At 47.9% G+C, this 69,005-nt stretch overlaps 4 protein-coding genes and 2 pseudogenes across 11 annotated transcripts in view; 4 read left to right on the forward strand and 2 right to left on the reverse strand.

Moving 5' to 3' along the window:
- Positions 1-470: 470 nt before the first annotated feature.
- Positions 471-15,476, forward strand: PPRC1 (PPARG related coactivator 1). 6 transcript variants are annotated; one of them, XM_059661200.1, is made up of 14 exons: positions 471-670; positions 5,093-5,281; positions 5,839-5,985; positions 6,105-6,206; positions 6,324-9,180; positions 9,779-9,832; positions 10,619-10,676; positions 11,463-11,533; positions 12,455-13,169; positions 13,943-14,086; positions 14,200-14,260; positions 14,379-14,500; positions 14,701-14,852; positions 15,071-15,476. In XM_059661200.1, the coding sequence occupies exons 1-14, from the start codon at positions 518-520 to the stop codon at positions 15,172-15,174; spliced, it is 4,929 nt and encodes a 1,642-aa protein (XP_059517183.1). In that variant the 5' UTR covers positions 471-517; the 3' UTR covers positions 15,175-15,476. The 6 variants fall into 6 exon arrangements, with proteins under 6 accessions (XP_059517183.1, XP_059517185.1, XP_059517181.1 ...); XM_059661198.1 differs by having other exon boundaries at positions 472-670; positions 14,194-14,260; XM_059661199.1 differs by having other exon boundaries at positions 472-670; positions 11,466-11,533; positions 14,194-14,260.
- Positions 15,477-19,632: 4,156 nt separating this feature from the next.
- NOLC1 (nucleolar and coiled-body phosphoprotein 1) lies at positions 19,633-33,412 on the forward strand. Of its 3 annotated transcripts, none has more exons than XM_059661204.1 (13): positions 19,635-19,818; positions 26,104-26,159; positions 26,271-26,413; positions 26,516-26,649; positions 27,160-27,325; positions 28,886-29,001; positions 29,127-29,268; positions 29,573-29,701; positions 29,877-29,987; positions 30,090-30,764; positions 30,957-31,063; positions 31,430-31,522; positions 31,688-33,412. In XM_059661204.1, exons 1-13 carry the CDS (start codon positions 19,699-19,701, stop codon positions 31,844-31,846), a joined length of 2,151 nt encoding a protein of 716 aa, XP_059517187.1. In that variant the 5' UTR covers positions 19,635-19,698; the 3' UTR covers positions 31,847-33,412. The 3 variants fall into 3 exon arrangements, with proteins under 3 accessions (XP_059517189.1, XP_059517187.1, XP_059517188.1); XM_059661205.1 differs by having other exon boundaries at positions 26,274-26,413; XM_059661206.1 differs by lacking the exon at positions 30,957-31,063 and having other exon boundaries at positions 19,633-19,818; positions 31,688-31,825.
- Positions 33,413-40,534: 7,122 nt separating this feature from the next.
- LOC132214563 (large ribosomal subunit protein P1-like) lies at positions 40,535-42,036 on the forward strand (annotated as a pseudogene).
- Positions 42,037-47,204: 5,168 nt separating this feature from the next.
- Positions 47,205-48,083, reverse strand: LOC132214564 (nascent polypeptide-associated complex subunit alpha-like; annotated as a pseudogene).
- A 13,721-nt stretch (positions 48,084-61,804) lies between these two features.
- ELOVL3 (ELOVL fatty acid elongase 3) lies at positions 61,805-66,716 on the forward strand. The gene is made up of 4 exons (XM_059661209.1): positions 61,805-63,409; positions 64,580-64,711; positions 65,547-65,698; positions 65,952-66,716. The coding sequence occupies exons 1-4, from the start codon at positions 63,309-63,311 to the stop codon at positions 66,377-66,379; spliced, it is 813 nt and encodes a 270-aa protein (XP_059517192.1). The 5' UTR covers positions 61,805-63,308; the 3' UTR covers positions 66,380-66,716.
- Positions 66,717-66,860: 144 nt separating this feature from the next.
- PITX3 (paired like homeodomain 3) overlaps positions 66,861-69,005 on the reverse strand; it is an 11,332-nt gene continuing 9,187 nt past the window's right edge. Inside the window, exons 3-4 of the mRNA XM_059661208.1 lie at positions 68,690-68,892; positions 66,861-68,223 (exon numbers count right to left, since the gene is read on the reverse strand). Of these exons, the coding sequence (XP_059517191.1) occupies positions 67,633-68,223; positions 68,690-68,892 (794 nt within the window). The 3' untranslated portion in view covers positions 66,861-67,632. The remainder of the gene's footprint in view (positions 68,224-68,689; positions 68,893-69,005) is intronic.

A 69,005-nucleotide genomic window follows, 5' to 3' on the forward strand; every position in this document is an offset into this window, starting at 1 on the left:
AATGTAAATATCTGATATGCAGGATGGTCTTAGGCGACCCCTGTGAAAGGGTAGTTCGACCGCCAAAGGGGTCTCAACCCACAGGTTGAGAACCGCTGGTAGGTGAACGGAATGTAAGGTATAGCAGGTAAAACAACAAAGAGGGTGTTCCCACAGTTGAAAAAATTGGGAAAACAAAAAAGATGCGCAAATGTTAACTCTCCCCTTATTATCTCTTGCTCCCCAACTGTGTCTCCCACACAACAAAATACTAAAGCATTACAGTATGCGTATAGCAAGTACCACAGGAGCTCCGATTAAAGCGACTACTATTCCCACACTCCCTTGCGAGGCCAGTGCCCTCTTTCCGGGGGGTCCGGAGTGGGGGGTGGGGGGGCTTGCCGCATCGTCTTCTGGGATTTGTAGTATTGCAGTGTCTTCTGGGAGTTGTAGTTCTCTCCCTACAATCGGCTGGGCGAGGCTGGAGACTCGGAGGCGGTGCCGGCTATCAGAGCTGCGCTAGGCGTTTAGGGCCAAGATGGCGGCGCGCCGGGGACGGAGAGACCGAGTGGTGCCGCCTCCGAGTGGGGGCCCCGGCCCAGACCCTGGCGGTGGAGTCCGCGGCAGCAGTAGGGGGGGTCGGAGCCTAGCGCCGTATGAGACTGTGGGCACTGTGAGCGGCGGGGAGCAGGTGAGAAGCTGGCGGGCGGCCCGCGGCTGGCAGCAAAGCGGCGTGTGCCGGGCGGTGACACGTGGACGCTACAGGAAAGGGAGGAAGCGCTCCGGAGTCGATGCCGGGTGCTGTGGGAGGCAGGTTGGGCCGAGTGGACCTGAGCCTCTTGCTGGTGGGACGCAGGCAGAGGCGGGTCCCTATGGCCATTCCTCTGGAACGCCGGAGGGGCACAGTCTGGAGTCGGAAACCCGGCCCATGATTGGAGGGAGGAAGGGGGAATTTGGACTTGGAGTTAAGGGCTAAGATCTCCATCTAAGGATGCCGAGTGTGTGTGGGGGGTGTCCCTAACCCCGCGCCGCAGTGCCTTTTCGGAGCCACGTGGGGCGGGGGGGAGCGATTTCCCCCAGAGAACTTGTCTGCTTCCCCTCCCCCTCTAGACGGCCTCGGCACCCACGTGGACTGGGCTCAGGGTTAGGGGGGCCGCGGGTCCACGTGGGGGCGGGGAGGGGGTGTCCACGTGGCTCCCGCCTCCGGCTGCCCGGCGTCCTGGTATCGGCGCTGGAGCCGCACTGCCGGGAACTGGGTGTGTCTCAGCAGGTCCCGCCATCTCCGATGGGGCTGGGGGCCCGGCCGGGAGGGAAGGTAGGGGCTGCTAGAGTCAACTTTGCTCGGAGGCTTGGAGTTCCTTTTCCTCCTGCTTTGGTCCTCGGAACCTCTCGACGGCGTCTGGGGAAGGACTTCCCCGATGTGCGGGAAGTCTGTTCCCTGCGGATGGCGGAGTGTGCTGGGCGGGGAGCGGGCTGAGGTTGAAGGGCTGTGGAGTGAGCTGTGGCGGCTTCTGCCTGACCGGCTTGGGGTGGATTGTGAGTCACGGGCACCGGTGTTTGGGTTGCCTGCAGTCCTGCCTCATTCTTGATTCAAGGGGCATGGGGAATGTCAGCATATACAAGGGACAAGCTTAAGGGAAGGAAAGAGAATCCTCGCACCTTTCACTTTTTTTCCTCCAGCATCTCTTTTGAGGAGACAGCTAAGGTCTGCTGTGAACTGACAAATTGGGGTGGTTTGTGTTTAAGGCTGTTTGGGATTTTTGCTGGGGATGAGAAAAGTTGGGGGCGATTTGAGAACAACACTAGATGAACATTTATTGGTTGCGGGGATTCCTTCCTGTCAGATTATTATTTTCTTGGCCTTCAGATCTCCATACTTCTGAAGTGTTATTATCTTTTTATTCCTCAGCACAGGACTTCTTATAAGTTCTCACCCAGAGTGGAGGTTGTGCAGGACTTAGTTTGAACTGTTATCTCTCTTAAGCAATTAAGCTGAGTCCTTGAAAGCTTTTTTTTGTTGTTCTCCAGGTGGGAGTTGGGCTGCAGGCTACCAGGTAGTGTGGGTTCCAGCAGACCAATCCAGGCCCTTGCCTAAGGGAGAATGGCTTCTGGGTCCCTAACTTGGGCGCTGTCACACCCTCTTCCCTAATTTTTCCAGAGGTCACCCTTTGGGGGAGAGGCAAGAAGGATTCATGATCTAGCTGTCATCTAAGTTGGGTGGTCATTTGGGGTCGGCGAGGTCTCATGAAGAGATTACCCCTTCCCCCTCACCACCAAATACAAAAAAACCCTGGGCATTTGGAATCCAGTCAACCAGCTACTTACTGAGAAAGCATTATGTTCAGACACAGGGAATACTGTGGTAAACCACTCCTGTCCTATAGGATCTCCTTTCTCTGCCAATAGGATCTTATGTTTTTATCAGGCTAGACAGATAATAAGGAAAGTGCATATTTGAGATTATATAATCAGCAGTAGTAATCTACTTTGCAGGGTAGACCATTTTAAGCTGAGACTCTAATAAGGCTATGTGTGTAGGTAGGAGACACTTTCATCAGAGGTAATATGCCCTAGCTGGTTTGCTCAGTGGGTAGAGCGTTGGTCCTCAGACTGAAGGGTCCCGGGTTCAATTTTGGTCAAGGCCCTGGTCGGGGTGTGTGCAGGAGGCAACCAATCGATGTGTCTTCCTCACATTGATGTTTCTCTCTGTCTCTCCCTCTCCCTTCCACTCTCTCTAAAAATCAGTGGGAAAATATCCTCGGATGAGGATTAACAACAACAACAAAAAACCCCACAAACAAACATCAGAGGAAATAGTATGTGAAGGCCTTGAGGTGGGAGAGAACATGACTTATTGGAGAAACAGATTTGTGTGGCTGGTGTGTAGAGAGAGAGGCAGGGTGGTGAGAGGACAGGCTGGAGCAGAAGAGTCTGGTGGGGAAGACCACGACCCCCTTAAGCCACATTAAGGAGTGCAAACCTAATGCCAAGGGCAGTAAGATGCTATTGGAGGGATTTAGGGACTGTTTCTGGAAGTGATCTGACTTATTTTTAAAGTTTGTAGCTGGTTTTGAGCCATGCAGGGACAGGACTGGATATGGGTTCACTTTTAGCCTGGGTTTAGCCCCTAGATCAGGGGTGGGGAAGCTTTTTTCTGGCAAGGGCCATTTGTATATTGATAACATCATTTGTGGGCCATACAGAGTTGTCAGTTTAAAAATTAGCCTGCTATATTTGGTCAAACATTTAATTAACTCACCCCTAATGCCTTGGCAGGGCCAGACCAAATGATTATGCAGGCCTTACACGGTTGAGGCTGGACGTTCCCCACCCCTGCCCTAGATGATGTTGGTACTTTAGGAGCTGTCCTATTTGGGGATTGAATGATGGGTGAGGTAAAGTGGAGAGGGGGGTGTCTCTGACTCGGGCTCCAGTACTGGTCTGATGGAGGTGATGAATCTTTGGAGAGCTGGGCATTGTCTTGAGATCCTGGCCCAGTGTCTAGGCCAGATAGGTGGCAGGACAAGTTGAGATGCAGCCTCCTTGCTCACCCAGGAGTGTTTGCTGAGCCAGGTGCTATTCAGCTGCTGGTTGTAATTACAGGATTGTGAAGGCGTGGGAGGAGTTAGTGCCTAAAACCTGCCACCTTTCACTTCATCTCTGTCCCTGGCCTCCTAAAGTGTTCCTATCTAGCCTTTCCTCTCCCAGGTTATCCTCAACTTGGTAGGAGGGTGGGTATGGGGTATGGTTACACATGTTGCTTTTTTTTTTTTCTCTTGGAAGAGATGCAATTTCCCTTTGCTGCAGAAGGAGAGGGGGAACTGGTTTATCCATGCTTGTTCCTATTCTCCGGCCTTTGCATCATATGTTTCCTATAGTATAGATACCCATGGCTCTGGCCTCTGGCCTTGCTCTCTCCATTCCAGCCACTTCTGGCCCAGCCCACACCCACATGCTCGACAGGCCTGGACGGGTGGCTCCCTGCCTAACAAGGCTGAAGACATTGCTAGTTCTCAGGGAAGTAGTGGGTGGGGCTTTTCCATCTACAGAATCAAGCTTTCTCATCTTTAGCTCTCACCTGATAGGGTTAGGGAAGAGACTTTTTCCTTGGGACACCATTGAGAGATTCGGTGGCACACTGTAGGCCTTCATAATAAAAGTATGAAGTAAGTGTATATAAGACACTGTACCAGGCACCTAGGATGACCAGGAAGTATGTGTATAGTTTAAACCCTTATAAGAACCAAGAAGAACATAAAGACTATAGGATACGAAGGTTACTTGCCCCAAAGGAACTTGGAATCCAGTTTTAGTATTGATGTAAAGAATGTTGCCGAGACCGGTTTGGCTCAGTGGATGGAGCGTCGGCCTGCGGACTGAAGGGTCCCAGGTTCGATTCCGGTCGGGGTCATGTACCTGGGTTGCGGGCATATCCCCGGTAGGAGATGTGCAGGAGGCAGCTGATCGATGTTTCTCTCTCATCGATGTTTCTAACTATCTCTCTCCCTTCCTCTCGGTAAAAAATCAATAAAATATATTAAAAAAAAAAAAAAGAATGTTATGGGCTGGGGAGGGGACAGGATGTGCTTGCCAGAAAAGTGAGTGGTACAGAAGTGTGTGAATTCAGCGGGGAGATCATCTTGAAGGTGTCTTCTTGAAGAAGATGGGATTAAACGGGAAGAGAGGCCTAAGAGGGATGAGGGAGGTGAGGTGGTGGTAGTTGAAATTGCCTGCTTGCTGATCTCCTCTCCTTTGGTGTGCCCTTCAGTTTGCCTTCACACTGCCATCAGACATCTCTTCTGAACAGTCTTGATATTTTGACTCTCCAGTTTAATAATCTCTTGTGGCTCCAGCTCTTTCTGGATGGAGTCCAAACTTTTTTTTGCCTAGAAGGTCCCTGAGCACTGCCATCTGGGTAGGGGCTTTGGCTCACGAGCTGTACTTCTCTCTGCCAGCAAGTCTGGAGGTTTGGCTGTGGTGGGGCTCCTGCTGAGTCTGGGGCCATTGTGGAAGGCTGGGCACCTAGTTTACAGAGCATATCAGTCAGTTGCCCCAAAAGGTCCATGTCCTGTAGCCTTCACCATGCTCTTCTGACATCCCCCCTTTCCCCCAGGTGCTGCTGCATGAAGAGGTGGATGATTCTGGCATTGTCAGTCTGTCTCGGCTGGGCCCCTGTCTAAAGGACAAGGACCTGGAGATGGAGGAGCTGATGCTGCAGGATGAAACACTGCTGGGAACCATGCAGAGCTACATGGATGCCTCCCTCATCTCCCTCATTGAAGATTTTGGGAGCCTTGGAGAGGTGAGCTAGAGCTGGGCCTAGAGGTCTTTGTCTTTAGACAGGCAGTTTGCATGAGAGGTTATGGCTTAGTGGCTCTGTTCTCCCAGAACCTTGGTTCCTGAATACCCAACCTGAAGTCCATTTTTTGTCTCTAGGTGAGAATTGGGCTGCAGGCTGTCAGATTATGTCCCATTTAAGGATGACCTGGCAGGCTTAGACTTTCCTTTCTCCTGCCTTGGGCCCTTACATGTGTAGAGGGTTCTGATCCCTGTTTTGAGCCCAATTCCAGCCTCACCAAAGGTTGTCTGCTAAGCATTCCACTTAGCTTGAGGGTGAAGGGAGTGTTTGAAACGTAAGTTTATGACTCAGTTTTGACAGGTCTCTGTTGACACTACAGAGGTGGTAGATGGTAGTAAATGGGATTGGAACTCATGTCTCCTGGTACTCAACTTTGTCCTTGGCAAATTGAACTGAACTGAGAGCCTGGGAGACTGATTCTCCTGGCATTCAGTTCTTAGTGGCTCAGTAGGTCATTTGGGATGATGATGTAGAACTTTCCTGTTGTCTTTCTGGAGCAGAGCAGGTTATCTCTGGAGGACCAGAATGAAGTGTCACTACTCACAGCACTGACGGAGATCTTGGACAATGCAGATTCCGAGAACCTGTCTCCATTTGACAGCATTCCTGACTCTGAGCTGCTTGCCTCACCTCGGGAGGGCTCCTCTGTGAGTGTGGGACCAGGGGAAGGGGTTGTGTGGTTTGGTGCAAAGGTTAGAACCATGTCTGTGGGCCTACTCACGTATTCTGAAGCACAAACTCATCTCAGGTTCTTTCTTTCTCCTAGCTGCACAAGCTGCTCACTCTCTCTCGGACACCCTCAGAACGTGACCTCATCACGTCAGTTGATCCTCTGGGGCCCAGTTCAGGCAGTAGTAGAGTGAGTGGGGTAAGCCTGACCTAAGGAATCTCAGGGAATCCCAGGAGGGGAGGAGTGTGTGGGGACAGGTCTGGAAAAAGATGTTCCTGGAAATACTCCTTCTGTGGCTTCTCTTCTCTCTTGTAGGTGGAGATGTCTCTCGCAGATCCCCCTTGGGACTTCTCCCCTTCTTCCTTCTTGGAGACCTCCTCCCCCAAACTTTCTAGCTGGAGACCCCCAAGATCCAAACCCCGCAGAAGCCAGTCCCCTTTTCCCCAACAGCGTAGTGATGGGGAAGAAGAGGAGGAGGTGGCCAGCTTCAGTGGCCAGATGCTTGCTGTGGAACATGGCAACTCAATGAGCAGCATCCCAGACTTTCCCATGCACCTGGCCTGCCCTGAGGAGGAAGATAAAACAGCAGCCGCAGGTATGGCAGTGCAGGCAGCTGGTGATGAGAGCATCTCTTCCCTGAGTGAGTTGGTGCGGGCCATGCACCCATACTGCCTGCCCAACTTCACCCACCTGACATCACTCAACAATGAACTTCAGGAGCAGCCGGATGATTTGACACTGCCTGAGGATTGTGTGGTGCTGGAGATTGTGGGCCAGGCAGCCACAGCTGGCAATGACCTGGAGATCCCAGTTGTGGTGCGGCAGATCCCTACTGGACCCCAGCCTGTGCTCCTGGATGACTCACTAGAGGCCAGTCCTGCCTTGCAGCTGCTCCTGCCTACACTTGAGTCAGAGACAGAGGCTGCTGTGGCCAAGGAAGCCCTCTGCCTTGAGAAAGAGGGGTTGTCACTGGACTCGGGGGAAAAGCTGGAGTCAGCCTTGTTGGAGCCCAAGGAAATCATGGAGCCAGTGGTGCCCAAGGGGCCTCAGAACCCACCAGCCGATGCAGCGCTGAGTTCCCAGAGAGCTCGAAAGGGCAGGAGAAAGAAGAACAAGAAACAGCCAGCAGCCAGTACAGAAGGCTATGCCAGGAGACTGAGGTCATCCTCTTGTGGGCAGCCTACTGTGGCTACAGGGGTGATCTCTCAAGCAGGCACTTTGCCTCAGGAGGAACTTCAAAGAGAGGTTGGGCCTCCCCATGGTAGAGGGAAGCCCCGGGCTTGGGCTCGGGCCTGGGCAGGTACCTTGGAGGAGCCCAGCTCCGGGAACTTGGAGAGTAATGCTGGGCAAGCTAGTCCTGCTGAAGAAGGTCCTCTCGGCCCCTACCCCACCCTGGGTGACGCCGTCGAAGTTAACCCTGCTCCAACCCATGTCACGTTGGTTGACTCTGCTCATGCCGACCCCATGCCACTTGATTCTGTTGAAACTGATCCCTCTGCAATTGATCCTGTTCTAGGTGACCCTGTGTCTATTGACCCTGCGTCGGTTGACCTTGCTTCAGCCAACTCAGGGCTGGTTGACCCTCTTCCAGCTGACCCAGTGTTGACTGAGCCAGTCCTGGCTGACTCTCCAGCAGTTGACCCTGCAGTGGTTGTTCCTGTCTCAGATGACTTGCCACCAGTTGACCCTGTCTCCACCAACTTAGCACCAGTTGACTCTGTTCCCAATGACCTGGCTCCAGTTAAGCCTGTGCTAGTTAAGTCTAGGCCAACTGACCCCAGACGCGGTGCAATGTCATCAGCCCAGGGGAGTCCAGCCCCCCAGCTCCTTCTAGAGTCAGAGTCCTTGGACCCCCCAAAGGTCATCATCTCTGAAGTCAAGGAGATCGTGGGTCCTCTGAAGGTGGAAGGCGATACTAATGCCACAACCCAGGAAACCAGACCTCGGCCTCTTAGTCTCTCTGAGTACCGGCGACGAAGGCAGCAGCGCCAAGCAGAGGCAGAAGAAAGGAGTTCCCAGCTCCCATCTGGGAAGTGGCCCAGCCTCCCAGAAACCCCCACAGGGCTAGCAGACATCCCTTGTCTTGTCATCCCACCAGCCCCAGCCAAGAAGACACCTCTGCAGAGAAGCCCGGAGACTTGCTTTGTGCCTGTGGGTGGTCCCAGTCCTGCTTCTCCTAGTCCTGAGCCACCTACAAGCAAATCTGTGGCCTCAACTCCCACTGAGCAGGTGCCATCCCAAGAGATGCCACTGCTAGTGAGACCTCCACCTCCTGCTGTGCAGTCCATGCCCCCCACAATGCCCACTGCTGTGCCTTTTCCACCAGGTGGGCTGGGCATGACTCCCATGCTGCCCCCACCAACCTTGCAGCCTCCTAGTCTTCCAATGTCTGTGGGGCCGGTGCCACCTGATCCCTATACTCACTATGCTCCCATGCCACCCTGGCCTTGTTATCCCCCAGTGTCTCCTTCTGGCTATCCTTGTTTGCCGCCCCCACCGACAGTGCCCCTAGTGTCTGGTACCCCTGGCACCTATGCTGTTCCCCCCACTTGCAATGTGCCTTGGGTACCCCCTCCTGCCCCAGTCCCGCCTTACAACTCTAGCTGTACTTATGGGCCCATGGGGTGGGGTGCAGGGCTGCAACACCCTCCATTCTGGCCTACTGTGCCCCCACCACCTTTGCCTGTAGCCTCTGTTGGGAGAGCTGTTCCCCCACCCAAGGTGGAGCCCAGTGGCATCCCAGCTGGCCCTCCTGAAAGTTTACCGCCTGTACCGATGGCTCCTCCCCTCACTCTGGGATCAACTGGCCTGGGAGCTCCACAGATAGAGCCCACCAAGGTGGAGGTCAAACCAGTCCCTGCATCTCCCCATCTGAAACACAAGGTATCCTCCCCAGTGCAAAGCCCACAGAATAAGGTTTCACCATATCAGTCTGCTGAGAGTGTGGCTATTGAGGAGCCTGCATCAGAGAGGTTAAAACTTGAGACCCAGGAGACCAAGTCCAGGGAGAAGACCCCCTCTCCTGTTGCGAAGGCTGTTCCCACACCAAAGCAGAGCACTGTCACTAAGTTGCCTGCTGTCCACCCAGCCCGTCTAAGGAAACTGTCCTTCCTGCCTACCCCGCGTATCCAGGATCCTGAGGATGTGGTACAGGCTTTCATCAGTGAGATTGGTGAGTGCCACACAGTTGGCATCAGAGTCAACTGGTATTAAGTTAGCGGAGGCAGGGTCAACTGGTGGCAAGCCATCTGTTGGTGTGAAGAAGGGAATTGGGGTTGGGTGGAGAATGTCCTCCAGAGATTAGGATAAAGTACCTGGCTGGGGGGGCTGGCCTTTGGATTTCTTTGGACGGTTGTTTTTTTTAAAATATATTTTATTGATTTTTTTTTACAGAGAGGAAGGGAGAGGGATAGAGAGTTAGAAACATCAATGAGAGAGAAACATCAATCAGCTGCCTTCTGCATGCCCCCTACTGGGGATGTGCCCGCAACCAAGGTACATGCCCTTGACCAGAATCGAACCTGGGACCCTTCAGTCCCCAGGCGGACGCTCTATCCACTGAGCCAAACCGGTTAGGGCTCTTTGGAAGGTTCTTGAGAGTCAGAGCTCTGGGTTTGTTTATTTCTTGCTTTGTAATCCTGTCTTGATTTACTTAGTATAGTGAGCAGGGGGAGCATAAAAGGAGAAATGACGTGATTTGGGACTTCCTGGGACCTGTGTACTCAATTGATAGGAGCTGTTTTCCAATCCTGTGTTGTGTGCTTCCATAGGAATCGAGGCATCGGACCTGTCCAGTCTGCTGGAGCAGTTTGAGAAATCAGAAGGTGAGGGAACCTGGGGAGCTTTACTCCAACCCCTTTTTAAAGTTACTATTTCCTTTGGGCCCAGTTTATAGTTACTTAAACTGGGGGAAGGACAGCCTGAGCCACTAAAGCAGTCCCCTAATTGGAATGGGAGACAAGATCCACCTGTGATGCTATCTAAGCCAGGGAGAGGGAACAGCGTGGCAAGTATTACAAAGAGTAGACCAATAGGGAGATGTTTTCTAGAGGGAAGTAGCTCGCAAGGTAGGCCTTTAAAGATAGGCCTTCATAGAATGCATGTGGTGAATAAAGGCAGAGATACAGAAATGACTGAGTGTGGTGTATTTAGAAGGCAATGGATAATTCAGCTTTTTCATTGCAAGGCAGGGTGCTGCTGTTGATACTATATCCTGTTCTCAAGGAACTTACCTAATTGGGAAGAAAAGACTCCTAAATTGGTAATAGGTATCTATAGTTCAAGGCAAAATAAAAATATAAGTGTAGAACAAGTGTAAACTATAAGACTAGGAAGTTGGGCAGGTCATGTAGAACCTTGAATGTTAGGCTCAGAAGTTTGATTCTATCTCAGATTCAGTGGGTAGTGTGGATGTTTCTGAGCAGAGAAGAGACATGATTAACAATAGTACCTGTGCACACACTGGAGAAAAATGGATCTTTCTGGGCAGAGCCCAGTGGAATATGTAGGCAAAGTGGATTTTCCTCCTTTGGGTCTCAAAGCCAGCCCTTCTATACCTCCTCAATTTGGAACATCTGGTTGGGCTTTTAACTAGTATGGTTTCTTTGCAGCCAAAAAGGAGTGCCCTCCCCCGGCTCCTGCTGACAACTTGGCTGTAGGAAACTCAGGGTAAGTATGGAGACATGTGAGCGAGTTACCCTACAGCTGTTGGTCAGCAGCCGGCCGGCGCTCCAGGATCATTCATTGGATGCCTCTGTTGCAGTGACGTTTAGTCAGCTCTAGAGTCTTTTCCTGTTTCCACATCCCCATGCTCAGCTCATCACTACTGGGCACTGTTTTGGGTGGTGAGGTAGGAGGATGGATGCGTACCAAGACTTTGGTTGATTCCATTCTGGGGTTCCAAATGTCCTAGAGGTGCCTTTTGTCTTCTGGCAAGTCATGCCTTTGGGGGGTTTTCATTTAACACGTTTTAAACTTGTTCAACACTGGTGATAATTTAAGATAAGTGGGGGAAGATGTTGATGGCTAGGGCTTCCCTGACTCCTTGGAGGATACAGGCACCCTACACCTTGCTCCCCAGTCTTCCAGGACTGAGAGGACTTCTTAAAATATTTCTTGTTCATGGTATGCCATGCTGTTCTGCCAAGCATATTTCTCTCCACATTGATTTTGGGTTGGTTTGAGCCGGGCAGGTAAAGCTCCTGGCTTGAAGGAGGTGGGGGGGGGGGTATTTAAGATTATAGTTGAGTTGCCTCCTGGCATTGGGCAGAGCTGAGCTAAGACCCAACCTACAGTTCAGTCACCAAGACTATTTTTGTCCTGGGGGAGAATGATAGGGGCAGGTTGTGCATCCCATTCCTCTGCACACACCCCTCTCCTATTGCTTTGTGAGGAAAGCAGATGTACAGATGTTGAGGAGGCAATGAACCAGGCTTTCCCTTTTCCCCCTGCCAGCAGCGTTGACCCTCCCCAGGAGAAGAGGCCCCTAGACCGGTTACAAGCCCCAGAACTGGCCAACGTGGCAGGTGGGTTCAGGGTGGGGAACTGTCTTTGTTTAGTTTATGCAGTAAATGTAGAACCCGATCTGATCCTCATCATTGAGGTTCTCACAGTCCAGGGGCAAGTTGCAAAATGACTTTGTTAGTATCAGAGGTTGTATGCCAAATAAGTGGGGTCTGAAGGGGGACAGTCAGGGATGGGTTGTATGGAAGATAATCTCCAAAGCAGAGGCTTGAGAAAATCACTGATACCAATCAGGTAGGTTTAGGGAATGGAGAATTCTGTAGATGAGCATCTAGAACTGAAGCAATAAAATCAGCCTGATAGGTTTTGGGGAATTGCAAGTGGTTAGGTTTGGCTGTGGTATAGTGGCTGATCAGGGTGGTGAGCAGAGCTAAAGCAAGAGATAAAAGCTGGAGTGGTAAGTAGGTCAGATTATGGGAACTTTGTAATGGTAAGCTATTTGGACTTTATCCTGTGCATGGAAGAAGCAATTGAAAAAGCTTTACTGAATTGGTTTTTGGGTGCTCCCTCCAGCAACAATGTAGAAGACAGGTGGACAGGTGTGAAGCTCAAGGTAGGGGATCATTAGAGATGGTGATGACACGTCCCAACAAGATGCAGCCAGAAGTCAGGCAGAGCTGGACTAGGGTGGAGGGGTCTAGGAATGGAGAGGTAGGCTGGGCAGGACCTGGTCACCAGTTAGGTTGGGGCAATGAAAGGTTGAGGGATTCAGGAAGACCCTGGCTGGCGGGGTTTCTGTTGCTGGTCCCCAAGATGGGGAACTTGGGGGAAGGAGTAGTTGCAACAATGGGAGAAGTTGGGCTGTGGACCATTGTGGTGTACTTTGTGAGATGAGGTGGGGGTCTCTGGAGCTTACATACACAGTGTTTGGAAGTGTAGAATCGGATCTCATCCTGCTATCTCCATCCTCCCTCCCCTCACAGGGCTCACCCCTCCAGCTACCCCTCCCCACCAGTTATGGAAGCCCTTGGCTGCTGTTTCCCTGCTGGCCAAAGTCAAATCTCCTAAGTCCATCGTTCAGGAGGGAACCCTGAAGCCTGAAGGAGTTACAGAGGCCAAACATCCAGCTGCAGCCCGCCTCCAAGAAGGGGTCCGTGGCCCTAATCCGGTCCATGTGGGCTCTGGGGACCATGACTATTGTGTCCGGAGTAGGAGCCCCCCAAAAAAGACTCCTGCTCTAGTCTTTCCAGAGGCAGGCTCCCGATGGAACGTCAAACGCCATCAGGATATCACCATCAAACCTGTCTTGTCCCTGGGCCCAGTCGCCCCTCTTCCTCCAGGCACAGCTGCCTCCCAAGAGCCACTTGATCACAGGACTAGCAAAGAGCAGGCAGATCTCCCAGCCCCTTGCCTTGCCCCATCTGCCTTGCTGTCCCCTGAGGCCTCGCCCTGCCGGAGTGACATGAACACTAGGACTCCCCTTGAGCCCTCAGCCAAGCGGTCAATGCGCTGTTATCGAAAAGCCTGCAGGTCAGCCAGCCCCCCCAGCCGGGGCTGGCAGGGCCGCCGTGGCCGCAGCAGTTCTGTCAGCTCTGGGTCCAACCGGACCAGTGAAGCATCTTCTTCCTCATCCTCATCGTCGTCTTCGTCCCGGTCCCGGTCCAGGTCCCTCTCCCCCCCACACAAGAGATGGCGAAGGTGAGCTCTAATGGTCTATTAGGTCCTCTCCATTTAGGAAGTTTTTTTGCACATTGAGTTTGATACTTTCAGGCACTAAGGCTCCTGTTTCTGTCTTCGGCTTTTGTCTTCTCTGCCTTCCCTGGATTGTTGAAGGAGGCAAGCTGTGAGAAAATAGCTTCTGTCCTCTGTTGGAGTTTGGGGTATCCCTGAGGTCTCTGCTTCCTTGAGACCTGCCTTGGGGAAACGTTAGAATTTGATCTTAACCATGTTGAATCCTTTGAATACTCTATCAGTCCTCATTTCTGGTATTTTCCTGGTGGTATGTGGGAAGGTGGGATTGTGGGTTGTTAATGGCAGACAGTCCTTTTAATCTGTTGAGGAAAGAGTCTGGGCAGTTCTTTTGGGTGTCCCTGTGGCCTCATCTATTTCCTGGCAGTCCTTTTTTTTCAGAAACAGACCCAGATTTTCTATTTAGATAAGGTAGCCATTATCTCTTTTAGTCTTCACTTATTTTTCTTCTTTCTGATTTGTTAAATATTTTTCAATCTTTAATTGCATAATTGAAAAGAAATATGACCTATGCCAAAATACTCTAAAACATTCCAGATACATCGAAAGTTCATCAGGGCTTCAGTTGGGTCATCTTTGAAGAGTTTTTCTAGACCTCTTCAGCTTGCTTTTGCCTTTGGTCCTGTGCTTCCTGAGAAGGAGGCAGGGCTGCTGCCAAGGTGAAGTAAGTAGTATATACCTGCACCATTCCCAGCATTCCTATGCGCCCCTTTATTCTCTAGGTCCAGTTGTAGTTCCTCTGGATGTTCCCGAAGATGCTCTTCCTCTTCCTCATCTTCCTCCTCATCTTCCTCATCCTCCTCATCTAGTTCCCGAAGCCGGTCCCGCTCCCCATCCCCCCGCCGGAGAAGTGACAGGAGACGGCGGTGAGCATGTGTTCAGGGAGTCAGTGCATCTGGGGTGTAAGTGCCTGAGAGTTCAGAGACTTAAGCTGTCTAATGTCTGGGTGGCTGATGGCACCTTCTCTTGTCAGGTACAGCTCTTATCGATCACATGACCATTACCAAAGGCAGAGAGTGCTGCAGAAGGAGCGTGCAATAGTGAGTAGAGAAACAGGTCATGGGAGTGGGGGGAGTTTGCCCCTGAGCCACAAGCTCAGAGCCTTCTGTAGTTCTGGCCCTGGCTCATGGCATGTAAATTTCCCTTGTCCCAACATAGGAAGAGAGAAGAGTGGTCTTCATTGGGAAGATACCTGGCCGCATGACTCGGTCAGAGCTGAAACAGAGGTTCTCTGTTTTCGGAGAGATTGAGGAGTGCACCATCCACTTCCGTGTCCAAGGGTAAGCTTGGGCCCTAAGGTCAGGATGTACTTCTACGCTTTTTTTGTCTTTCCCCCTTGCTCTGGTGTGCTGCACAGCATTTCATTCAGAGGACTGGCTATTTAGGGAATGAGAAGAATCACCCCAGTCCTCTGTACCCTGGTGGGTGTTTCTTCTCCATGGCATGTGCCCAAATAGCCAGCCTCTGCCTCACCCACCAGTGACAACTATGGCTTCGTCACTTACCGCTATGCTGAGGAGGCATTTGCAGCCATCGAAAGTGGCCACAAGCTGAGACAGGCAGATGAGCAGCCCTTTGATCTCTGCTTTGGGGGGCGCAGGCAGTTCTGCAAGAGAAGCTACTCTGATCTTGGTAAGTGGAGGGAGGCCTTGAGGCTTTGGTGTAAGGGTTCCCAACCTTTTGAGAGTGGGCTCAGCAGACTTATATTCATCTGACACATGAAGGAACCAAGGGGTGGGATGACTTAAAGTCATTATTGGGATGGGAGGTGGCTGGCCATCTGAGGACTCTGTGGTTGGGAAGTGTGGTCAGAGACCTTGATGTTTGTCTGTCTTTCTCTACCTTTATAGACTCCAACTGGGAAGACTTTGACCCTGCTCCTGTAAAGAGCAAATTTGATTCTCTTGACTTTGACACATTATTGAAACAGGCCCAGAAGAACCTCAGGAGGTAACCCTGGGCCCTTCTCCCCTTCCCCCTTTTTTTGGAGGTGTCCAACCATCTCCAACCCCCTTCCCCACTCTAGGGGAGAGAGCTGCTAGTGAGGAGATGACTGTTTTATAAAGAAATGGAAAAAGTGAAATAAAAAAATGTGTTAAATCAGATTTTTTAAAAGGGTATTTGTTTTTATAACAGGCATTGAAACAAGTTAATTTGCATTCCTATTTGAGATGGATGACATTGAGGGATTCCCCCTGTGTTTGGATGATTAAAGTCACTATGCAGACTAATAATAAATACGAACTAGAGAGAACATCCATGTGTTGTGCTTCTTTATTTCTATGGTGTTAATACCAAACATACTCACTTTTCCTCTCAACACAGTGTCATGTTTACCTCCATTGAGTTCCTAGGACCCCTCTTTGATCAGGTGCAAAATCCTGTTGGACTTGAAACTTGGCTCCTCAAGTGTTTTGACAGTGAAATCAGTCTTCAGGGCAGTGCTTCTCAAACTTTAAAAGGGCATTTGAGCCCTGGCCAGTGTGGCTCAGTTGGTTGTCCTGTGCACCAAAAGGATGCCGATTCAATGCTAGGGCACATACTGGGGATTGTGACTTGATCTCCAGTAGGGGGCGTGCAGGAGGCAGCCACTGGATGTTCCCTCTCAGTTTCTCAAAGGGTGGGGTGGTGGGGGCAGCATTTCAACCCTGGACAGTGTTGCTAGGTGGTTAGAGCATTGCTCAGATGTTTAAGGAATGCATGCATGTGGATCGACTTCTGGGGAAGAGGGAGATAGATGGAGTTATATCTAGGAGAGAGGAATGCCTATTTTGAAAAAGACAAAGAAGTGTGTCCCCTGAAAAAGTACATCCTTAACCTTTTTGAGGGGCATTAATGGGAAGTAGTCCAAGTATAGTGTATGGGATTGAAGGGATTCTTGTCTGTTGCTAATGTAAACAAATATAGAGTTTGAAATTGACTTTTCAGGCCTGGGCATTAGAATATTTGAGTATTCATGATAAAGGGGGAAACAATTGGGTAGTTTTCCAGTTCTCTCATAGGGAGAGTTCACAGTATAAACTGTCAGGACTGTGGTTTGAAGAGATTGCTGCTGCATCATTCAGGTTTGGTGCACAACCCATTTTACCTTCATGGAGCTGACTTGACTGAATAAGTAAGTGGGGGGCCCAGCTACCCTGTCGCTATAAAGGAAAGGCAGGCCCTAGCGGTTTGGCTCAGTGGATAGAGCATCGGCCTGCAAACTGAAGGGTCCTTGGTTCGATTCCAGTCAAGGGCACAAGTCTGGGTTGCAGGCTTGATCCCCAGTGTGGGACATGGCAGAAGGCAGCCCATCAATGATTCTCATCGTTAATGTTTCTATCTCTCCCTCTCCTTTCCTCTCTGAAATCAATAAAAAATATATTTAAAGAAATAATAATTTTAAAAAATAGAAAGCAGGCTGTGTGCTCTCCAAGCGTGGTCTGCTGCTTTGCATCCACTCCCATTGATTCTTAATGGTTGCTCATCAGGCCTCAGGTGACAAAATGGTGAAGCAGATCAAGAGCAAGTATGCTTTTGAGGAAGCCTTGAACAGTGCAGGAGATAAACTTGTAGTAGCTGACTTCTCAGCCGCATGGTGTGGGTTTGGCAAAATGATAAAGCTTTTTTTTAATTTCCTCTCTGAAGTATTCCAGTGTGGTATTCCTTGAAGTAGATGTGGATGACTATTAGGATGTTGCTGCAGAGTGTGAAGTCAAATGCATACCAACCTTTCAATTCTTGTTAATCCTCACCTGAGGATATTTTTTCCTTTTTTTTTTTTTTTTTTTTTTTTTTTTAGCAAGAGTGGAAGGGAGGGGGAGAGACAGAAACATTGATATAAGAAAGATGCATTGACTGGTTGCCTCCCGCACATGCCTCAAATGTGCCAGGGATTGATCCTGCAACCGAGGTAAGTACCCTTGACCAGAATCGAACCTGAAACCCTTTAGTCCATGGGTCGATGCTCTAACCACTGAGCAACTGGTCACAGCCAACCTTCCAGTTTCATTTGTTTGTTTGAAATATATTTTTACTGATTTAAGAGAGGAAGGGAGAGGGAGAGAGAGAGACACATCAATGATGACAGAATCATTGATCGGCTGCCTCCTGCACGCTCTTGTCTGGGGATTGAGCCTGCAACCTGGGCATATACCCCAACCGGGACTTGAACCATGACCTCCTGGTCCACAGGTCACGCTCAACCACTGAGCCACGCTGGCTGGGCTGTTTTCTAAATATATTTTTATTGATTTCAGAGAGGAAGGGAGAGGGGAAGAGATAGAAACATGAATGATGAAAAAGAATCATTGATGGTCTGCCTCCTGCATGCCCTCTACTGGGGATTGAGCCTGAAACCTGGGCATGTGCCCTAGACCGGAATTGAACCCAAGACCCTTCATTCCACAGGCCACTGAGCCAAACTATCTAGGACTACAAAAGGACAAAAGGGTGAGTTTTCTGGAGCTAATAAGGAAAAATGAAGCCACCATCAATGAATTAGTTTATTCATGTTTTCTGAAAACAGTTATCAGTTTTTGAAATTTTTTTTACTTACATAAAAGAAAGATCAAGCATAGAGACTATATACTCCACTACCATCTGACTGTAAATGACAACAAAATATTAGTTATACCATTAAAAATAAGTGGAGGATAGGGGGTTTCATGGGCAGGACATGATGGGGGTGGGGGTGGGGCAGTTTTGTTACTGGAAAGGGGACCTGGCCCTGAGTCTGCCTGCCTTGGGCCAGCTGGTAGCGTGTGGGTTCTTGACTTTGTACAGGAAAGATTTCACAGCACAAGTCCAGGTGATTCACTGCAGTGGTTCTCAGCCTTCTGGCCCTTTAAATACAGTTCCTCATGTGACCCAACCATAAAATTATTTTCGTTGCTACTTCATAACTGTCATGTTGCTACTGTTATGAATCGTAATGTAAATATCTGATATGCAGGATGGTCTTAGGCGACCCCTGTGAAAGGGTCGTTCTACCGCCAAAGGGGTCGCGACCCACAGGTTGAGAACCGCTGTTTTAGAGGATGTTTGTAGAAACTGGGAACAGTGAAATGGAAGGGTGTAGGATAGAACTACAGGAGAGACTAGACCAGGGGTGGGCAAACTTTTTGACTCAAGGGCCACAATGGGTTCTTAAACTGGACCAGAGGGCCGGAACAAAAGCATGGATGGAGTGTTTGTGTGAACTAATATAAATTCAAAGTAAACATCATTACATAAAAGGGTACGGTCTTTTTTTTTTTAGTTTTATTCATTTCAAACGGGCCGGATCCAGCCCGCGGGCTGTAGTTTGCCCACAGCTGGACTAGACAGTGAAATGAGCCTAGACTGGGCTGCTTTGGCTCACTAAGAAGTCAGAAAAAAGGGGGCCTTTGGGACAGGTTCAGGGCCCATTGCTCCCTGGATGCAAGTTTTGTGGGAGTCCCTTAGGACCTGCATGCCTGTGGGGGAAGAAGAGGGAGGGGGAAGGCAAGGTGTGCTGCCTGGAGGGAGACTGCACAGTGGTATCTTCATTTTGAAGGTTTTTAAAGGTTGGGAGTTTTAGGGAGGTGTGATGGGATGAGCCCAATAGATTATTAGTTCTGTGCTGATGTTCCAAAATTAGATTTATTCCCATTAACTTCATCTGCCCTTGGGTGTAGTAGGCACAAATGGCACTAAAGGATCTCTGCTATCTATCTCCTATCTCCTGAGTAGGATGATTTGGCTATTTACCCTCTGGCTGGGGAGAGGTGCCACCATTACATTCCTGTCAAGTGTCCTTGGTTTAGTGATGATAGGATTTTGCCATTTGCTAGATGGCTGTAAACTACTTGGTGACTTCACGATCTGCCCGTTTCCCTATTCTTGTTCTGGCTTACTAGCCTCAGTTTGGGGGATCAACACCCCATCTTGACCCACAGATGATCTGCAGGAACCTCTGCAGTGAAGGTGGGAGTCCCACAGGCTGAGGTGATAGCTGAGAAAGGGTCGCTGTGGGTGTGGGAGGCAGTGAGATGGAAGGTGGGAATCCACTGGCAGAGCGGGTCGGGGCGTCTGGAGATCTTGTGACCAAGTCCAGGTGGTCCCAGGACAGCTCGAGCCCGCCGGTCCACTCACTTCCATGAAAGGCTAATCCCGAACGAGGAGCAGGAAACGCCGCGGGAGGAAAGGTGCCTCGGGAGAAAGGACAGGGGAAGTCCGCCGTTTTCCCGCCGCTGCCGAGGACGTGACCCCTGACGTCAGGCTCCGCCTTCGCAAAGTGGCGGGCGGCGGGCTCCGCCCTTACCAAGATGGCGACACGTGGGAACGGAAAGAGCTTACAGATTTTGCGTAGATTCTGCCTCCGAGGTGGAGGCGGGACATCCCTGCGGAGTGCGCCCGCCCCTTCCGCTGTGCGCCCGCGCGGCGCGATGACGTAACGCGCCCCGCCCCGACCTCTCTGGGTCCCTGAGTTCCTGAGTCGTGTGCGTCGGCAACGGTAGTGACGCGTGTTGCCTGGAGGATGGCGGCCGCCGGCTTACCCCGCGTGGTTCCCAGCGACCTGTATCCCCTCGTGCTCGGCTTTCTGCGCGACAACCAACTCTCGGAGGTGGCCAATAAGTTCGCCAAGGCAACAGGCGCTGTGAGTCCCGGACTTGGTTCACGAGCCGGGGTGGGAGGACCACGGGGCTCCGGGCCCAGCCATGGTTAGGCTTCCAGGTAGAGAGGTCCGTGGGGTCCGCCAGCCCAGTGTCTGCGGGGCCTTTGTGCGGGTTTTCGGGGGTGTCTGGAGAGAGCCTGGAGTCCGCGAGGTCTTGACTAGGTAGCGCTGCGTCTTGTAGCGTTTTCTCTGTTGAGCGGTGCAGTGGCAGCAGCGTGGGACCCGCGTGGTCCAGATCACGTGGCTGGCGGAGTGGGAGCACCCGAAGAGGGAGTATCCAGTCTCACCGGAGGCTTTGGAAGCTCCTGGTTGCTGCTTTTGGCTTTAGTAGTTGGTGGAAAGCGTGACGGCCTTAACTCTCAATCGAATTTACTGGGGATTCCGAATTTACTGGGGAGTCAAAGATACATAAAATGCTTTAGAAGGGTGGGATTTTCCGTAGTAAAGAAAATGAACGAGAGTAGAGGCAGGATTCTGCTGTTAGTTATGCTGAAGTAGCATTGAGCATCATAGTTTTACCATGCGGGCATAACAATGAGCTTGGATCTTTGACTTGTGGAATCAAATATAGGGTTGGGACCAGGCTCTGTCATTCATTTAAAGATGTATAACTGGGGCAGCTTGCTTAATCTGAGTGTTCCTATTTCTATGGGGAAGTCATCATACATTTTACAGGATTTTTGTGAGTTTTAGTAATATATACAAAGTGGCAATCCCATCCAGTGCCTGGTGCTCATCAGTGAGTGAAAGCTGTTATCATTGGGTTAGTAACTTAGGATGTTCAGAAGACATGTGAAAGGAAGATGACTAGGAACGTGAAAGGTTTGGAATCTACATCTCAAGAAAAGCAGACATGATTGCATGGGCAAACACCTTGAGGGAAGATAGAATCTTTGGGAGTCTAGGTCTTTTTTCTTCTTTTTTTTTTTTAACTTTTATTGAGTTCAGAGAGGAAGGGAGAGGGAGAGAAACATCAATGATGAGAATCATTAATTGGCTGCCTCCTGCACGCCCCCTACTGGAGATGGAACCCAGGACCCTTCCATCCCCAGGCTGATGCTCTATCCACTGAGCCTGGGCTCAGAACCAGGATTTTTTTTGTTTTTAATTAAATCTTTATTGTATTACATATGTCACCCTTCCCTCCCCCATTGACCCCTTCTAGCCTACCTCCACCTCCCTACCCCACCCCTGCCCCAGGCCTTCACCACCCTATTGTCTGTGTCCATGGGTTATGCATATATGTATACAAGTTCTTTGGTTGATCTCTTCCCACCCACTCACTCTCCCCCCACCTTCCCTCTGAGATTCTGCAGTCTGTTCTATGCTTCTGTGTCTCTGGATCTTTTTTTTTTTTTCATTAGATTCCACATATGAGTGAGATCGTGTGATACTTGTCTTTCTCTGACTGGCTTATTTTGCTTAGCAAAATCTTTGTGGAGGGCTTAGTAAGGGCCAGATGCTTTTTCCAGATTCTAAACACTTTATATGCTTTCTCTTATCTCAACAATTTAAGATGTATAGTATTACCTTAGCCTTTTATAGATAGAGAATAAACTTGCTTAATTGGACCTGCTTTCTTTTTTTAAAATATATTTTATTGATTTTTTACAGAGAGGAAGGGAGAGGGATAGAGAGTTAGAAACATCTATGAGAGAGAAACATCAATCAGCTGCCTCCTGCACACTCCCTACTGGGGATGTGCCCGCAACCAAGGTACATGCCCCTGACCGGAATCGAGCCTGGGACCCTTGAGTCCACAGGCCGACGCTCTATCCACTGAACCAAACCGTTTAGGGCTGGACCTGCTTTCTGATTTAGCTAAACTTTTCCCAGCCCAGTGAAGCACCCCAACTTCTCTTTTAGGTAATTGTCAGCAACACAGCAGTAAATATCAACAGGAAGCGGATTATTATTATAGATCATGCAGGGAGAACAAAGGGTAAAATATTTAACTGCAGCAGTGTTTGACTATATTCTGTGCAGTGAGAAAACCTGAAGTCATTTTTAAGGTCCACCATTTCTTCTTTTCAGTTGGGTCAAGTTTCTAAACTTTCTAAATCTCTGTTTTCTGGCTAATGAAAAAAAAATAGGCTTCCACCCAGTCTCCTATCTACCTACTCCAGGACTTCTGTGAGGATCAAATGAGATGAGGCACGGGAAAATGCTTCACAGACATTTGGTTACAGTGTATAATGTTTGCACCTCACTATAAAGCAAGTCATGTTCCTGGGCTGAAGAAACTGCAAGGAGGCTAGTCGCTAGGGAGAGGAAGCCAGGTGTTGCTACTTAACGTCAGTACCCTGACAGACATTTAGCATGTTTGCATATAAAAGCGTAATATGCAAATCAACCAAACGGCCGAATAGCAGAACGACCACACTATCACACGCACTGGCGCCAGGCCAGCCAAGGCGGGTGTGATGCGATTGGTCGGGGGGGCCCCGCCATTGCCCCATGATGGCTCCGCAGAGGGAGGCCAGGCCACCGGCCGGTGGGGCGATCAATCGGGGGGGGCTCTACGATTGCCCCAAAGAGGGAGGCCCAGGCCACCCTCTGCACGGCGATCGATCGGGGGCCGGAGGGGCGCTTCGGGGAACCGGGGGTGTGTGGCAGTGGACACGGGCAGTGCCAGGCCAAGGTGGGTGCTGGTGGGGTTCAGGGCTGCGAAGCCGGCAGCCAGGGGAAGGAAGGCCTATCCTTGCACGAATTTCGTGCATCAGGCCTCTAGCCATATATATATATGGATTGATTTCAGAGAGGAATGGGGAGGGAGAGAGATAGAAACATCTATATATATATATAACCCTAATATGCAAATAGACCAAACAGCTGAACTGAATTGGCCTCTATGACATGTGCTGACCACCAGGGGGTGTGTGTGGAACACAGCAGACATCGGCTGTGGTGGGATGGTGGAGCAGGTGAGCGGGGGCATCAGACCAAGACGGGACGCTGGTTGCTGTCATTGGGGTGAGCCTCTGGTGGCTATTGAAAATTCTTTGCCTAGTGCTCGCATCTGCTGCTGGCGCTGGTGCCGCCGCTCACACCCGCTGCCCGCATCCGGCTCCGGTCCCGATCGCTCAGCACCATCAGCAGGTGCAAGCGGCGGCTGCAGGCCCCAGTCGTCCCTCAGAAGCAAGGGGAGGTGGAGAAGCCCTGAGGGGTGCTCGGGGCAGCAGCAGCTGCTTGCACCCGCTGAAGGCGCCGGCCCCACTCACACCTGCTGCTGACACTAGCCCCAATTGCTCTGCACCGTCAGCAGGTGCGAGTGGGAGCAGTGGTAGTGGGAGTGGGGCTGTGGCAGGAGGGGTCAGGCAGGGGTGCAGAGGATGGGCCGAGACCTGCCCGTGCCCACCACAGCCTTGTGGCCCACAGTTCCTTTCAAGGCGCACAAATTCGTGCACAGGGCCCCTAGTCAATGATAAGAGAGAATCATTGATCAGTTGCCTCCTGCATACCCCCTAATGGGGATCGAGCCCGAAACCTGGGCATGTGTTCTTACCAGACATCGAACTGTGACCTCCTGATTTTTAGGTTGACACTCAACCACTGAACCACACCAGTAGGGCTGGATGCAGTTTTGTATACACAACATAGCTTTTTACCAATCTTCTCTTGGAGGCTAGTTTCCAGTGATTTGGTATTATAAACCACATTGCAGGAAACACTCTCTTGTATAAATGTTTGTGCCCTTGTTTCATGGGTAAGGATAAGTTCCTAGATAATGCATTGCTAGAGTGAAAGGAATGCACATTTTATTTATTTATTATTTTTTTAATCTTCAGAGGAATTTTTCCATTGATTTTTTTCAGAGAGTGGAAGAGAGAGAGAAAGAAATATCAATGTGAGAGAAACACATCTATTGGTTGCCTTCTGCATGAGCCCCAACCAGGGCCCGGGCCAGGGAGGAGACTGCAATCGGGGTACATGCCCTTGACTGAAATCGAACCTGGGATGACACTTTGGTCCGCAGGCTGATGCTCTATCCACTGAGACAAATCAGCTAGGGCAGGAATGCACATTTTTATAAAGGCTTTGATAAACAGGATTGTCAAGTGGTGGATAGATGGTGTCAGAAACTATAGGAATAGATCAAGTTTTTGATAAGGATTGATTGGGAAATACATAAGTAAAATGTTTTCCTTTTCCTTTTTCTTTTTCTTTTTGTTAATCCTCACGAGGATATTTTTCTATTGATTTCCAGAGAGAGTGGAAGGGAGAGGTAGAAACAGAGATAGAGAAACATCTATGTGAGAGAGACACATCGATTGGTTGCCTCCCGCATGCACCCTGACCAGGGCTGAGGATTGAGCCTGCAACCAAGGTACATGCCCATGACTGGACCTTTCAGTCCACAGGCTGACATTCTATCCACTGAACTAAACCAGCTAGGGCTATTTTTCTTCTAATTTGTGCAAGTAAGAGAAGTTATGAAAGCTGTAACTTTTTTAAAATCTTCATCTGAGGACATGCTTAGAGAGAGAATCATTGAACGGCTGCCTTCCATACGTGCCCTGACTGGGAATCGCACCCACATCCTGGGCGTGCACTCCCAACTGAAGATCAAACTGGCAACCCTTTGGTGCACAGAACGATGCTCAACCAACTGAGCCACTGCCACTGGGCTGAAGCTGTAACATTTATATGAAATACTAGGGGCCCGGTGCACGAAATTCGTGCACTGGGTGTGTATGCGGGGGGAGTGTCCCTCAGCCCAGCCTGCCCCCTCTCACATACTGGGAGCCCTCAGGCGTTGACCCCCATCACCCTCCAATCACAGGATCGGCCCCATCTCCCCCCGATCACTGGCTCTGGCCCCCGCCCAGGCCTGAGGCCTCTGGCCCAGGAATCATGCCTGGGCAGGGGACCCCCATCTCCCTCTGATCGCTTGCTCCACCCCCCGCCCAAGCCTGACGCCTCTAACCCAGGCTTCAGGCCTGGGCAAGGGGACCATCATATCCCCCCAATCCCCGGCTCAGCCCCCCTCCCAGGCCTGATGCCTCGGCCAGAGGAGTTGACCCTAATCACCCTCCGATCACCAATCACCGGATCGGCCCCTTGACCAGGCCTGAGGCCTCTGGCAGAGGTGTCAGGCCTGGGCAGGGGACCCCCAGCTCCCCGCGGTTGCAGGCTCCGCCCCTGCCCAGGCCTAACGCCCCTGCCCAGGCCTAACGCCTCTGGCTGAGGCGTCCGGCCTGGGCAGTGGGGACCCGCAGCTCCAGCGGCCCCGCGATCGTGGGCTCCGCTTTAGGCCCAGGCAAGGGACCCCTAGCTCCTGGGACTGCCAGCTTCGACCATGCCCAGCTCCCATCGCTGGCTCCACCCCTACTTCCTGCTATCACTGGCCAGGGCGGCAAAGGCGCCTGATTCTCCGATCATGGCTGGGGGGCAGGGCAAAGGCGGCCCTGAGGCCGCCTTTGCCCTGCCCCCCAGCTCTTAGCTCCCCCCTGGGTTTCCAATCACTGTCAGTGGCAGGGGGCTTCTTCCTGCTTTCCCTTTCGCCTCCCTGCATTGTGCCTACATATGCAAATTAACTGCCATCTTGTTGGCAGTTAACTGCCAATCTTAGTTGGCAGTTAACTGTCAATCATAGTTGGGAGTTAATTTGCATATAGCCCTGATTAGCCAATGAAAAGGGTATCGTCGTACACCAATTACCATTTTTCTCTTTTATTAGTGTAGATAGTAATCCTATATAATAAAAGGCTAATATGCAAATCGACTGAATGGCAGAACAACCGAATACCCAATGCAAGAGCTGCCCCCTGGTGGTCAGTGCGCTCCCACAGGGGGAGCGCTGCTCAGCCAGAAGCTGGGCTCACGGCTGCCGAGCAGCTGTGGTGGGCTAAGAATGTCCAACTGACAGCTCCCGGACTGCACTGCGAGAGGGCACAGGCCTGGCTGAGGACCCCCCCCCCCCCCCAAGTACACTAATTTCATTCACTGGAAAACTAGTAGGTAATAAAACAGGTCACTTTTAAGAAAAATGTTTTTATTGAGTTTTGAGAGAGGGAAACATTATTGTCATCAAAAACATCAATTGGTTGCCTCCTGTACGTACCCTGACCAGGGATCAAATCCACAACCTGGGTATAAGCCCTGACCAGGATTCAAACTGGTGACCTTTCTGTGCACGGGACGATGCTTAACCAACTGAGCCATACAAAGCGGGTCATTTTTAACCAGACAGTAACAAAATCTGATCTCCCCTAGAATAACCAGGATAAATTTTTCTTACCCAGCTCTTTGTCTTTTCTCCTAAAGACCCAGCAGGATGCCAATGCCTCTTCCCTCTTGGACATCTATAGCTTCTGGCTCAAGTAAGTCTTTCCTGTACCGTTTTGGCTATTTTCTCCCCTCAAGTGTACTGGGCTTTGTTTCTTGGTTTGGGAAGGCCCTGGTCACCCAGAAGTTAGCCTGGTCTACCTCAGTAGGTCCACTAAGGCTCCAAAGCGGAAGTTACAAGCAAATGGACCAGTGACTAAGAAAGCTAAAAAGAAGACTTCATCCAGTGACAGCAGTGAAGACAGCAGTGAGGAGGAGAAAGCCCAAGGGCCTCCAGCTAAGAAAGTTGGTAAGACCGGGGCGGGGGTTGGGTTTAGCAGTTCAAGGAAAAGGATTTGTAGTCTGCCTATATGCCTAGCTGATTCTTAGTGGGACCTGTGCTTTTGTTCAGCTGTACCTGCCAAGCGTGCCAGTCTACCTCAGCATCCTGGAAAGGCTTCAGCCAATGCATCAGAGAGTAGCAGCAGTGAAGAATCCAGTGATGAGGAGGAGGAAGAGGAGGACAAAAAGAAAAAGCCTGTCCAGGTTTGCAGCTTGGGAAGGAACGGGGTTGCATAAGGGATCAGGAAGAAGAAACCTAAAATCTAGAAAGCTTGTGATCAAGAGCTGGTGGTGGACAGGTGATTATGGGGCAGAAAATCTGGGGACTTGCAGAGATGTGATAGAAGTATGAAGCCTGAAAAGGATATGTGAGGTTGAAGTTAGACTCGGAATCTAGAGTAAATCAACACAGGTATTGGGTTTCCCTGGGACACTGTCTAGAACTTCAGGGGTAAGGGAGTGTGTTTTGTATACAGATGTTGGGAGCTCCAGATAGAGAATGGCAGGGACAGGGCTAGTTGGTTGTGTGGCTGAACTTTTTGTTTCTTATTAAGAGTTTGTTGTCCTTTTCATGTCAAGTCCTGCTTAGCTTTCCCTTGCCCCTGCTGCTCTGTTAGCCCCTAAAAAGTAAAAGCCGATGAAACTTTTTACCTTAAGATGCTCCTGGATACCCAGGGCTCTTGCTGAGTCTCTTCATTGTGTGTTTTCTCACAGAAGGGAGTTAAGCCCCAAACCAAGGCGGTCAAAGCTCCTCCTAAGAAGGCCGAGAGCTCTGATTCTGATTCTGACTCAAGCTCAGAAGATGAGGCACCAAAGAACCAGAAGCCAAAGGCAACACCTGTGGTAGCTAAAGCTCAGGCTAAAGCCCCAGGCAAACCAGGTACTATTTCTGTTTCTGTTTCTAAAAGGCCAGGCCGGGGACCAGCTTGCTCTGTGGATAGGTATTTAAATTGCTTATTCAGCACAAGGGTGAAATGGTACTGGTGGTTGACCAGAGATATTGATTAGTGTTATATCTTTATTTTAGGGGGGGGCGCAGGGGGAGAGAGAGACACATCCATTTGTTGTTCCACTTATTTATGCATTCATTGGTTGCTTCCTGTGTATACTTTGACCAGAGATTGGACCCGCAACCTTGGTGTATTGGGATGATGTTCTAACCAACTGAGCTTCCTGGCCAGGACCTAGTGTATATTTTTTAAAAGATGCTATCAATGAGTAAAATATTTCATAATTAGGGGCTAGTAACTAGAGAAACAGTTTGTTGGCAAGGGAAAATGTATTTTAAGAAATGGTATCGCCGAAACCGGTTTGGCTCAGTGGATAGAGCGTCAGCCTGTGGACTGAAAGGTCCCAGGTTCGATTCCGGTCAAGGGCATGTACCTGAGTTGCGGGCACATCCCCAGTGGGGGGTGTGCAGGAGGCAGCTGATTGATGTTTCTAACTCTCTATCTCTCTCCCTTTCTCTCTGTAAAAAATCAATAAAATATATATTTAAAAAAAAAAAAAAGAAATGGTATCAATTTGTCATTTTTTAGTTGCATTTCATAGACATTTTGTTCCCACAAATCCCATTTTACTATGACCACTTGCACCCCTATTCCTTGTTCTTTTCACTACCATTTTTCCTCCTAAACCTTCATTTCATAGGACAAGTGAGAAGTTTTATTCTATAATCTTCCTGTAGTGAAGGTTAGATTATGATTTATAGGCGCTTCTCTGGAAGTTGGAGTGAAAGACTTCAGGGGCATATTTAAATTATTTGTATCATACCACTTTTTTTTTTACAGAGAGGGAGGGAGAGGGATAGAGAGTTAGAAGCATCAATGAGAGAGAACCATCATGAGAGAGAAACATCGATCAGCTGCCTCCTGCACACTCCCCACTGGGGATGTGCCCGCAACCAAGGTACATGCCCTTGACCGGAATCGAACTTGGGACCCTTGGGTCCGCAGGCTGACGCTCTATCCACTGAGCCAAACCGGTTAGGGCAAAACTACTCTATCTTTAAAAGTGATATGATACAGCTCTAACCGGTTTGGCTCGGGGGATAGAGCGTCGGCCTGTGGACTCAAGGGTTCCAGGTTCGATTCCGGTCAAGGGCATGTACCTTAGTTGCGGGCACATCCCCAATGGGGAGTGTGCAGGAGGGAGCTGATCGATGTTTCTCTCTCATCGATGTTTCTAACTCTCTATCCCTCTCCCTTCCTCTCTGTAAAAAAAATCAATAAAATATATTTTAAAAAGATAAAGATAGAATAGTTTTATTTCTTATGTTGGGCAGGAAAGGCCTCCTTGATATAGTAAACCATAGCAGTCTCCTTCATGCCTGCTCTAGAGGCAAGAGAATTGATAAAACTCCCAAGTTCTGAGCTAATAGGATGGAGGTTTTTATGGCCTTTTAATTTCTTGATACTTCTAACACTTTCTTTTTTCTTAGGCACTCCTGCTCGGGCAGCACCTAAAGTAGCTAATGGCAAAGCAGCTAGCAGTAGCAGCAGCAGCAGCAGCAGCGATGACTCAGAGGAGGAGAAGGCAGCAGCCATCTCTAAGAAGGTCTGGACCATAACTTCTACCAGGGAAGAGAGGGGTCTGGGGGTTAGAGGGGCAGTCTCCATTTCCTAGCAGGATTGGTTGGGTCCACATTTTCCTGTGGTAACTGATTTTCTTGTATGATGCAGACTGTGCCTAAAAAGCAAGTAGCCGCCAAGGCTCCAGTGAAAGCAGCTGCCACCCCTACCCAAAAGAGTTCCAGCAGTGAGGATTCCTCGAGTGAGGAGGAGGAGGAGGAGGAGCAGAAAAAGCCCATGAAGAAAAAACCAGGTGACCAGATATGGGGAGTCAAGCTACATGACTATTACCAGGGCCCATATACAGAAGGACTTCTGTAGTCACCACATGGACCTCTAAAAAGAACTGCTTGACTTGTCTGCTAGTCCCAGAGAGAGGAGAAAGGCGCTGTATCTTTTATAACCTAGACTTGAAAATGACATGTCAGCATCCCTGCCATATTCTGTTTGTGGAAAATGAGTCACTGATTCCAACCCACACTCAAGGGAAGGGGTTAAACTCCATCAAAGAGTTTGTGTACATATTTTGAAATCACCACACTGTCCTTTTTAAACAGGTCCATATAGTTCAGTGCCCCCGCCTTCTGCTCCCCCACCCAAGAAGTCGCTGGGAACCCAGGCTCCCAAGAAAGCTGCAGAGAAGAAACAGCCTGAAGAGAGCAGTGACGACAGCAGTGATGAATCTGGTGAGTCATCACCAGTGGTGAGTGGGTCTGGGGAGTGTTTGAGAAATAGGAAGATGAAAAAGCTCTTTCCACTGAAGCAAGATAGGACTAAAGCTCTGTGGTCTATGCATCCTTTTTATTACTCCTGTTTGGGTCTGGAATCTGGGCCCAGCCTAATGCCATAAGTTCTCTCCAGATTCCAGCTCTGAAGAAGAAAAGAAACCGCCAGCTAAGCCAGTCATCTCTAAAGCAGCCACGAAACCAGCTCCAGCAAAGAAGGCAGCAGAGAGCTCTTCAGACAGCTCAGGTGAGGCATATGGAGGCCCTCTGGGCAGGGGGCACTCCAGGGGCTCTTCTCAGTCTACTTTGTAATTTGGGGAGCTATTCATTCTACCCTCTTCTTGTCTAGACTCTGACAGTTCTGAGGAAGAAGCTCCTGCCAAGCCAGCCAGTGCCACCAAAAATCCCTCAAGTAGGCCAGCTACCACTCCCAAGCAGCCTGCAGCTAAGACAGCCACAGCTCTCAAGCAGCCTGCAGGCAGTGGCCAGAAGCCTCTGACCAGAAAGGCTGATAGTAGCTCCAGTGAGGAGGAGAGCAGTTCTAGTGAGGAGGAGGAGGAGGAGGAGGATGTGGGGAAGGCGAAGAAGACAGTGGCCACCCCTAAGGCCAAGGTGATGGCCAAAGCAGTGCTATCTTTGCCTGCCAAAAAGGCCTCTCAGGGTGGTGGGGAGAGCAGCTCTGATTCAGACAGCTCTAGCAGTGAGGAAGAGGAGGAAGAAAAGGCATCTAAACCGCCAGCTAAAAAGAAGCCACAGAAGACAGCAGGAGCCATAGCCCCTTCCAAGCCAGCCTCCACAAAGACAGTGAAGGCCAAGAGCAGCAGCAGTTCTTCAGATGACTCCAGTGAAGAGGAGGAGGAGGAGGAGGAGGAGGAGAAGCCCAAGGGCAAGGGGACTCCTAGACCACAAGCCCTCAAGACCAATGGCACCTCTACACCGACCGCCCAGAATGGAAAAGCAGAGAGGAACAGCAACAAGGAGGAGGAAGGAAAGACAAAGGCAGCAGTAGCAGTTTCTAAGCCAGGTCTGTATCCACAGAAGCTGCCCTCTTGGGTCCCTCGCCCCCCCCCCCCCCAATTAGGATGGGATAGATACACTTGGGGGGGTGGCATAGAGAGAGGAGGCAGAATGACTAGGTTCCAGTTGCAGGCCCTCAGTGTGGCAACATGGGCAGAGGAACAGGAAACTGGTCTGAGTCTGGCTTTTTGTTTTGTAGGTTTAGGAAAGAAACGAAAGCAGAATGAGGCTGCCACGGAGGCAGAGACTCCTCCAGTCAAGAAGATAAATCCTCAGACCCCTAACACATTTCCGAAAAGGAAGAAAGTAAATTGTCTTCTTTTCCTCTCGGGAGCTAGCCTTTATTTATTTTTTTATTATTAACAGGAGGAAATAAAATTTTAATACATGTGTGGGCAATTCACATATGCATGAGAATTTCAAAGACTGAGGCAACATTGGGTATATAAGCCATATTTGGACAAAGAAGAAAGGGGGGGTGGGGTATTCTAAATATAGAATACCCCTGAAGTGAGAATGGGGAGCTAGCCTTTCAAGAGTAGAAAGAAGAATCTGGGATCGTTTTGATAGCTATCTGCCTGGCCTGGCAAAGGTGCACATGTGTGTAGCTTAGGAGGGCTTTTCTGTCAACTGACCACTCGGTCTTTAATTTGGTACTTCGTTCTTATCCAGGCAGAAAAAAGGGCATCATCCCCATTCCGAAGGATCAGGGAGGAGGAAATTGAGGTGGATGCTCGAGTGGCAGACAACTCCTTTGATGCCAAGGTGAGGAGAGGGAGTCGCCATTCTTGAGCAGTGTTGGGTGGAAGAGAGGACAGTTTTGCTTCAGATTGGTGGGAAACTCCCTGGGTTCCGGTTGCCTTGAGAAGGGACAAGAACGTGACAGGGCCCTGGTGTCCTATGTGTTGACCACCTCTCTCTACTCACCAGCGCGGTGCAGCCGGAGACTGGGGGGAACGAGCCAATCAGGTCCTGAAGTTCACCAAAGGCAAATCCTTCCGGCATGAGAAGACCAAGAAGAAGCGGGGCAGTTACAGGGGAGGCTCCATCTCTGTCCAGGTTAATTCAATTAAGTTTGACAGCGAGTGACCTGCAGTGATCCTAGCAAAGCAGGGGTGATGATCCAAGACTGCTTACTTTCCCCAGTGGACCTAGGAGCTCTCAGCTCTATTAGGGGAGGTATTGGTGAGGACAGCAGCCTAGAATAGGTCCGAAGACATTGTATCGGAACATCCTCTCTGGTCCTTTTCTGTGTTCGTAGTTTTGTACAGACTTGTTTGTGAGTGTTGAGTAGCAAGGACAAGGTAAGGGGAGTGTTCTTTTTAAATAAAAATTAGTTTTAGTTGTCATCCCCTTCTCCCTGTTCTGTGGAAGTCCTCATGCTGAGAAATTTGTATATTTTCTATTGAATCATTTCCTATTGATTTTTGTTGTGATTTTCAGAGGTGTGTTCCCATAGATAAAAGCTATTGCCCAAGACATAGTAAAGGTTACGTGTGAATTTTTATAATTGGAGAATTCTGCCTATGTGAGTGCACATGTCCACATTTCATCCCTCCTATTATTCAGCCCTGGTGAGGGCCAGTTGAGAATGGTTAATGTATGTGTCTGTTAAGCATGCACTGTGTAGTTCTTCCTCATTCATGCGGTCTAAAACTGACGTTTTCAGCCAGCATGGACGTAGCTACTTTGGGGGATAAAATTAACTGTTTTGTTACAGGCAAAATTATGGTGTGTGAATGCTGTGGAGTCAGTCTGAATATTTTGTTTTCTGTAATTTTATCACTATTACGGAATATTTGCAATACCTGTTTTTTAATTTGAAAGCATAAACTTTTCTATTGTTCAAAAGACTTGTTTTGATGACTTGACCTTTAACAGTGTTGAGTACTAAATTGAAAACTGCATCATCTGACTTTTTTATATTTTAGAGAACAAAATAACATTAATTTAATCTGGAAAGTACATATCACTTGGTATGTCTATCTTAGTAGCAATACTGACACAAAATTAGTTTCAGTAACTCCTGTGTGGTTGGAAATCATTGATCAAGAAAGTGAAAGAAGAAAAATAACCTCAATCCTCAGTAGGAATTAGATTACATTAGGTAAATTTATAGGTCACCTATGTATGTGCTAATGAAAATGGGAAGAACCTTTACAATGCATATTATCTGGTAAAACTTGAATAGAGTGGGTTTGGGAGAGCATCCGAATAGGATTAATGTGTCTTGTAGTTGCTACATGGGAGCAAGTGATGTGCCCCTTTCAGAACCTTAACTGTCCGTAACAGTGGAGGGAACGATAAAAACCAGTGAGCAGCGCTATGGTAGGCTAAGCTGGCTGATGGTAAAGCTGTAGGTCATGCTGCCAGTGCCCAGCCAGAGCACAGTGGAGATGGAAGAGTCAACAAACTGGAGACTGGGCTGTCCCTGTGGTGAGAAGGTGTGCTTGTTTCCTGGGCAAGGTATAGGTCCTGAAATTAACCTCCCCTTTTTTGGATTCCATACTCTCCAAATAACCTGATAATAACCTGGTTTTCCATGTAACTGCCTCTAGGTAGGAAACGCACTGTTCATGCTGACATAGGTGTTTCAGTCTGCATGGTAAAGTTATACATCTTACTACAAAATAATAAACTGGTTGGTTTCTAATGTGTCATGGAGTTTTATTGTGAGTCCAAAGCTCTCCTACCTCCTATTCACACCAAAACAACTTGGGTGCCAGTTAAAGGGCTGGGGTCCAGACCTCTGAGTTCACTACAGAGTCTTCTTGGGGTTAGCCATACCTTGTCTCTTGGTGCCTTTTCCAGGCAGTAGTCCAGCCAGTGTGTAGTCTAAATTGGGGTTGGCAAAATGGCCTATGGGCCAGATCCAGCCCACGGCTTGTTTGTGTATGACTTAAAGGGCTTAAAAGAAAAAAAAAAGAATATGACAAACTTCATGTGACCCACAAAGCCTACAATATTTACTATCTGGTCCTTTACAGACAAAGTTTGCTACCCCTTGGTATAAACCTGATTTCATAACATCGGCTGAAAATTAGAGTCATCTGGGATACTTCTAAGAACACTGGTAGCCATCCAGGGGCCCATTCCCAGACTGGTTGAGTCAGATGCTGGTGTACTCTGGTGAGGCCTGTTAGCTCCCAGGTGATTCTAACAAGCAACCAGTGTTGAAATCCACTGATCTAAGAGTATCTGAAAAATATTTTTTCTTTCCTCTCATGGTTCCATTAACAAAAGTCCTTGTTAAGTCTGTATAAATATCTTAAAATGAAATACAATATATATGCATTAACTTTTCTACTTAGATGAATAATTTGTAGGTGTACTGCTTATTGTTTAAAGCTATGGCTTATATTTTTTTCTTTTGCATTTTATAAACACCTTTCCCAGTCTTGTTTGCTTTTTTAACTTAACAGACCTCCTTTCCCCTTAGGCCTGAAAGTGCTACAGATATGCAGCTAATGTGTTACACAAATGAGGCAGTTTAGCAAATTGTCTAACAGCATTTACTAGGAAATTACTTAACGTTTCCGAGTTGGCTTTCTCATATTTAAAATGAGAGTATTATCTCATCTGTAAAATCTGACTACTCTGAAGGGTTGTAAGGACGGAGAATTTAGAGCATTTAGCACGGTCCCTGGCACGTTGTAAGCACTCCATGACTATCACTTGGATAATAAAAGAGGATTTTGGAAATGACTTTTTTTGGTGTCCTTGTGATGTGCAACATGCCATTTCATCAGTGACTCAAATCGGAACAGAGTCAATGACAATTTTTTTTTTGTCATTTGTTTAATATCTTTATTCATGATGCCAAGGATTGGTGTGCAGAATCGATCTTGTTTATTAGAAACTTTAGTTTTATGAGGGATCTGAAATTCCCACCTACCACTAATGGGTACTGGCACTATTGCTGAAATCCACAGATTCAGTGAGTCACACACCTGATGGCTCATGCCTCTCTATCTCAAAATGCCCACAAGGCAGGATACTGTCCTACAACTCATAGTTTTGTGCTGCACAGGTTATATTCTGACTGCAACCCAACTTTTTTTAGGGGGATATTAACTAAATCAGGGTTTCTCAACCTCGATATTTCCATTTTGGGCCAGATCATTCTTTGTGGAGGATTTCCCTGTATGTTGTATGTGGAGCAGCATCCCCCAGCATGGATACCCAAAGTGCTGCAGATATTGCCAAATATTCCCTGGAGGCAAATTATACCTAGTTGAGAACTGGGAATAGCTGAGTATAAAGCAATTTGCTTAGGGTTGCTAACTGCAATTTAGTGGCACATGGAGATAAGAATCCAGGTCTCTGTCTGAAAATCAGCCTGCCTGTGTACCAGCCATAGAGCTCCAAGAGAGCTCAGTGTCTAAAGGGGGAAGTTGGACATGGGAACAGTTCTGTGTAGTGTGCTGAGTCCTGTCACCAAGGGCCAGAGTAGCACCGCAAAGGGGACAAGCAAGAAAATCCTGACCTTGGTTCAGGATCCTGAGGAGAGGAACAGCTTAACTTACCATGCAAGGAAGAGGACATTTTTCAGTGGGAGAAGAGGCCTTTTTAGGATGAATCAAGAGGGTGTGTAGAAGGTAGGGGCAAGGTAATGCTAAGTCTGACTCAGTGAAGATTCAATACCTATGGCCAAGGCAGGGATTAGTACTTTATTTTGTCCCCCTGGGTATTTTAGGGGATTGATAGTCCAATGCAATGTTCCCGGTGCTAATACAGCTGCCAGGAAAGCAAAGTTCCTGCTGATCACTTGAGTTTTCACCTGCGCCCTGCAGAGTCTGCTTAAGCTGTCTGCAGTTTCTTAACAGGCCAGTAGGTGGGGCTTTTGCCCACTGCAAGGAGCTGAACTAGACCAGTTAAAAAGCCTTACATTGTCATTATTCCGGTTGCATTCAACAAACTCAGAGAATCTGCCACGAGTTTTTGGATACAAGCCATGAGGTGAATTATGACATAGGCCCTCATTTGAGGACCCTTGTTCTGGAGTGGAGAAAGGCCCTTTTGATTATGAGAGCTTGGCTTGTAGAGGGTGTTCACCATGGAACCTCCAACTTTCCTCTCAGGTTCTACAGGGCCCTGGAGTTCCAACCAGGGGGGTCAGCCACAGGTCCCCACTGCAGACCTGAGCCTTCCTAGGTCTGGATGCTCAGAGGCCATGGCACTTTTCCATCTTCCCTTTCTCCCCTCCTCTTCCAACATAATCCCCTTTGGAGCTCAGGATTGAGAATAAACACCAGGCTTCCACCTTGGAAGTGGGTTGGACGGTGGGAGGAGTACAATATTTCAATAATTATTAGCCTGCCAGACACACATTCATACATTCAGCATGTGCCAAGTACATAACATGTGATTTTGTGTCAGAGACTTTGAAGACACAATCATGAGTGAATAAAAAAACAACAGTTCCAACGATCAAAGTTTACCTAGTCTAATGTGGGGCAAAGATATTAATCCTCACAAATAAAGTGTAAATATAAACTTCAGTGCAATGAATGCAAAGTGCAAAGAGCTATGAGAACATGTAACATGGGAACTGACTCATGTTATGGTAGGACTTCCTCATGGATAGGGTAACCATGTAATTTATCATTTAGACTGGGATGCTTTTGAGAGTGAAAGGGAGAGCTGTTAGTAATTAGGCTAAGATGAACAGAGGTAAACAGACTATCCCAGGCAAGTCAGGACATGGTCACTGCAGTAACAAAAATCTTTACTGAGTGAGACTTGAAGGTGAGAATTACTTAGGTGAAGGTGGTGAGGATGAAGGAGTAGACCTGTGCGTTTTTTCCAGCTAGATGGACTAGCATGTATAAAAGCCTTTTTTAAAAAAAAAATTTTATTGATTTTTTACAGAGAGGAAGGGAGAGAGATAGCGAGCCAGAAACATCGGTGAGAGAGAAACATCAATCAGCTGCCTCCTGCACATCCCCCACTGGGCATATGCCCGCAACCAAGGCACATGCCCTTGACCGGAATCAAACCTGGGACCTTTCAGTCCGCAGGCCGACGCTCTATCCACTGAGCCAAACCAGTTTCGGCTAAAAGCCTTTTTTTTAAAAATAAATTTTTATTGTTCAGATTATTACAGTTGTTCCTCTTTTTCCCCCCATAGCTCCCCTTTACCCGGTTTCCCCCCCCCATAACCTTAACCCCCGACTGTCCTCGTCCATAGGTGTACGATTTTTGTCCAGTCTCTTCCCACACCCCCCACACCACCTTCCCCCCGAGAATTGTCAGTCCACTCCATTTCTATGCCCCTGATTGTATTCTTTTCACCAGTATATTCTGTTCCTCAGATTTTTTATTCACTTGATTTTTAGATTCACTTGTTGATAGATATGTATTTGCTGTCACTTGGTTGTTCATAATTTTTATCTTTACCTTTTCCTTCTTTCTCTTCTTAAAGAATACCCTTCAGCATTTCATATAATACTGGTTTGGCGGTGATGAACTCCTTTAGCTTTTTCTTATCTGTGAAGCTCTTTATCTGACTTTCAATTCTAAATGATAGCTTTGCTGGGTAGAGTAATCTTGGTTGTAGGTTCTTGCTATTCATCACTTTGAATATTTCTTGCCACTCTCTTCTAGTCTGCAGAGTTTCTGTTGAGAAATGCGCGACAGTCGTATGGGTACTCCCTTGTAGGTAACTAACTGTTTTTCTCTTGCTGCTTTTAAGATTCACTCTTTGTCTTTTGCCCTTGGCATTTTGATTATGATGTGTCTTGGTGTGGTCCTCTTTGGATTCCTCTTGTTTGGGGTTCTCTGCGCTTCCTGGACTTGTAAGTCTATTTTTTTCACCAGGTAGGGGAAGTTTTCTGTCATTATTTCTTCAAATAGGTTTTCAATATCTTCCTCTCTCTTCTTCTGGCACCCCTATAATTTGGATGTTGGTACACTTGAAGTTGTCCCAGAGGCTCCTTACACTATCTTCATATTTTTGTATTCTTTTTTCCTTTTGCTTTTCCGGTTGGGTGTTTTTTGCTTCTTTGTATTTCAAATCTTTGACTTGATCCTCTAGTCTGCTGTTGGATCTCTCTATATTATTCTTTATTTCAGTCAGTGTATGCTTAATTTCTGATTGGTCCTTTTTCATGTCCTTGGGGGTCTCACTATATTTCTCGGAGGTTTCTAGAAGATTCTTGAATAACCTTATAACCGTGGTTTTGAACACTATATTCAGTAGTTTGCTTTCCTCCATTTCTTTCATTTGTGACCTGTTTCTTTGTCTCCGCATTTTGGCTGCTTCCCTGTGTTGATAGAGTGGTCTTGGGTGCTAGGTGTCCTACAGGGCCCAGTGGCTCAGCCTCCCCAACTACCTGAGGTTGACACTCTTGGTGCACCCCTTTGTGGGCTGTGTGCACAGTCTTGTTGTAGTTAAGCGTTGATTGTTGTTGGTATCACTGGGAGGAATTGACCTCCAGGCCAATTGGCTGTGAGGACCAGTTGTGTCTACAATGGGAGAACTGCTGTGCTGGAAACACCCTTATATGGCAGGACTTGTTTCAGTGGGGCTTTGGTGCTCACTGAGTCTGCCCCCTAAGTGTGTCCCTTATGGATGTGAAGAATTGTAATCTGGATGGTCTCACCCTGATCACTGAGTACACTGGCTCTTGGATCTCCAAAGAGGTGCAAAGTCAGCCACTGCCTGAGGCCACCCAGCAGGAGCTACAGAGAGATCTGCAGATTCCTCCTCTTTGTTTGGGGTTTGGAGGTGCCCAGATGAGGCCCAGCTGTGAAGCAATGCAGGCTGCTGCTGCTGCTGGGCCTTAGGCCTTCCTTTGGAAGCTCTGGGGTTCTCTGACCCAGCTGCAGTTTGACAGGTTTTTAGGTGTAGAAAGGTGAGGCCATTTGTATGCAAAAGTCTCTGCACACAGCTTGGGTAGGGTTGTAAATTGGGTGGGGCGGGGTCTCAAGGAATCACCAGGTTGAAGCAAACAGCAATGGCTGCCAATCTGCTCTGCCTTGGAGAGGTCCCGGGGTCTCTGTGTCGCGCGGCCCTGTGCAGGAACAATGAACGCTGCGAGCACCTCTGTGAGAAAGCCACCCTCGTGTTCTGGCCCGATGCCAGACAGTCCAGTTTCTCTTCATATGAGTCTGGGTCCCCAGATTCTCGCCCAGAACTGGAGTTCAGAGTAGTTGGGAGCTTGTATCTCCCTCCCAATTGAAAAAGACAACAGTGTACCCAGTTGCCCGCCCCTTCATGTGTGCCTCCGTACCTCCAAACTTCCACACCTCTGCACCTCCTACTGGACTCAATGCGCTTTTCTCTTTTCTTCTAGTTGTAGAATTTCCACTCAGCCAGCCTTCCCGTGGTTCTGGATGATATTTGTTTTGTCTTTTAGTTGTAGTTTTAATGTAGTTGTGCGCGGCAGCAAGTTCAGGTGTTTACCTATGCCGCCATCTTGGTTGTCCTCCCTATTCCACTTATTGTTAAAATGTACATTTGGAGCATTTTTTAAGTGTGTATTTTATGTTAATTACTCTTAGTATCTCCTTCCCTTTTCAAATACATAGTGCCATCACTTTTAAATCTTTTGAAATTTGCTTGTAAGGACAAATGATTTCTGGAAAGATTGGGGAAGCAACAGGTCTTGAGTTGACTTTGGTATGAGAACTCATAGAAACATGTGTTAAGAACTGAGGTGAGGGGGGTTGGGGTGAGGGCATGTGCCAGGGGGTATGGGAGGCCGGGGGGAGGTCAATCGGGGGAAAAAAGGAGACATATGTACTACTATTTGTAATATTTAAACAGTAAAATAACATTTTAAAAAATGTAAAAAACACACACAAAAGAACTGAGGTGAAATAGTTGCCCAGCTTCTGACAGGTGGGAGCTCCTCTTACTGATTCCTGCATGAAGATTTCTTAGTAAGTGCCAAAAATCATGTTTTAAAAATTGTGGTCTTTTCCAGCTGGCATGGCTCAGTGGTTGAGTGTTGACCTATGAACCGGGAGCTCACAGTTCAATTCCTGGTCAGGACACATGCCCGGGATGCGGGCTCAATCCCCGGGTGGGAGGGGGGTGTGCAGGAGGCAGCTGGTTGATGTGTCTCATCAATATTTCTCTCTCTTCCTCTCCCTTCCTCTCTATCTAAAAATTGATAAAAACATATTTTTAAAAAATCAATGGTAAGAGAGAATCATTAATCAGCTGCCTCCCACAAGCCCCCCCCCCCATTGGAGATTTGGGTTTCAGGCATGTGCCCTGGCTGGGAATCGAACCCTGACCTCCTGGCTCATAGGTTGATGCTTTTTTTTTTTTTATTGATTAAGTTATTACATATGTGTCCTTATCCCCACGTTACCTGATATTCCTCCCACTCATGCCCTCACCCCCCTGTTGTCTGTGTCCATTGGTTAGGCCTATATGCTTGCAAATAAGTCCTTTGGTTGATCTCTCCCCCTTAACCCCCCTACCTTTCCTCTGAGATTTGACGGTCTGATCGATGCTTCTCTGTCTCTGGATCTGTTTTTGTTCATCAGTTTATGTTGTCCATTATATTCCATAAATGAGTGAGATCATGTGGTATTTATCTTTCTCTGACTGGCTTATTTCACTTAGCATAATGCTCTCCAGTTCCATCCATGCTGTTGCAAATGGTAAGAACTCCTTTTTTACTGCAGTGTAGTATTCCATTGTGTAGATGTACTACAGTTTTCTAATCCACTCATCTGCTGATGGGCACTTAGGCTGTTTCCAAATATTAGCTATGGTGAATTGTGCTGCTATGAACATAGGGGTGCACATATCCTTTCTAATTGGTGTTTCTAGTTTCTTGGGATATATTCCTAGAAGGGGGATCACTGGGTCAAATGGGAGTTCCATTTTTAGTTTTTTGAGGAAACTCCATACTGTTCTCCACAGTGGCTGCACCAGTAAAAATATATTTTATTGATTTTTTACAGAGAGGAAGGGAGAGGGATAGAGAGTTAGAAACATCCATGAGAGAGAAACATTGATCAGCTACCTCCTGCACACCTCCAGCTGGGAGTGTGCCCGCAACCAAGGTACATGCCATTGACCGGAATCGAACCTGGGACCTCTCAGTCCACAGGCTGACACTCTATCCACTGAGCCAAACTGGTTAAGGCCATAGGTTGATGCTTAAACCACTGAGCCAAACTGGTTAAGGCCATAGGTTGATGCTTAAACCACTGAGCCAAACCAGCCAGGCAACATTGACTATTGAAGTGGGATAAATGCAGGTAAGCTCTTGTAATGATGCATATTATAATCTTTGAAGTAATCACTAGACGCATAATAAAAGAAAGTACAGCCCTAGCCAATTGGCTCAGTGGATAGAGCGTTGGCCTGCGGACTGAAGGGTCCAGGGTTCGATTCTGGTCAAGGGCACATGCCCGGGCTGTGGGCTCAATGCCTCGTAAGGGGCGTGCAGGAAGCAGCCGATCAATGATTCTTTCTCAGTGTTGATGTTTCTATCTCTCACTCCCTCTCCCTTCCTCTCTGAAATCAATAAAAATATTTAAAATAAAATAAAGTACAACTAAAAAGCCAAACAGGAGGAAAAAAGTGGAGCGAAAATTGCTTGATTAATCCAAAAGCAAATGAGAAAGGAGGAACAAAGAACAGGTGGAAAAAATTGAAAATAGTAAAGTGGTAGTTTTAAGCCCATCTATAAAATCAGTAGTTACATTAAGTGTAAATGGTCTAAGCACTTCAGTAAAAAAGACTATCAGACTGTATATAAAAAAAACAAAAAAGCAAACCCACTTCCATGGTGCTTATAAGAGACACAAGCTGTTTAACATTCAAAATCCATTTGAGCCCCTCTCTCCAGCTGCGGCTAAAGTGCTCGGTCCTTCGGAGGAAGCTAAGACCACTTTGGGGTGAGATCCTCACTTTATCCAGCAACTAGCACCGCTCCCGGCAGTGCCCGCCCAGCACTTGCCCACACGATGGCTTCCATCTCGGAGCTCACCTACATCTACTTGGCCTTTATCCTGCCTGACGAAGAGGTGATGGTGACAGAGGATAAGATCAATGCCCTCATTAAAGCAGCTGGTGTAAGTGTTGAACCTTTCGGGCCAGGCTTGTTTGCAAAACGTTTGGCCAATGCCAACATTGGGAGCCTCCTCTGCAATGTAGGGGCTGGTGAACCTGTCCCAGCAGGTGGCATTGCCCCAGCAGGAAGTCCTGTCCTCTCCACCTGCTGCCCCAGCTGAGGAGAGGAATGGAGAAGGAAAGAAAGAAAGAATCTGAGGAGTCTGATGATGACATAGGCTTTGGTCTTTTTGACTAAAACTCTTTTGTAACACATTCAATAAAAAGCTGAACTCGGGGGGAAAAATCCATTTGATATAATCACCAAGAAACAAAGGAAAAAACATGATTTTTAAAATTATTTTTATTCATTTATTTATTGATTTTAGAGGAATGGAGAGAAAGAAAGAGGGAGAAACATTGCTTTGTTGTTCCACTTATTTATGCCTTCATTGGTTGCTTCTTATATGTGCCCTGACAGGGGACTGAACCCGCAACCTTAGCGTATGGGGATAAATATCTAACCAATTGAGCTACCCAGCCAGGGAAAAACATGATTTTTTAAATAGTTGACATACAATATTATATTAGTTTCAGGTGTACAGCAAAGTGATTAGACATTTAGATACCTTATGCAGTGATCACCCTGATAAGTCTAGAACCTCCTTAACAGCATACATAGTTTGTTCCTTTTTTCTTCTTTTCCTGCTTTCCTTTGTATTAAATGTTTTTCATGGTTCGTTTTGTCTCTACTATTGGCATATTAATTATACCTTTATTTCTTTTTTTTATTTTACTGATTTTTTACAGAGAGGAAGGGAGAGGGATAGAGAGTTAGAAACATCGATGAGAGAGAAACATCGATCAGCCGCCTCCTGCACGCCCCCTACTGGGGATGTGCCCGCAACCAAGGTACATGCCCTTGACTGGAATCGAACCTGGGACTTTTCAGTCCGAAGGCCGACGCTCTATCCACCGAGCCAAACCAGTCAGGGCAAGGTACATACCCTTGACCGGAATCGAACCTGGGACGTCTCAGTCTGCAGGCCAACACTCTATCCACTGAGCCGAACAGGTTAGGGCTATATCTTTATTTCTTTAGTTGTTGTTCTGGAGTTTAGAAAATGCATTTTTAAGTATAAGTCTACCTCCACATAATATAGCACTTCATGTGTAATTACCATTTTTTAAAAAATAAATCCTTATTGTTCAGATTATTACAGTTGTTCCTCTTTTCCCCCCATAGCTCCCCTCCACCCAGTTCCCACCCCAACCCATGCCCTTATCCCCCACACACTGTCCTCGTCCATAGATGTACGATTTTTGTGCAGTCTCTTCCCGCACCCCCCACACCCCCTTCCCCCCGAGAATTGTCAGTCCACTCCCTTTCTATGCTCCTGATTGTATTCTATTAAACAAGTTTATCCTGTTCATCAGATTTTTTATTCACTTGATTGATTTTATTTTATTTTATTTTATTTGTTTTAAATATATTTTATTGATTTTTTACAAACAGGAAGGGAGAGGGATATAGAGTTAGAAACATCGATGAGAGAAAAACATCGGTCATCTGCCTCCTGCACACTCCCTACTGGGGATGTGCCTGCAACCAAGGTACATGCCCTTGACCGGAATCGAACCCGGGACCCCTCAGTCTGCAGGCTGACACTCTATCCACCGAGCCAAACCAGTTAGGGCTTCACTTGATTTTTAGATTCACTTGTTGATAGATACGTATTTGCTGTCACTTTGTTGTTCATAATTTTTATCTTTCCTTTTTCTTCTTCTTCCTCTTCTTAAAGAATACCCTTCAGCATTTCATATAATAATGGTTTGGCAGTGATGAACGCCTTTAGCTTTTTCTTATCTGTGAAGCTCTTTATCTGACCTTCAATTCTGAATGATAGCTTTGCTGGGTAGAGTAATCTTGGTTGTAGGTTCTTGCTATTCATCACTTTGAATATTTCTTGCCACTCTCTTCTGGCCTGCATTGCTTCTGTTGAGAAATCAGCTGACAGTCGTATGGGTACTCCCTTGTAGGTAACTAACTGTTTTTCTCTTGCTGCTTTTAAGATTCACTCTTTGTCTTTTGCCCTTGGCATTTTGATTATGATGTGTCTTGGTGTGGTCCTCTTTGGATTCCTCTTGTTTGGGATTCTCTGCGCTTCTGGACTTGTAAGTCTATTTTTTTCACCAGGTGGGGGAAGTTTTCTGTCATTATTTCTTCAAATAGGTTTTCAATATCTTGCTCTCTCTATTCTTCTGGCACTCCCATAATTTGGATATTGGTACGCTTGAAGTTATCCCAAAAGCTTCTTACACTATCTTCATATTTTTGTATTCTTTTTTCCTTTTGCTTTTCTGGTTGGGTGTTTTTTGCTTCTTCGTATTTCAAGTCTTTGAATTGATTTTTGGGATCCTCTAGTCTGCTGTTGGATCTCTGTATATTATTCTTTATTTCAGTCAGTGTATGCTTAATTTCTGATTGGTTCTTTTTCATATCCTTGAGGGTCTCACTAAATTTCTCGGAGGTTTCTAGAAGATTCTTGACTAACCTTATAACCGTGGTTTTTAACTCTATATTCAGTAGTTTGCTTTCCTCCATTTCTTTCATTGTGACCTGTTTCTTTGTCTCCACATTTTGGCTGCTTCCCTGTGTTGATATAGAGTGGTCTTGTGTGCTAGGTGTCCTACAGGGCCCAGTGGCTCAGCCTCCCTAATTAACTGAGGTGGACACTCTTGGCACACCCCTTTGTGGGCTGTATGCACAATCTTGTAGTTAAGCGTTGATTGCTGTTGGTATCACTGGGAGGAATTGACCTCCAGGCCAATTGGCTGTGAGGACCAGTTGTGTCTACAATGGGAGAACTGCTGTGCTGGAAACACCCTTATGGAGCAGGACTTGCTTCAGTGAAGATTTGGTGCTCACTGAGTCTGCCCCTTGAGTGTGTCACTTATGGATGTGAAGAGTTGTAATCTGGTATGGTCTCTCTCTGACCATTGGGTGCACTGGCTCTTGGATCTCCAAAGAGGTGCAAAGTCAGCCACTGCCTGAGGCCACCCAGCAGGAGCTACAGAGAGATCTGCAGATTCCTCCTCTTTGTTTGAGGTTTGGAGGTGCCCAGATGAGGCCCAGCTGTGAAGCAATGCAGGCTGCTGCTGCTGGGCCTTAGGCCTTCTTTTGGAAGCTTTGGAGCTCTCTGATCCAGCTGCAGTTTGTTAGGTTTTATGTTGCAAAAGGACAAGCCATTCATATGCAAAAGCTGCTGCGCACATCTTGGGTGGGGTTGTAAATTTGGTGGGGCGCGGTCTCAGGGAATCACCAGGGTGGAGCAAACAGCAATGGCTGCCAGTCAGTCCTGCCCCGGAGAGGTCCCGGGGTCTCTGTGTCCGCGGCCCCGTGCAGGAACAATCATCGCTGCGAGCACCTCTGAGAGGAAGCCGCCCTCATGTTCTGGCCCGATGCCAGACAGTCCAGATTCTCCCCCTATGAGTCTGGGTCCCCAGAGTCTCACCCAGAACTGGAGTTTAGGGCAATCGGAAGCTTGTATCTACCTCCTGATTGAAAAAAACAACAGCGCACCCAGTTGCCAGCCCATTTTTCGTGTGCGCCTCCACACCTCCCACCAGTCTTAATGCACTTTTTTCTTTCCTTCTACCTGTAGAACTCCCACTCAGCCAGCTTTCCCATGGTTCTGGATGTTATTTGTTTTAGTTGTAGTTTTGATGTGGTTGTGAGAGGCAGCAAGTACAGGTATTTACCTGCCGCCATCTTGGTTGTTCCTCTGTTATTACCTTTTTTATTATAGCCATCCTATGGCAAGTGAAGTGGTATCTCAGCGCTAAGAAGGGGAGAACAGTATGCCATATACGCCAGGTCCCTTGTGACATACGCTGTGCAGGTGTTTCTTCCCTGCAGCGACTGTGTCAAGCAGCAAGGATGGAACGGCTTCTGGCAGATTGGTATTTCCAAAATTAATTCTTTCTTTTTATTTATTGTATTTTTATTGATTTCAGAGAGGAAGGGAGAGGAAGAGAGAGAAACATCAATGATGAGAGAAAATCACTGATAGGCTGCCTCCTGCAACCCCAGCATGTGCCCTGACCCGGAATTAAACCGTGACCTCCTGGTTCAACTGCTGAGCCATGTAGACTGGGCCCAAAATTCTTTCTCTGTGCATCTTCCTCCTCTCCAGCACACGGCCATGCAGGCTATCCACCTTGGCCTTCCTGATTGCAGAGAGACTTCTAAGGCTACGTTTGCTTTCCCCTTCCTTGCACTGCCTCCAGGCAGTAAGAGTGCTATCATAGGGCTCACGTTGTTTGTTTCTCTCTTCTCAGGGATCACAGTCCTGTGTTGCCTATTGTCTAGTGTCTGAAAACCATTGTTTTAAATATTCTGTTGTTTGTTTTCTAGTTGTTGAAGGCAGAAGGTAAATCTAGTTCCTGTTATTCCATGTTGTCCGGAGATAGAAGTTCCGACTACTTTTTTGTCATCACAGTTCTGAGTTCTGTGCTGCACAAGCTTCCTCTAAGTTCTTCACTGGTGAACTGTATTTCAGACATTTAATCTGGAAGATAAAATCTCCTACTTGGATCTGAGTGAGTCTGTAGACAATGTAGCTCATACCGGTGGTTTAAGTGCTGTGACAGGCTACTTGGAGACAGATATATGTCAACCACAGTTGTCCTGGAACTCTGGCTCTGCAGTAGCAAGAAAGCAGCTGCTCACTGTATTGCTACAATGTCCTCTAGAATATTGTACTCCCACTACCAGGGAATGAAAAGACTTACATACATCTAGTTTGAGTAATATAGGTTTGTGGTGGTTCTGCTAAGGCAAATTACTTGCAAAATGTATACATATGTGATTAGGTGAGATTAATTTTCATATAGTAATATCAGTTTTAAATCTGTTAAAAAGTTTGTGATTGCCGAAACCGGTTTGGCTTAGTGGATAGAGCGTCGGCCTGCGGACTGAAGGGTCCCAGGTTCGATTCCGGTCAGGGGCATGTACCTGGGTTGCGGGCACATCCCCAGTAGGAGATGTGCAGGAGGCAGCTGATCGATGTTTCTCTCTCATCGATGTTTCTAACTCTCTATCCCTCTACCTTCCTCTCTGTAAAAAATCAATAAAATATATATTAAAAAAAAAAAGTTTGTGATTGATAAATTTTATATAAGACCCAGTCCCAGTACTCAAGGACTTATAATTTAATGGATAAAAACAAAGTATTTGTATGACTTTTATTAGTTAAAAGAAAAACAAAGGGGTCCAATTTTTGCACACTCTCATCAACATTTGTTATTTTTCTTTTCATCCCACAAGAAGCCATAACTTTATTAATGACAGAAACAGTACAAATTTCAAACCAAGCTGAAGTAACCCTTTTGAAACACCAAAAAAGGATCCTCTTTTTTAGATGTTTATATTGTTTATTTCATAATAGCATTTACAATGTCACTACTGTTGCTGTTCAGGACTTGGACTGCCTTTGCTCCTTTTTCCCCAAAAATATATATATTTTTTTATTTCAGAGAGGAAGGGAGAGGGAGAGAGAGATAGAAACATCAATGATGAGAGAGACTCATTGATCAGCTGCCTCCTGCTCATCCCCCACTGGGGATCGAGCCTGCAACCCGGGCAGGTGCTTTTGACTGGAATTGAACCCAGAACCCTTTAGTCCACAGGCCAGTGCTTTATCCACTGAGCCAAACTGGCTAGAGCCAGCTTTGCTCTTGACACATTTGCTTGTGACATGAACAATTTTATGTTCTAAAATTTCATACTTGTTTCATCAACCTTGTCCTCTTTCCTCTTGCACAGCTATAGTCTCTGTGTTTTCTTGAATGTTTGTGACAACTTCACCTTAAACTTTGAATTTCTCAATAGCTGCTAGCTGTTCTTGGTGAGATAAATTCTCAATCTTGGCTTCCCCCAAAACTATGTAGGTATCTGAAGCTGGGATCTTGTAGACATCTTGTTTTATGGTGACTAAGAGGGTATTAGATTTCTGGGTAGTGACCCTAGTAACCCTATAACCTGTTTGGAAGACCCAGTTTGGACATAGCCTCCCATGCCTTCTTTACATTTTGGCTCTGTTTTGCTTTACTGACTGGTTCTTCACCAATTTCAGTGGCTGCTGCCAGCTGGTCTGTTGCCTGTGTGGAATCTTGTTCTTCCAGCTCTGGTACTGATTCATCACTGTCAGAGTCTGTTCCAGACCTTGTGTCAGCCTGGAGCTGTGGCAACTCCTCCTCTGATGGAGAGATGGTTTCTGTATGGAGGGATGGTTCACCTGGCATTTTGTGGGTGGTGAGGAGTGAGTGGTAACACAGAACCAAGAAGGCAGCAGAAAGAGGTTATTTTTGTTACAGCTTTCCTAGAGCAAGTGAAGTGCTTATCTCATTGTGGTTTTGATTTGTATTTCCTTGATGGCTAACGATGTTAAACATTTCTTTATGTGCTTATCAGACAATTGTACATCTAATTTGGAGAACCTTAGCCCATTTTTACTGTTGATGGGCTAAGATTTTTACTGTTGATGCATGAAAATTCTTTATATATTCTTGATACAAATCCATTATCAAATATATAATTTGCAAAAAAGCGATTCTCTTAAAAAATTTTTTAATTGATTTCAGAGAGGAAGGGAGAGGGAAATAGAAAATCAGTGATGAGAGAGAATCATTGACTGGCTGCCTCCTGAACACCCCCGACTGGGAATCAAGCCTGCAATCCAGGCTTGTGCCCTGGACCAGAATTGAACCTGGGACCCTTCAGTCCACAGGCTGACACTCTATCCACTGAGCCAAGCCGGCTAGGGCTGCATTATCTTTTTACTTTCTTGATGGTGTCCTTCAAAGAACAAAAGTTTTTAATTTGAAGTCTAATTTATCTATTTTTTGTTGGTTGGTTATGCTTTTGGTGTCATATCTAAGAAGCTTTACCTAACCCACCATCACAGAGATTTACTCCTATATTTTCTTCTAAGAGCTTCATGCTTTTAGCTCTTTATGCATTTAGGCCTATGGTCCATATTGAATTAACTTTATGTTTGTATAAGCGTAAATAAGTTGTCCAATTTCATTCTTTTGTGTGTGGATATCCAAATGTCCCAGCACTATTTATTGAAAGGACTACTCTTTTTTCCATTGAATTATCTTCAGACTCTTGTCTGGAATCAGTTGCCCATAAATGCGTGTTTTTTGTCTGGCTCTCAATTCTATTTTATTGATCTATCTCTATCCTTATGCCAGTACCACACTATCTTGATGACTGTAACTTTATAATATAAAACATATAATAAGTTTTGAAATTGGGAAGCATTAAAGAGCTTTATAGAGGAAAATAGCCCTAACCGGTTTGGCTCAGTGGATAGAGCATCGGCCTGTGGACTGAAAGGTCCCAGGTTCAATTCCGGTCAAGGGCATGTAACTTGGTTGCTGGCACATCCCCAGTAGGAGGTGTGTAAGAGGCAGCTGATCGATGTTTCTCTCTCTCTCATCGATGTTTCTAACTCTCTATCCCTCTCCCTTCCTCTCTATAAAAAATCAATAAAATATATTTAAAAAAGTTAAACATAGAATTGCTATATAACCCAGATATTTTAGTCTTACCTACATGCCCCAAATAATTAAAAATAGGGACTCAAACAAATACTCAAACAAATCCTAATGTTCATTGCAGCATTATTCTAGGCAAAAGGTAGAAACAACCAAAGTGTCCATCAGCAGATGAATGGATAAACAAGTGTATTATATGGATACAATGGAATATTAGTCACCATACAAAGAAATGAAGTTCGGATACATGCTACAACATGGATGAACCTTGTAAAACATTATGCTATGTGAGAGAAGCCAGATACAAACAGATAAATACTGCATGATTTCACTTACATGCAATTTCTAGGATAGGCAAACCATAGAGATGAAAAGCAGATTAGAGATTATCAGGGCTTGGGGTTTGGAGAAATGAAAAATTATTGCTTCATGGGTACAAAGTTTCTGTTTGGGGTTATGAAAAAAGGTTTGGAAATAGTGGTAATGGTTGCAGAACATTGTAAATGTAATTAATGCCACTGAATTGTACACTTAAAATGGTGAAAATGGCCCCAGCCAGTTTGGCTTAGTGGATAGAGCATCAGCCTGTGGACTGAAGAGTCCTGGGTTCAATTCCGGTCAAGGGCACATGCCTGGGTTTCGGGCTCGATCCCCAGTAGGGGGCATGCAGGAGGCAGCTGATCAATGACTCTCATCATTGATGTTTCTCTCTCTCCCTTTCCCTTCCTCTCTGAAATCAATAAAAAATATACTTTAAAAATGGTGAAAATGGCAAATTTTATGTCATATCTATTTCATCATAATTAAAGAAAAAAAAAAAAGACCGCTTGGCAGCTGTGAAGAGATCAGACTGTAGGTTGAGATGACTGCCAGAATCCTGTTTAACCAGGATTTACTCTATCCTTCTCTGTGTTCCAGGAAGCTGACCTGTGTTGATTGAACCCTCTGGCTTTTTCTGGTTGAACTTGACCAATGTGGAGCACTGGCCAATGTAGGCAAGAGATCAGATGATATGAGGAGACTGAGGTCAGGGTATTCCCCTGGCTCCCAATCTGTAGGGTTGCTGTGGCATCTATATCTCTTGATGAAAGGTCACAGCCCTCTCCACAAAGCTCTCTTTGTCTCTGTATTCTAATAATGATTCCCATTCCTTTTAGGGCCATAGTGGTCACCACTAGTGCACTTGTATTTCCCTACACCAGTTTGTTACTTTAATGGTTCCTGTATAAAAAATTCCTAGGATTACCCAATTTAAGTGTGCTATCAGTTTCCTGCCTTAGATGAGGGTGAATGTAGTAGAGAGAGCAATAGATATATTTGGAGGTAGAGCCTTGAGGTTTTGATAAATTGGATGGTTTCACAGATAGGGCCCTTGGCTATTAGAAAAGTTCTCATAAATTGAGTAAGACCGGATACACAGCCTAGAAAAAACAAACACCAAGAACACAAGATTCAGACTCATACCAATTAATTATATTCTGGCTATAGTATCAAGTTCCAAAGTGGTTGGGACAAGCTACTCAATGTACTCATCCATCTATTGCCTTGCCTGTGGACAGAATTTACTCTTCTTCAAGCTCTCAGATTTGCAGGAGAGAAACTGGAGGGGGTTGGTTGGTTTTCACAGAGGGATCAGAAGAGTGGGGTGTCCCAAGGAAGCAGTGAAAATAGAGTTTTTAGAAATGATACTAGGAAAAGTGTCTAATTGGGTAAAGTGTCAAGATTCAGACACTGGCTTGCAATGGCTGTCTCCCAACCAGGTGATCTGGAGATAAATGGGAATTGCAGTTTGTGGAGATAGTCAGGCTTCAGGGCTAATGAAGCAATACCCTGTTACATCCAGCAGCTGCCCTCTTGTGCTTATTTTATATATATATATATATATATATCTTATTGATTTTTTTTACAGAGTGGTAAGGAGAGGGATAGAGAGTTAGAAACATCGATGAGAGAGAAACATCGAACAGCTGCCTCCTGCACAGCCCCCACTGGGGATGTGCCCGCAACCAAGGTACATGCCCTTGACTTGAATCGAACCTGGGACCCTTCAGTCCGCAGGCCGACGCTCTATCCACTGAGCCAAACCGGTTAGGGCCCTCTTGTGCTTATTACATCCCTGAAACCATACACAGGACAAAAAGAGGGAGATTTCTCCATCACAGACCCTACACCATTTATGCCCTCCAACTATTTCGTCACTTCCCCTCTTTGCCCTGAATACCTTTCTTCCACCAGGCTCTTCCAGCTGCTGACAGGCACACATAAAACCTATATCCCTGCTAGGTGGGGGGGCATCTGAGTTTGAGGTGTCACCCACACACTTCAAGTTATCCTGGGTCAGACAGGAAATTGTTAATGTGCTGCCTGGCTTATTTCCCTTTGATTCAATACGAAGAACTCTGATTGAAGTGTAACTCCCACAATACAATCTTAGGGCTTGGGCCCCTGGACCAGTTCTCTGAGGCCTGCAGGTTGTTTCATCCCAGCGTTTCAGACCAAGGCCCCTTGGGTGGCTGTGCCAATACCATAAACTCTCTTTCTTTCTTGTTCCTCTTACTCTACTCCCACAAGAAGCACTCATCCACTTAATCTTATTCCCGTCCATGCTGTAAGGATCCAGACAGCCTTTAGACAGTCAGCCAGCTGTATGATCTCAGACCCATTACTTAACTTCCATATGCCTCAAGTTATTATTTATTATTAAGCTCTTAGCCAGGGATCCTCAAACTTTTTAAACAGGGGGCCAGTTCACTGTCCCTCAGACCGTTGGAGGGCTGGACTATAGTTTAAAAAAAACCTATGAACAAATTCCTATGCACACTGCACATACCTTATTTTGAGGTAAAAAAACAAATACAATATTTGTATTTGCATGTGGCCCATGGGCCGTAGTTTGAGGACCCCTGCTCTTAGCCATTGCCTGGCACATAGCAAACTCAGTAAATGTTAGTTGTTGTTATATATATATTTTTAATATATTTTATTGATTTTTTTTACAGAGAGGAAGGGGGAGGGATAGAGAGTTAGAAACATCGATGAGGGAAAAACATCGATCAGCTGTCTCCTGCACAACCCCCACTGGGGATGTGCCTGCAACCCAGGTACACGCCCTTGACCGGAATCAAACCTGGGACCCTTCAGTCCGCAGGCCGACGCTCTATCCACTGAGCCAAACCCGTTAGGGCAAAATATATTTTTAAAAAGTGACCAATAAAATGGATTTTATAGTATCATTATAAATAAGCGATTTAATCCAATTTGGTTTCAATCCATTGCAACCACTACTCTTACTGCTGCGCAAATGGTAGAATTTTTGGCCAGAGTGTGTTTATTTAGGTTAGCTCCTGAGTCCTTTTGACACATCAGTTAACTGCTTTGCTTCCTGATGTGACAAGATATTTTTAGGCTCATCTTCTACAGTGTCTGGCCCAGACCTGGAATCAGCCATCTCCAAGGAGTTCAGGTTACCTTTGTCAGGAAATTATATTTAAAACAACAGCCTGGCCTGGCCATTGTTGCTCAGTGGTTGATCATCGACCTATGAACCAGGAGGTCAAGGTTCAATTCCAGTTAGGATTTGGATTTTGGCTTGATCCCCAGAGGGAGGTGTGCAGGAGGCAGCTGATGAATGTTTCTCTCACATCATCAATGTTTTCTCTTTCTCCATCTCCCTTTCTCTCTGAAATCAATAAAAATATGTTTTAAAAAAAACAGTTGGGTGCTAGAGATGCTCATTGGTATTGGATTGGACATGGATCCTAGATCTTTTTGGCTGACAGAGTTAGAAAAAAATTCCCTCATGACACTGTGAAGTCAATTCCCTCCCCACATTCCTTGGCCTCTGTGTATAATCCAATGGATTTTGATATGTTAATTTTTTTTAATATATTTTATTGGTTTTTTACAGAGAGGAAGGGAGAGATATAGAGAGTCAGAAACATCGATGAGAGAGAAACATCGATCAGCTGCCTCCTACACATCTCCTACTGGGGATATGCCCGCAACCCAGGTACATGCCCTTGACCGGAATCGAACCTGGGACCTTTCAGTCCACAGGCCGACGCTCTATCCACTGAGCCAAACCGGTTTCGGCTTGATATGTTAATTTTTAAAAATTGTGGTAAAATATATATGACATAAAAAATAGTCATTTTAACTATTTTAAGTGTACAATTCAGGGTCATTAATTACATTCTCAATGTTGTACAACCATAATCACTATTTCCAAAACATTTTCATTACCCCAAACAGAAAGTCTGTACCTACTAAGCAATAACTTCCCATTACCCCCTCTCCCCAGCCCCTGGTAACCTCTAGTCTACTTTCTGTCTCTGAATTTGCCTATTCTAGATATTTCATGTAAGTGAAATCACACAATAGTGGTCCTTTTCTGACAACAAATTCCCTTAGGTTTTTTTTTTCTGGAATAGTCTTTATTTCTCCCCCACTTTTAATTTTTCTGTATACAGATTTTTAGGGTGATGGATTTTTTCTTTCAAAACTTAAAATATTTCAACACTCTTCTTGCTTGCATGGTTTCTAAAGAGAAGTTCAATGTAATCCTTTTTAAAAATATATATATTTTATTGATTTTTTTTTTTTTTTTTTTTTTTTTTTTTTTTACAGAGAGGAAGAGAGAAGGAGAGGGATAGAGAGTTAGAAACATTGATGAGAGAGAAACAACGATTCAGCTGCTTCCTGCACACTCCCTACTGGGGATGTGCCCGCAACCAAGGTACATGCCCTTGACCGGAATCGAACCTGGGACCCTTCAGTCCGCAGGCTGATGCTCTGTCCACTGAACCAAACTGGTCAGGGCTCAATGTAATTCTTATCATTGTTCCTCTGTATGTGAGGTGGTTTATTTTTTTCTGTTGCTTCTTTCAACATGTGTTTTGTCTTGGATTTCCTGTGGTTTGAATATGATATACTCAAATGTAGAATTTTTGGTATTCACCCTATGTGGTGTTCTTTGATCTTCCTGGATCTGTGTTTTGTCTCTGTTATTAATTTTGGGAAGTTCTCAGCCATTATTACCTCAAATATTCTCTTTTCTCTCTTTCTAGTATTCCTGTTATATGAATATTATTATACCTTTCCTATTCCCTCCCCACATATCCTGTTTCTTTTGTTTTTCATTATTTTTTTTCTTTGAATTTCATCTTGAAAAGTTTCTATTGATATATCTTCAAGCTCACTTACCCTATCAAATTATCTCACATTTCAGTGTTTTTTTAAACTTCAGGGCATCATCACATTTAGATAACTGAGGTAATAGAAGAGATACAGTTTTCAATATTGCTTTTCTTTCACATTATTTTATAAACATGGTTTCATGTATCTTCATGTTATGGTATCTGAAAACTGTTTTGTAATATTAGTATTTAATAATTTAATCATTTATTGGTGGGTTTCTATTATTTTAAGTCACACTGACTTACATACAGATTTTATTTTGGCCTATTTCACTGAGTTTTTAATTCCTAGGTGAGAGACCAGGCCAAAGGATATCCATTGGTTCTTGCTAAGTATTACTTAAGTGTGCTTCTTGAAGGATTATGCCAGTTTATCTGGCCACTAGCCAGGTGTGAATGTATCTGGTTCCCAAAGCTTTGACCAGCGTTGGATATTTAATTTTTACACAGTTTAATGACTGTTAATTGGGACCATACTATACAGACAGTCTTTAATTTGCATTTCCCTAATTACTAAGGAAGTTGAGTCTATATAAAACTATATATGTTTATTGTTTGTATTTCCTCTTAGGTGCCTATTCAATTCAAAGCAACAGACATCTTTTGAGTGCCCACTATGTGCCAAGTCCTGTGTGCTTCCCTCAAGAAGAGTGACCTAACAAAAAGGACTATTTGAGATAAGATAGAGTGGGGGAGCCAAGATAGTATAGAAAATAAATGACTAACTGTACTCAATTGGTAGAAGCACAATATTGGCAGGCAGTTTGGGCAGTCCTGTGGGTTGAAGACAAAGTAGGAAAGGGTTGGTCTCCAAAATAGATCAAGTTTTTACAGGGCAAGTGACTTTAGAGCTGGGGCCGAATAATGGGTAAGATTTGTCCAGGTGATAAAAAAATAAAATGTCTGGGGAGAGGGAATAATTGTGACTGTTTCATTATAGCTAAAATGTGGAATGCAGGGGCTGAGGGATGATGGATAATGGGTCAGGGCTAACTTCAGGAGCCTGACCTTTGTCCTGAAGTTTTTCATTGTCATTGTTCTTAAAGAGGAATGACATGAGCTAATTTGTGTTTTAGAAAGACCTTTCTGGCAGCTAATGAGAGGTAGATTTGGGGACACTGGAATTATAAGATGAGCCTATCTGTGTCCTTAGCCACTTACCAAGGGTCAGAGAGATGGGACTAGGAATAAGCTTTTTATGTAGTATGCACATTAACTCTTTATATGTCCTACTTAAAACTATATTTCCATTTCATGGCTTTCATTTTTTAAAAATGTTTAAATTGTGGTAAACTATATATAACATAACATTTACAATCTTAACTATTTTTAAGTTATTTTTAAAATATATTTTAATGATTTCTGAGAAGAAGGAGCGAGAGATAGAAACATCAATGATGAGAAAGAAAAATGATTGACTGCCTCCTGCACGCCTCACACTGGGGATCAAACCTACAACCCAGGTATGTGCCCTGACCAGGAATCAAACCATGACCTCCTGGTTCATAGGTCAACACTCAATCACTGAGCCATGCTGACCAGGCTTAACTGTTTTTAAAAGTTTATTTATTGATTTGAGAGAGAGAGAGAAAATCTACTTGCTGTTCTACTCATCCATGCACTCACTGGTTAACCCTCGCATGTGACCCAACTACAACCCTGGTGCACCAGGACGATGCTTCAACCAACTGAGCTACCTGGCCAGACCTACTATCTTTTTTTTTTTTTTAATATATATAATTGATTTCAGAGAGCCAGACCTACTATCTTAACCATTTTAAAGTGTACAACTCATTAGTGTTAAGTAAATTCACATTGTTGTGCAATCAATCACCAGGTCATGGCTTTCCTTTGTATATTTTATTTCATTTTTTATTTTTTAAATATATTTTTATTGATTTCAGAGAAGAAGGGAGAGGGATAGAGACATAGAAACATTAATGATGAGAGAAAAATCACTGATTGGCTACCTCCTGCAGCCCCACACTGGGGATTAAGCCCACAACCCAGGTATGTGCCCTTGACCAGAATCAAACCTGGAACCCTTCAGTCCACAGGCTGACGCTCTATCCACTGAGCCAAACCGGCTAAGGCAGTGATGGTGAACCTATGACACGCGTGTCAGAGGTGACACGTGAACTCATGTTTTTGGTTGATTTTTCTTTGTTAAAGGGCATTTAAATATATAAAATAAATATCAAAAATATAAATCTTTGTTTTACTATGGTTGCAAATATCAAAAAATTTCTATATGTGACATGGCACCAGAGTTAAGTTAGGCTTTTTCAAAATGCTGACACGCCAAGCTCAAAAGGTTCATCATCACTGGGCTAAGGCATGGCTCTCTTTTTTAGTTAATTAGTGAGTTTTATTAAAAAGAAGTTGAAATTTGTACAAATTCACTTTTTTTTGGTAATAATTACTATTATTTGCTTAACATTTTATGTTGATAATGTTCTTTTTTAATTTTTTTATTGATTTCAGAGAGGAAGGGAGAGAAAGAGAGCATAGAAACATCAATGATGAGAGAATCATTGATCAGCTGTCTCCTGCACGGCCCCTACTGGAGACTGAGCCTGCAACCCCGGCATGTGCCCTTGACCAGAATCGAACCCAGGACCCTTCAATCCGTAGGCTATGCTCTATCCACTGAGCCAAACCAGCTAGGGCGATAATGTTCTTTTTAAAAAATGTATTTTTATTTATTTCAGAGAGGAAGGGAGAAGGGAGAGGGAGAGAGAAATGAAACATCAATGATGAGAGAGAATCATTGGCTGGCTGCCTCCTGCACGCCCCACATCAGGGATCCAGCCTGCAACTGAGGCATGTTCTCTGACTAGGAATCAAACCATGACTTCCTGGTTCATAGGTCAATACTCAACCACTGAACCACTCTAGCCGGGCAGATAATGTCCTTTAACATATATGAGCTCCTTTGATCCTCATAAACATGCTTCTGAGGTAGATGTTATTCCCATTTTACAGATGATAAAGCCGAGACCGAGAGGTAAAAAGACCCAACAAACTTGGCATGTTTATCTCGGAGAAACAAAGAGCATCACCCAGATTTATAGGCTGAGGATTTAATTTATTTCAGTCATTCATGAAATAAATATTACCTGAGTACCTATTGTATGCCCAGTGTTAGGAGAATGATGTTGAACAAAATAGACATATTGCCTGCATTATGGAGCTCAAGTATTAGTGGGGAAAAGGGCATTAACCAACTAATCATAAAAATAATGAGGTAATTACAAACTCTCATTGAAGAAAAGAATACCATGTTATGAGAACAATTTCTATATAATAGAGATAACAGACCAAGTCCTAGGGTCAGGGAAGGTTTCCCCTAGGAAATAATTTCTGGAGATTTTTCTTCTTCTCTTCCACACACTCTGCCCTCAAGCCTCAAACTTCACAGGGTGACAATGTAAAATGTCTTCATTTGAGAGACACCCAAGACTGAATATACATATTCTATGTGCATTTGTAAACCTTTCAAAATTATTCACCCTAACATTTCTATGTGTCTAGTCCATAATATCCTTTCATTGACATGATCTGACTTGTTTGTATACTGACACCAACCTTGCGAAGTAGGCAGGCAAGCATGACTATCTACATTTTACTGATGAAGAAAGAGAGTGTCAGAGAGGTTAGGGACTGGCTGGTGTGGCTCAGAGATTGAGCATTGACCATGAACCAGGAGGTCACCAGTTCAATTCCCGGTCAGGGCACATGCCCGGGTTTCAGGCTTGATCCCCAGTATGGGTTGTAGGGGTCATGCAGGTGACAGCTGATTGACGATTCTCTCTCATCAATGTTTTTATTTCTCTACACCTCTCCCTTTCCTTTATCTCTAAAATCAATAAAAACATATATATGTGTGTGTGTGTGTGTATATATATATATATACTAGAGGCCCGGTGCACAAAAATTTGTGCACTGGCGGGACAGGGGTTGTCCCTCAGCCCCACTTGTGCCCTCTCACAGTCTGGGACTCCTCGGGAGATAACGACCTGCTGGCTTAGGCCCGCTCCCAGGTGGCAGAGGGTAGGCCCAATCCCTAGGTGCCTGCCCCGCAGCCCCTGGTCGGGCTTAGAGCAGGGCCGATTGGGGAGTTGGGGCGCTGCCCCCTGTCATGCACAGAGCAGGGTGGATCAGGAGGTTGCGATGCCACCCCAGTCACGCTCAGGGTAGGGCTGATTGGGGGGTTGGGGCACTGCCCCCTGTCACACTCAAGGCAGGGTCGATGGGGAGGTTGTGGCGCCACCCCCTGTCACGCACAGAGCAGGGCAGATCAGGGGGTTGTGGCACCACCCCTGTCACATACAGAGCTGGCTGATCAGGGGGTTGGGGCGCTGCCCCCTGTCACGCACAGAGCAGGGCCCATCAGGGGGTTGGGGCACTCCCCCCTGTCACACTCAGGGCAGGGCCGATGGGAGGTTGCGGCTCCACCCTGTCACACAAAGAGCAGGGCTGATCAGGGGGTTAGGGAGCTCCCCCCATCAGGCACAGAGCAGGGCTGATCAGGGGGTTGGGGCGCCTTCCCCTGTCACAAACAGAGCAGGGCGGATAGGGAGGTTGTGGCCCTGCCCCTGTCACACACCGAGCTGCAGGGCGATCAGAGGGTTTGGGCGCTGCCCCCTGTCACGCTGCTCCAGGGGCCAGGAGGCCTCCTGGCTCCGCTGATCCCAGTGCCAGGAGGCCTCGCTGCTCTGCTGATCCCAGTGCCGGGAGGCCTCGCGGCTCTGCTGATCCTGGTGCTGGGAGGCCTCGCGGCTCTGCTGATCCCAGTGCTGGGAGGCATATTACCCTTTTACTATATAGGATAGAGGCCTGGTGCACGGGTGGGGGCCGGCTGGTTTGCCCTGAAGGGTGTCCCAAATCAGGGTGGGGTCCCGCTTGGGTGCCTGGCCAGCCTGGATGAAGGGATGATGGCTGTTTGCAGCTGGTCATACCCCCTTCAGGGTGGGGGTCCCCACTGGGGTGCCTGGCCAGTCTGGGTGAGGGGCTGAGGGCCGTTTTCAGGCTGGCGGATGACTGAAGCTCCCAACCTCTCCTTTTTTTCTTTCCTTTTTTTTTATTCTGGGATTTATTTACCTTCTATGGCTGTCACTGGAGCTGAGAGCTGGCTTTAGCTCTGAGGCTCGGCTCCAGCTCTGAGACCTTGGCTGCTGAAAGCAGGTATCTGGGTTTGTTTGACTTCTATAATTGAAACACTGTTGCAGCTCCAGCTCTGAAGCCTGGCTGGCTGAAAGCAGGTTTCTGGGTTTGTTTAGCTTCTATAATTGCAACATTGTTTCTTAGAGTGCAGCTCAGAGGCTGGCAGCGGCAGGCAGGGAACCTTGGCTTCCTCCATCACTGGAGCAAGCAAGCCTCCTGTTCGCTTCAGCTACCTGGCTGCCGGCAACCATCTTGGTTGGCAGTTAATTTGCATATCTCCCTGATTAGCCAATGGGAAGCATGTCGGAGGTATAGTTAATTACCATGTTTGTCTATTATTAGATAGGATATGTATATATGTGTGTATGTGTGTATATATATACTAGAGGCCCGGTGCACAAAAATTTGTGCACTCGGGGGGAAGGGGGGGCCCCTCAGCCTGGCCTGTGCCCTCTCGCAGTCTGGGACCCCTCGGGAGATAACGCCCTGCTGGCTTAGGCCTGCTCCCGGGTGGCAGAGGGCAGGCCCAATCCCTAGGTGCAGCCCCTGGTTGGGCTCAGAGCAGGGCCGATTGGGGAGTTGGGGCGCCGCCCCCTGTCATGCACAGAGCAGGGCGGATCGGGAGGTTGCGATGCCACCCCCAGTCACGCTCAGGGTAGGGCTGATTGGGGGGTTGGGGCACCGCCCCCTGTCTCACTCAAGGCAGAGTCGATGGGGAGGTTGCGGCGCCACCCCCTGTCACGCACAGAGCAGGGCCAATCCGGGGGTTGGGGCGCTCCCTGTCATGCACAGAGCAGGGCCCATCAGGGGGTTGAGGAGCTCCCCCCTGTCACTCAGAGAGTAGGGCCGATAGGGGAATTGGGGCACCGCCCCCATCACACAGAGCAGGGCAGATCAGGGGCTTGGGGCGCTGCCCTCTATCACCCACAGAGCAGGGCCGATCAGGGGGTTGGGATGCCACCACTCTCACACTCAGGGAAGGGCCGATGGGGAGGTTATGGATCTACCCTGTCACACACAGAGCAGGGCCCGTTGGGGGGGGGGTGTTGGGGCGCCGCCCCCTGTCACACACAGAACAGGGCAGATTGGGAGGTTGTGGCCCCGCCCCCTGTCACACACAGAGCCGCAGGGCAATCAGGGGGTTTGGGCGCTGCCCCCTGTCACGCTGATCCCGGTGCCGGGAGGCCTCTCGGCTCTGCTGATCCCGGTGCTGGGAGGCATATTACCCTTTTACTATATAGAATAGAGGCCTGGTGCATGGGTGGGGCTGGCTGGTTTGCCCTGAAGGGTGTTCTGGATCAGGGTGGGGGTCCCCACTGGGGTGCCTGGCCAGCCTGGGTGAGGGGCTGAGGGCTGTTTGCAGCTGGTCACACACCCTTCAGGGTTGGGGTCCCCACTGGGGTGCCTGGCCAGCCTGGGTGAGGGGCTGAGGGCTGTTTGCAGCTGGTCACACACCCTTCAGGGTTGGGGTCCCCACTGGGGTGCCTGGCCAGCCTGGGTGAGGGGCTGAGGGCTGTTTGCAGCTGGTCACACACCCTTCAGGGTGGGGGTCCCCACTGAGGTGCCTGGCCAGTCTGGGTGAGGGGCTGAGGGCTGTTTTCAGGCTGGCGGGTGACAGAAGCTCCCAACCGCTCCTTTTTTTCTTTTTCTTTTTTAAATTCTGGGCCAGCTTTAGTTCTGAGGCTCCAGCTCTTAGGCCTCCCATTGCTGAAAGTAGGTAATCGAAACAATGTATAACTCCAGCTCTGACTCCAGCTCTGAGATCCCAGCTCGCTGAAAGCAGGTTTCTGGGGTTTTGTTTACCTTCTATATTCGTTACAATGTTTTTTAAACTGCAGGCTCAGAGGCCTGCAGTGGCAGGTGGGGAAGCAAGCGGGGAACGTTGGAGTCCTCCGTCACTGAAGCAAGCAAGCCTCATGTTAGTTTCAAGCTGCCTGGCTGCCGGCAGCCATCTTGGCTGACAGTTAATTTGCATATCTCCCTGATTAGCCAATGGGAAGGGTAGCGGTCGTACACCAATTACCATGTTTCTCTTTTATTAGATTATTTATATATATATATACATATATATATATATAGCTACCGAAGGGTTTTAAGCAGGAAAGTGGCATGAGAGGACAGAAAGTGGTGGTTTTCAAAGTATGGCCTGGGACCAACTACTGGGTCAGAATCTCTGGGGCTCGAGCTCAGGATATTTATGATCAGCCAGATTTGGGAATTCTTTACAGGTTCTAATGCAATAAAGAGAGAGAAGCACTGTATTAGAGGAAATGGTGCAACCAGTTACCATGACTAAGATAGTGGCTGTAGTAATCAGGTGAGAAGTGATGAGGTACAGAGACAAAGGACTGCACTTGTGACTCATTTAGTCAAGGACTTCAGCCACATGTGACCCTTTCCCAGACAGTGGCTGAGGTCAAGGTGGTGGAGATGGGGTTCCTATCTAGGTCCTCTGGCTCCAGGGCCTGTGGGCTTTGCTGTTTATAGCTCTATCTTGATTATAAATATTGCATACTAGTATTTAGTTATCTTATCACTTGTTTTGCAAATCTTGTATTTATTTCTCACTCTCATAAAACCTAGGAGAGAAATAAGGGACAGACGAGTAAGGCCTTAAAAGGGCTGAGTACACAGGCAAGGACAAAGGTAGATTTGATTAGACAGTCACAGATTGGGGAAGATACACTGCATCTCCCCTCCTATTAACCCCAGGAGGCCTCCAGGAAACCTGAAGACAATAATCCCAGAAGCCCAGAGGGTGACCTGCCCTGGGTTATTTCCTCCCCTGGGTTATTACTGGGTGTCAGGCTATGAAGCAGTTCAGGAATTCAGGAAATTGTAAAGAAACGATAACAGCCTCAACAACCATCTTCTTAAACATCAACATCAACAAGCTCGACAATAAAATTCATTAAAACTCACCTCCCTGCCACCCACGACCACAGACCTGAAGGAGGCAGATGGCACTATGGGGAGGGAGAGGCTCTTTGCTGCTGTTTCCCCGGTCTGATTGTCTGCACCCCTGGCCTGAGTTTTCCAGGGTCTCAGGGAAGCGGGGAAACTGGTATCCCTATTTCTGGGCCAGGGCACCAGAGACCGAGGACGCCTCCACTTCGGATCCTCACTGTCAAGTAGGTCAGGATTAAAACAAACTGAGGTGAAGGTGGAGGTTGGCCGTTCCTGGGGGAGCATGGGACGTCCAAGTACCTGGGGAGCCCGCCGGAGCCCAGCCAAGGGAGTGAGAGTGGAGATGTTGGGGTGGAAATGGGACGGGAAAGGCGTGGCGAGGGGTCCAGGACCGGCCTTGGGGTGGGCGTGTGTGTGGAAGGATGGCCAATCAGAGAGTGTGCTTCCGCCAAGGGGCGGGATAGGGGCTCGCCTGGGTGGAGATTGGTTAACGGCGCCGCAGCTTTGCGATTCAGCGTTATATACGGCAGAGGCGGCTGCGGTGACATGGGGTCCCACCGCGGCGCACTCGTCTGAATCGGGCGCTCGGAGTTCCTCGGGTCCTGGGTCCGTTCTGTCCCGCCCCCAGGTTCGCTCCTCGGGCCCCAACCTGTGGTTCGGCTCCTCAAGCTCCCGGCCTTGACGTCTGCAGAACGAAATGGGCACGGTCATGAATGCCTCGGACGGGAAAGAGCCGCTGCTCCAGCCCTACAGCTTCGAGCTGCTAGAGGACCCAAGGCCCTTTTTGGAGGAGTACTGGTGAGACGGGGCAGCGGAAAGGCCACGACCCTGGTGTCTGGCATTAGCGGGGGTGGGGGGACGCTGCCCGCAATGGCACCGGGCTCTCCTGTGCCGGCTCCACATTCCCGCTGTCCAAGGTGCAGGTAGTGTGGTGCCGCAAAGAGATTCGATCTGGAAGAGAGAAAGGGCGGGGGGGGGGGGGGGGGGGGGAGAGGAGAGAGAGAGAGAGAGAGAGAGAGAGAGAGAGAGAGAGAGAGAGAGAGAGAAGAAATAAAAGGATGGGGTGAGGAGACAGAAACCCAAGGGAAAGAGTGTAGCGAGAACTGGTCTCTGAGGAATGGGGTTGACTTGAACTCCTAGTCCCACCAGCCTGTAGATGATTCTTCTTTGTCCTTTGTGGCCTCGCGTGGCCGGGTGTGCCCGTGTACATAGTGCTGGTGCCGAGGGACAGCCTGCCCTTCACAATTACCACGTTGTTCTCCAAGTGTTTCATCTTCCCAGCTGTGGAGAAGGGGGCAAAGCCAGGGAGCTCTTCAACATTTCCCTCAGGCTCTCTGGCCTTGCCCTAAGGCTCCTCCAAGGTGTCTGTGGGCTGACTTTGTGCTCCAGCCAATTTGGTGGCAGCTACTTGCCACATTCTAATTACGCCATAGCCCTGTGTTGTTTCTAGACATGGGCCAGCACTTGTCACCCACTCCCAGCCCCACTGAGAGAGCAGTAATCACAGCACCCTTGGACACAGCCCCTGCCATGTGCTATGTCCTTGGCATATTTTTACTCCTCACCTGAGGAGATGTTATTATTGATTTGAGAAGGAGAAATATCAATGTGAGAGAGAAACATTGATCAGTGGCCTCCTGTACGTGTCCTGGTGGGGGATCAAACCCACAACCTGGGTATGTGCCTTGACCAGGTTTGAACCCACCGCCTTCTGGTGTACGGGGTGATGCTCCAACCGAGTACATCTTAAGTACTTACATAGTAACGCTGTCAGGAGAGGAGTAATATTCCCCTTTTACGAATAAGGAAATGGAGGCTCTGAGAACAAAGTAGCTTTTCCAATGTCACAAAGCTAGTAGGTGGCAGAGGTGGAACTCCAATCCAGAGCACTCACTCGGGGAGATGAGTGGGTGTTTCTCTAACCAGCACCCACCCACCAGCCCCTCCCCTGTGCCTTCTGCCTCCCAGGACAGCCTCATTTCCCATCGCTCTGATCTACCTGCTGTTCATCTTTGTGGGGCACAACTACATGAAGGCACGGAAGGGCTTCAACCTGCAGGGGCCTCTCATCCTTTGGTCCTTCTGCCTCGCAGTCTTCAGGTAAGACACTCCTCGCTTATCCTGTACACCCTCGACCAGTGATGGCGAACCTTTTGAGCTCGGCGTGTCAGCATTTTGAAAAACCCTAACTTAACTCTGGTGCCGTGTCACATATAGAAATTTTTTGATATTTGCAACCGTAGTAAAACAAAGACTTATATTTTTGATATTTATTTTATATATTTAAATGCCATTTAACAAAAAAAATCAACCAAAAAAATGAGTTCGCGTGTCACTTCTGACACGCGTGTCATAGGTTCGCCATCACTGCCCTAGACCCTCACTCCATCCCCAAAAGCTTTCTAGAAACCTCAATTGCATCAACTCTCCAAGTTGCCCCAAGCTCCCCCTATCCCATTCTCTCAGCTCTAGGGCCCCTCCCCAGCTTCCCCTCTCCTTCTTCCCCAAGCACCAGACTGGCAGTTTCTGTTCTCTCATGAGTCCTCTTGTGCTCATGGAGTCTGTATACTTCCGACAAATTTCTCCAGACTTTAAGATCCTCCAATAACTTCCCTAGCCCCTCCTTCCCCTATTTCCTCTCGCATTGGTATCCCCCATCCTGTCACCCATCTCCTCATAGGCTCCTGCCCATCCCAAGAATTCTGTTCCTTAACTCAACTTTCAGTCCCATCCTCCATCATTCCCTGGTCCTTTCCCAGCCCTCATCTCCTCTAGATCGCTGGTTGGATTTACCAGATTGGCTCCAGGATCTCAGAAGCCATGACTCCTGGAAGGATGGGAAGGTGGCGGAACTTGGGTCCTGACCAGGCTGAGGGGGAAGGGTGGATTGGTGTCTGGGAATGATCTTACACCCTTTTCCTCTGTCCCATTTCAGTATCCTGGGGGCAGTGAGGACGTGGGGCATTATGGGAAATTTGATACATAGGCATAGCCTAAAGCAAACTGTGTGCTTCACCACCTCCCTCCACGAATCTGTAGTCAAATTCTGGTCCTGGCTCTTTGTTCTCAGCAAGATCATTGAACTTGGTAAGTGGCAAGGTTTTGTCTCTCTGGCACCCAGTCGACTGCATCCTTCCTCAGTTCCCCCCTCGCCCATCACATGGAGAGTCCCTTCCCCACCCCTGGTCCTAACAACACCTCTCACCCAAGCCCTCTTCCAGATTCTCTGCCACAAAGACCCCTCTCCCCACCCTGAGAATTCCCCCTTTGCCCCCACATTCAGTGCAGAGGGTGGTCCCAACACTGGGTGGTATGTCAGCTATGACTCCCCATCTCCCAGGAGACACAGCCTTCATCATCCTGCGTAAGCGGCCACTCATCTTTGTGCACTGGTACCACCACAGCACAGTGCTAGTGTTCACAAGCTTTGGATACAAGAACAAGGTGCCTGCAGGCGGCTGGTTTATGACTATGAACTATGGTGTGCATGCTATCATGTACACCTACTACACTCTGAGGGCTGCCCAAGTGAAGCCCCCCAGGTGGTTTCCCAGGCTCATCACCAGCCTGCAGATCCTGCAGATGTTTATGGGAGCCACTGTCGTCATCCTGGCTTACACCTGGAGACAGGAACAGGGATGCCACACCACAACGGAACAATTCTTCTGGTCCCTCCTGCTGTATATAACCTACTTCATCCTCTTTGCCAACTTCTTCTACAAAACCTACGTAATGCCCAAGGTTAAAGACAAGACCAAGAGCGAGTAAAGGGTTGGAGAAAAAGAAGGGGCTCCAGGTCCTCTCCTCCCCGGGGCATGGAGGGGTTTGGTTTAGGTTTGGGAGAATGATTAGGAGGTTTTCCCTGCGTGGTTTCCCCACAGGATGTGTGCCCCAAGGTGGCAGGAAGTTATGACAGACAAGAAACGTCAACCATGGGAAGGGGATGTGGTGTAGTACTTTGATGTTTCTGTTTTTAATATGAAGGCCAAGCAGACCCTGAGATGGGGCTGGGACTGGGGAGGATTCCCACAGCCGAATTATTTATATTTCTACATAGAAACCTTTCTCTTCTTGCTCTATTTTTTAATTAAATATTTCAAGAAGACTTCTAGTTTGGGGGAGTTTGGGGGAAGAAGGGATCTGCTGTGGTGGGAAATGGCTGCTGGCAATGGGATGATCAGTAGGTTAGACGTCTAAGAGGATGTGTGGATGAGAAGCACACACGCAGACACTCAATAAGAATCCTAGTTTTGGTAGGCACTTAATAAATGTCTGTTACAGACCAGAATTTTATTGCTGTTAGAGGCCCAAGCCCCTCATTGGAACAGTGAGAAACAGGTGCAGAAAGGCGGAGTAACTTCTCTAAGGTTCGTAGGCTTCCTAAGTTGCAGAAGTGACACCTGCAAGTGTGACAGACCAGATCTCCCAGTTATCCTCCATACGACCGCAAGGTGGCGCCGCAGCACCAACTTTAGCCAACGCCCGCCAATGGCTGGTCCCCCCAGCCATCCACACAGACACGCCAGCACGCGCGCCCCTCCTCTGCTCCTTGGCTTCCCCAGCCTGGTGTTAGCGGCGGAGGGGAACCGAAGCCCTAGAAACGTGGACCCTCACCTCTTCCTGAACACCCAGTTCTGTTTTGGACCTGGGGGAGGATGAGGCGAAAGGGCTCAACTGCAACTCCGAGTCATCAGGCCTTTCACGGTCCGCGCACGTTTATTTCATTTATCTTTGAAAATGATAAATGGGAGAGGAGGAGTCTGGAGAAGGCGGGGCGGGCCAAGGGTGAGTTGGCCCCCGGGGAACTGGTCCCTGTGCCTGGCCTTAGTCCCAGGGGCGTGGACTGTGGGTAGGGCCCCGTCCACCCCTCGGGGCTGGGAGTGGGAAGGCTCTCTCTGGAGCTGGCCACCGCCTCCCTCCCCCAGCTGCCCCCGGCATCCCTGGCCCATCCAGACCACCCCAGCCCGGGGAGGCGATGAATGACCGACCCCGTCCTCGGGGCTGGCAGACCCGCTCGGCACTCATACGGGCCGCTCCACGGCGTACTGACATGGACTGAGGTTGGCTGCCGGGGGCGGCCCGGGTACCGCGGGGTAGCTGAAGGAGGCGTGCTGTTTGGCCTTGAGCCGCAAGCTGGCCAGACTGGAGTTACACGGGTCCCGATAGACGTAGGGCGAGGAGGCGGCTGCAGCGGCGGCGGCGGCGGCGGCGGAGGCATAAGGGCAGGACACTGCTCCGGAGGACACGGAGGCTGGAGCCAGCCCAGGGGGCCCCCCGCCCAGGCCTTGCAGGGCCCCGGGCCCCGGCACAGTGCCCGGGGCGGCCGTGGCCGAGGGCACCATGGAGGCGGCGATGGAGCTGGGTGGCGAGAAGACGGGCTGCGAAGCCAGAGGCCCCACGTTGACCGAGTTGAAGGCGAACGGGAAGGTCTTGGCGGCGAGCGGCGGGCCGAGCGCCTTGGGTGGCCAGTTGCCGTACGAGTAGCCGGGGTACACTTCTTCGTAGGGCGGCACCAGCCCCCCGAGCGGCGCCGCGAAGCCGCCCTTGCACAGCTCCGCCTGCTGGCTGCGCTCGCGCTTCCGCCACTTGGCGCGCCGGTTCTTGAACCACACCTGCGGGCGGGCGCGGGAGGAAACGCTGTCGGACTCGGGCGCCGTGGCTGGGGGGTGGGTCACCCGAATGGGGGTTCGGGCCGGGGCCGGGGGCCGGAGGATTAACAAGCCGAGATGGCTGGAGACGGGAATGGGGTCACGGAGGAGCGCGTGGAGTCAGGGAGCTGAGGACAGAAGCAGTGGGCGGCAGAACTAAGTCAAGGGTGACGGCGCGGGGAGTAGTCGGTCAAGGCGGGGTGGCGAGGAGGACGAGCGACCGTCCCAGGGGAGAGGAAGCGTGGGTTGGGAGCGATAGGGTGGAGATGGGTGGAAAGAAGTGGGTAGCGGACCGGGGCTTAGGGACTTCGGGTGTCGGGTCCGAGGATGGAGCAGGCAGGGCAGAGCCACAGGTTGCCGGTGTCTAAGCTACTCGCTAAGCAGCCCGAGAGGAAGAGCGGGGTGGGTTGCGGATCTGGGCGCGCCGTACCCGCACGCGGGCCTCGGTGAGGTTAGTCCACACGGCGATCTCCTCGCGCGTGCTCATGTCGGGGTAGCGGTTCCTCTGGAAGGTGGCCTCCAGCTCCTGCAGCTGCTGGCTGGTGAAGTGCGTGCGCTGCCGCCGCTGCTTCTTCTTCAGCGAGCCGTCTTCTGGGGAGCCGCCGGGCAGCGAAGCCGAGGCCTTCTCCGAGTCTGGGACCGGGTTGGGGCAGGTCACAGGGATTCCGGGGCTGGGGTACCCCCTTTACCGACCACTCACTGCCACCCGGGCCCCACCCCCATTAGGGATGGAGCTGTTATCTCCC

The sequence above is a fragment of the Myotis daubentonii genome, chromosome 13 (assembly GCF_963259705.1).
Source record: "Myotis daubentonii chromosome 13, mMyoDau2.1, whole genome shotgun sequence".
NCBI lineage: Eukaryota > Metazoa > Chordata > Mammalia > Chiroptera > Vespertilionidae > Myotis > Myotis daubentonii.

Coding starts and splice junctions, on each gene's coding strand:
- NOLC1 (XM_059661204.1), top strand. CDS start 19,699: ATGGCGGCCGCCGGCTTACCCCGCGTGGTTCCCAGCGACCTGTATCCC. Junction 19,819..26,103: donor TCGCCAAGGCAACAGGCGCT/GTGAGTCCCGGA, acceptor TTTCTCCTAAAG/ACCCAGCAGGATGCCAATGC. Junction 29,988..30,089: donor GAGCTCTTCAGACAGCTCAG/GTGAGGCATATG, acceptor CTTCTTGTCTAG/ACTCTGACAGTTCTGAGGAA.
- ELOVL3 (XM_059661209.1), top strand. CDS start 63,309: ATGGGCACGGTCATGAATGCCTCGGACGGGAAAGAGCCGCTGCTCCAG. Junction 64,712..65,546: donor TTCTGCCTCGCAGTCTTCAG/GTAAGACACTCC, acceptor GTCCCATTTCAG/TATCCTGGGGGCAGTGAGGA. Junction 65,699..65,951: donor CAGCAAGATCATTGAACTTG/GTAAGTGGCAAG, acceptor CCCATCTCCCAG/GAGACACAGCCTTCATCATC.
- PPRC1 (XM_059661198.1), top strand. CDS start 518: ATGGCGGCGCGCCGGGGACGGAGAGACCGAGTGGTGCCGCCTCCGAGT. Junction 5,282..5,838: donor ATTTTGGGAGCCTTGGAGAG/GTGAGCTAGAGC, acceptor TTTCTGGAGCAG/AGCAGGTTATCTCTGGAGGA. Junction 14,261..14,378: donor TGCAGAAGGAGCGTGCAATA/GTGAGTAGAGAA, acceptor GTCCCAACATAG/GAAGAGAGAAGAGTGGTCTT.